Below are 72,089 nucleotides of genomic sequence, written 5' to 3'. Positions count from 1 at the left end.
CTCATGTCGTTCTCGAGCTCATCCCCAAGCATACCCTAGCTGGAGCAAGCCTCAAGCCTTCTTCCACCCAAATCCGGAAGAGAGAGGGAGGAGAGCTCCGCCTCGACCACCACGATGGCCAGAGGTCTACGGAGACGGCTTCCCCGAGCTTCCCGAAGACTTCCCCGAGCTCCTCTCCATTGTCTTTCTCACTAGAGAAACTTCCCCGTGTCTCCTTCCACCTATAAGCTGGTTGGAGCATCCCAAAATTGATCTCCACATCAGAGCTTCCCCAGAGTAGGCCAACTCTCAAGCAAACTTCCCCACACCAAGGTGAAGCTCCCCAACCACTTCCCCTTTTCTCTCGAGTTTCCCCCCACTCCTCATAGCCATAGAATTGAGCTCCACTTAGCCATGGATGTCCATCCATGGGTCCCAAGATTTTGGCCCCATGCATGTCACCCAAACCACCCAGAATACATTCCCTTAGTCTTGTAGAATGTTTTGATACCACTCTTGGTCGAAGGCATCGCCGGAACCTTTGTTGGTAAACTCACTGAGATGTTGTCGGCCAGGCCCAGTGGTCTGATCACCACCTAGGCTGGTATGACCGTCTGGACCTGATGCCAGTTAAACTCAAGTTAGACTCCGCAATCAGGAGTCAAACAACCACTGTGATCGGTCTGACCTCTATGGGTTCGGTCTGACCGCCAGGTCTACTCAGTATTGATTTTCTTCTCTGTTCGACCCCCATGGTTTGACCACCACCCTACCCCGGTCTAACCGCCAACCACTAAGTACCCACTGAGCTTATGTTACCTCATGCGATGTTTAAAATTTTTCTAGCCTAATTGATTAGCGTTCTTTTGCAAATGTTTTCATAACATATCACATTGCATCTCGTTGGCGATCATGCATCATAAAGCATATATTTGTGCTCGTTCGTTTATTTATTCGATGTGTATTCCTTTGATTAGAGAGTAACATGCAGACGATTCAAGGAGTCAAGACCAATATCAAACGGGAGTTATACATGAAGCATCTATCATATTGCACCCTTACTTTACAATGGTTATGTGTCTTAACTTGCTACTATTGTATGGGCTAGTTGCATTATGTAAGTTTGAGTTAGGATGTTCAAGTGGGTAGTTCCTATACTGTTGCATTACCTTGTGATTGATGTTATCTGTCAGGGGTGGATTCTTGACAATATATCTAGGGTGTACCGGACGACGGGAGCTTTATGCTTCTTGTGGGTGTACGTGCGTGTCGAATGTGCTCAAGAATACAAGAAGTTATCCAAGTTTAGGCCTCCCGTGGGATAATAGTCTTATATCATGTGTATTTTCTTATGGAGTGTCTCCACTGGTTATAGAGTGTTTTTTTTTCATTTGCTACCCGGGTCTTCACCCTTTATATACTAGGAGAAAAGATGTTTGTACAAATGAACTGTGCCACAATAGTCGACAGACCTACACCTAATGAAATCTAGCTATTCCTAGCTCATCATGATGGTAGATATGCATGCTCGCCCTGCTCTGGTCATCCTGCATGTCCTGTGCCATCAACGAACATCGTCACGCTCACCTGTCAGGCCGTCCCGTGACATTAAATGATATGAGATGGGTCACTACCACACCCGACCATCACATGATCCTGCTCATTAAAAGTGGGTGCATGTGGAAGAAAAATACTTGAGTGGGCATCATTAAATAAGACTTGACTTGTTAGGTGAGGACTTGCCCTGCCACTAGCAAGGGCTGGTCACAGGGTCTCCTACCGTGACCAAGGGGTTGGTCGCCTGAGCCCCGTCCTAGTTACGTGATGAGGCCATGGCCTTGAAAATATCCACAGCCAGCTGACATTAGGCAGGGTGGGGCCCACCCTGTGGGGCACCTCCTTATCTATAACACTGACACTAGCCCTCAATCTCCATCGTGGATGAGGTGAACTAAGTAGTTTGTCATAGCAGACCATGGTTGCTGTAGGATGAGAGGTCATGGTCGGGCCTAGTCACGCCACCTGGGTCCTAGGTGAACGCATGCTCGCCCTGGTGAGTGGTCATCGACATCGTCCATTTTAGTGGTCGACCCAAGACATCGCATCCCGAGAGGAGGTTAACAGCCTAGAGAGGAGGGAGAATGTCGAAGAGAGAAACATCAATTGCCGCCAGACTTAGGGGAATTTTGGTTCCTTATCCGTGACCTTTTCAATTTTGAGTGGAATGGACCCTTAGAAGGTTGAGATACCGTAGAGGCCTTTTAAATTGGAGCGCCCAGGGTTCCCCACGAATCCTTTCATGGCCTCCCTTAGCCTCCAAGCTTTTTGAGCTCAAAGCTCTCTGCCTTCATCTCCATTCTTGCTCTCGCAGCAACCTCCATCATCATCCGATGGTGCGTACCAGTAGCGAGCCCGCCTTCCCCAGATCTAAGTGCGACGCAGCGAGGCTGAAGGAGATGCACGACACCAGCCTACTGACATACCGCCTTTCCTTGAGGTACTGCTCCAGGGAGAGCGTGCCCGCTCCTCGCTAGGGGGAAATCGTGTCGTTCATCTCTTTCTTCTTGGCAGGCCTCGTGCCGCCCTTCTCCGTGTTCTTCACCACCACCATCTTCTTCTATGACATATGTCATCTCCACCTCAACCCTAACTCCATTCTTATGCTGAGCAGTTTTGCTCATCTATATGAGAACTTCGTCGAGGTCGAGCCTCTTCCAATTCTTCTACACTTGCCGATCGATGATCGGACCGGCCATCGGAAGCTGCAGGTTCCACCTCTGCGACTGTGCCATGGACTCCTACATCGATGTGGGCCTCAAGTCATCATGGTCAAGCTGACAGGAGGATTGGTTCTACTTCATGGCCGACAGCTCCTTGGACAACCTCCGTGTGCCGAGCGTGTTGGCGCATGTCACAAACAACTAGGGGAATTCACCCATGACCACCTCGAAGCTATTGACCCTGACCAAGTAGGTTGGCCATCTTTGAGTAGCGGGGCTGACAGGGTCGGACATCTTACGTGACTTCATCAAACACCAGTTGTACCCCTTGCAGAGGTGAGTACACCTCGTGTTTCTGTACTCTGGGCCGATCGATGTCACCTGAGAGAGCTTCACAGGTAACCCCACCATTGTTTCCTCGGTGTCACCCTTTTATATAGTTTGCGTTTCCCAAGTTCCTTGTCGATGATGCCTCACATGACCTTGCATTTAGTCAAGTCATGGGCATCGATACGGTGGATCAGGCAATGTGTCTGCCCTTCTTTCCATCTTTCTTCTTGAAGCAAAGGCGTGGTTGGCTAGTTTACTTGGTCGCCATGACGTCGGGCGGTATGGCCTTGCACTTCTTCTTCTTCTTCTCCTTCCCGCCAGCCCCCTTGGAAGAGATGGGCTGGTCGAAGGTCGGCTATGGCTTCACGCCAATCTAGTACTCTCGAGCCTCTACAACCTGCGCATTTATCTGTGAGCTCAAAGAGCTTGATGGTGCTCCGGACTTCCTTGGTAGCTAGCTTTTCGACTATCTTCTGGTCTCTGACCCCCTTCAGAATGCAATGACCACTAACTCATCTATGATCTTTGGAATAGTATTCTGGCATTCGATGAAACACCAGATGTAGTCTCGCAGTGGCTCACCATGCCATTGTCTGACCTGATACAGGTCATCCTCGACCCTCAGTCGGGTGTAGGTTCCCTGAAAGTTGACGATGAACAGATCGCACAAGTCCTCCTAGGAATGAACCGACCCATGGGGAAGCTTTATAAGCCAGGATCGAGCTGAGTCGGCCAAAGTGGTCAGGAAATAATTTGCCATGACCTCCCCATCACATCCCGCAACTTGCACCATGGTGGTGTAGATATGTAGGAACTCCTCTGGGTTGGTTGAGCTATTGTATTTTTTAGCTAGGACCGGCTAGAACTTGCCCGGCTAGTGCACCTTTCGCAGTCGAGCCGATAAAGCGTTGCACCCCATCTCGTAACGGGGAGCCACTTACCGATGGGTGGCTGCACACGATCGGGGAGAGAGCCGGTGGTCTCGCAGCCCCGACGACGGAATGGAGGAATCTGATGCCTCCATGTGTGGGGAGGGCGAGTTGTAGGGGCACTTGCCCTTTTTCAGCTCTCGTTAGGCACAATCCTCCTATTCCTGGGTGGCCCACTAGACCCGGATTACATTGCAGAGGTCACGGGTGCGAAGAGAGTCACGTAGATTAGCAAATTGGTTGTCCCGACACGGTTGGGGTCTCCGCGTACTTCCTGTTATGGAGGAAGCACTGAGTCTCTCCTGCTGCGGGGCCCGCTGTGTACTCTAGTGGTCGCGACACTCACCAGTCCTTGCAACGGACATGGTGTTTGCCACCATGGTTTGATGTCGAGCAGTCTCTACCAATAGTGTGAGGTCGTGTAGCTATGGCGCTACTGGTGAACCTTCTGGTACTGGCACCAGCGGGTTTCTAAGGAGCACTCACACTGTATGCAGATTCTATGCAGGTGTCATGGCCTCGTAGTTGAGCCGTTGACCACGGAGCGGTGAAACATTGTGAGGGGGGAGCCCCTGGCGCTCGTGTTTGGTTCACGTTTGCGGTGTGGCGTGATGGCCTAGAAGACGATGACGCCAAGGACTGGGCCCTAGGTGGGCCCTCCTCTGCACGGTGTAGTTGTTGCTAGGGCAGTATTGGACCATCGCCATGTCTGGTGTCGAGTTGATTTCCCTCTGGGAGAATGGCCCAGGGCTCACCCCCGACACTCGAGACATGAGGTTTCCTGCTGCCCTCCGTTGCATGGTCCGCCATGGAAACTTCTTGATCGGTCTCAGAATCCTCAAACTCTATCTTGGTGTCCTATACTCGGAGCACACCAGGCTCATCTGGGTTGTAACCTATGATGAACACCTTGCGGCGACTGGGTGCTCAGTATGGGACTCCATGACTGCCGTGGATTTGAACATGGGTATCCCATCCACAGTATCAACACTTGCAGAAACACGAAAAGCACTCCCCTACCTACTGCACCAACTGTAAGGGATGGATCCTTGACAATATATCCGGGGTGTACTAGATGACGGGAGTATTGATCTATATTTCATGTGGGTGTACATGTGTGTTAAAGGAGCTCAAGAACACAAGAAGTTATCCAGGTTCAGGCCTCTCATGGGATAATAGTCTTACGTCATGCATATTTTCTTGTGGAGTGTCTCCACTGATTACAGAGTGTTTTTTTCATTTGCTACCCAGGTCTTCACCCCTTTATATACTAGGGAAAAGATGTTTGTACAAACGTACAACACCAAAACAGATGACAGACCTACACCTGATGAAATCTAGCTACTCCTAGCTCATCATGACGGTAGATATGCACGCCCGCCCTGCTCTGGTCGTCCTGCATGTCCTATGCATCTCCGAATGACATCACGCTCACCCATCAGGTTGTCCCGCGTCATTAAATGATGCAGGATGGATCATTGCCACACCTCACCGTCCCACAACTATGCTCGTCGAATGTGGGTGTCTGGGGAAGGAAAATACTTGAGTGAGCATCATTAAAAGAGACTCGACTAGTTATGTGAGGACATACCCTGTGACTAACAAGGGCTGCTCGCTGGGTCTCCTACCACAACCAGGGGGTTGGTCGCTTGTGCCCTGCCCTAGTCACATGGTGAAGTCGTGGCCTTGAAAATATTCACAGCCAGCTGACATGGGGCTTAGTTTCCTTACCACAACCAAATGCATTATCCTCCGAGTCAAAAATATATATACATATATGTAAGTCTTGCGAGTACCTTCGTACTCACCATGCTTTATTGATTTGCAGGTAAAGTTTAGGTGCCGGCTATTTGTGCCCCACAGAGGGTGGTATGATGACGAGTAGTTCCTATACTACCTCTAACTCCGGTCGGTTACCTTGTAGGCAAATAGCGTCACCGGTCTTTGTTTTCTTTTAAATGTTTTTTCGCTACACTTTAGGTATAATTACGCTAGATGATACTATCATTTGTTTAATTTATCAACATATAATCATTTGAGTTTTTGTATAATCATGTTGTTATAACGTACATATCGGTAAAGATTTGTGTGGATAATAACTCTCCTAGAAATTATCAAAATGTACATATCGAGACTGCCAGGATTAAATTAATTTTAATCATTTAGTTGATGCGATTTGCTGTGGTGAGATGTGGGTTAGCATGTGGCGCGTCAAGAGACGGGTAACCATCTAATTTAATTAATTCGAATACAATTTTGACGTGTCCCCATAATATACAATGTAGTTGGTTAGGCAAATAAATAATGGGAATATACTGGATCTCCAGGGCTGAAATGCTGAATGGATATCCGCATATACGATATTAAATAGGTATGTTGAGGTTAAAAATATAGTTATACAAGGATACACGTGGCATTGCAAACCTCATGCCTTCTATTTCAAGGCTTGAAGAGCTAGTAGAGATGTCCTTTTCCAAAGAAACGTGAAGAATCGATACCGACTAATTGAGACGCCAGAACGGCAGAACCGACCGGAGCAGGTACCTTCTTTGCTGCTCCAGAAAAATGAGTTCATTTTTGCTTTGTTGAAAGGGAAGTTTGATTGATTATACGATGAACGGACACACTACCTCTTCGATCGGTAAGAGGGCAATTTGTGGACGAGGAAATCAGTGTCGAGAACGGCGTTGATTTACTTAATCCACACTCACTTATTCATTTTGTTAGGTAGGTTGCCGGCAAGCTGGATTGCAGCACTGAATGTTTCGATCGCAACTTTTTTTAAAGTGAATAATTGATTATGTCATTTCGTACGTAAGATTTTCAGTTCATATCGTGCTTTCGAGTAACAAGGTTTCGCATATAAGTTCATCTTGTGTGTAGAACACTCCGGTGCAATGCTATAGACACCAATAAATACCTATACAATAATTTAGACGGCAACAAGCTGTGTAATAGTGTCACGATATATGGGTTTTTTTTCATAATATTTGAATTATTCTTGATAAATCTCAAATGCCAAATATGTTAAGAGATGTTTAATTTTTAGTCTTACCTTACTAAGTGAGTACGAAGGGAAACCAACTTAAAATGAGTTATCTCATTCACCCTTTAGCTCATGAGGACTAGAAGAACATGTATGCGTACTCGCTGGTCTCACCAGGCCAAGGCCAAGGCGAAGGATGCATGTGCATAAAAAAATCAGGTTTAATAGCTTATACAGGTACGGCCTTCTTTCACTACTTGAAAAGAATTATTAGTGACGGGTGATAACAGACATTAGTGACGGATCATGTACCTATCACTCTTATCGTGTCACCAATGATAGGTCATTAGTAACAGGTGATGACCCATCACTATTGAGGTCATTAGTGACAAGTAATGATCGCGACCCGTCACTAATGTTTAGTTATTAGTGACATGTCGTAACCGTGATCTATTATTATTGACTAAACATCGGTGATGGATTGTAATTTTGATCCATCACTAATGATCGATGAACATTTTTCGTATTTTTTTAACACAAAAAAGTCAAACAATATTTTTTCACCCGATCCATCCTAACGCAGGTCCATCCCATATGCCTCACATGCCACGCTTTTTCACATTGTTTTCAAATTTGCGTTCTACAGGAATCGAACCAGCGACCTTGTCCTCACATGTGTAGCCACTTTACCACCTCTGCTATTACGTAATTCTAATAGAAATCGGATATCTTATCATTTTAACCTTCTTTGTCAAAGGTTATTAGTAACGCGTCATAATCATGACCCGTCAATAACTAATTTTGCCGAACTTCGTATTCTAGTGCTGCTGAGGTGAGAAAAATAAAATAAAAAATAAAAAATATTTACGAATACCGTCATTAGTGACTGGAGTTGGTCATTAGTGACGGATTACAAGTTGACCTATCACTAATAACTAGTATAGGACGATCCATTACTGATGAGTGGATCATTAGTGACGGGTGATCTGGGACGACCCGTCACTGATGACCTAGTCATTAGCAACGGGTCACGACATGACCCATCACTAATGACTGGCCTAGAATGACCCGTCACTAATGAGTGGCCTAGGATGACCCGTTACTGATGACCTTATCATTAGTAACGGGTCACAACTTGACCCGTCACTAATGACTGGCCTAGAATGACCCGTCATTGATGACCTATTCATTAGTGACGAGTCACAACTTGACCTGCCACTATTATCATTAGTGACGGGTTATGTTACAACAGGACCTGTCACTAATGACCACTCATTAGTGATGGGTCTATATCTAATCCCGATCAAAAGACACATTAGTGACGCGTTTTTATTGGATCCGTCACTAATAGGACATTAGTGATACGTATTGAGCAACCATCACTAGTGTTGTGTCTCCTTTGTTAGTTTCTTACGTAGCGTTTTGTAGTATTATTCTTTTGCTATGTGAAAAAATGGAAAAATGGTCAACACAATTATATATGAAAACCTCGTTATGTCATTTTCTCTATATATACCTACCGGACACCACCACAAAAGAATATACACAAGTTAGGGTTTTTCTCTTCATCTCTGGTATGTCACCACAGGTAGACTACTCAATCCCACTGTACTAGTGTAACGATTAAGAGAGTAGATCTCCGAAACCCATCATCCTTGAGATCCTGAACTGGGAAAGGATGAATAAAGTTTTTGTGAAGAGCTCACCACGACGGCTCAAAATTTGTTTGTTTAACGTCATTTTCATCTTCGTTACCTGCATCATTATCTTGGGTGCCTCTACATTTCTCGCTATCGACCGGTACGTTCACTGAACTCCATACTTTTCTGTCATCAGGTATATTAGAGGGACAAATATGTAGCCATGTTACATACATGTAATATACTCTTGCTTTATTATTAGACTACTTTATTAGTTCTAATTCATAATTTCTCGGGTGATTAAACTAAATCTAAAAGTGCGCTTTTATCCAACAATCCAAAAACCTCTAGTTTTGTTGATGCACTGAGGCCAGATAAATTTGCGAACGTACACTTTATAAGATATGGCAGGTCAAAGCCATTATGTGGCTTACGACTATGAATATATATTGGGTTGTGTCTGGCAAACGTGAAGGAACCCTTACTCCAGAACAGAAAAAGGCGTTCGAGAATGCCAAGACACTCTTTATAGGATGTATTTTTAGTGTCTTGTTTATTATCTTTGTGATTTGTATATGCACATAAAAGATACAAAAGAGGTGTGAGATGTACTGAATACTACATTCGGTGCATCAGATGCAGACAATAAAATGTATATCATAGAGCTGTATCATGACTGCAAAATGATTGATAGTCGTTCTGTGTCTAGTAGGACCATGAGATATAGTGCATTGTAAAGAAATTCGATCTCAACAGGTTTGTAGCTGGAGCGTCATTGTCAAATTACCTCCTTCATGGAGGAACTTCATCACTGCTCTAAAACACAAAAGGCAAAAAATCTCTGTTGAGAGTTAGATCGTATCTCTTGGTGTTGAGGGAAAATCTCAGACTAAGGATATGAATAAAAAAGAGGGTGAGAACATTCTAGTGCCAACATGGTGCAATAGTTCTCTCAAGGCAAGTTCAAAGGGGAAAAATAGCAAGGCCAAACAAACTACAACTTCAAGAAGAAGATGATGAACATAGGTGATTAAAATATTGCTTTGTGTGAGGTGAGCTTGGACATTAGGCCAAGAAATGTGCAAACCGCAAAGGAAGAGAGATTAATCCGCACATAACCCAAAAGTTGTATACATGACCATTGGTGACACTAAAGATGGAATTACAGGGTATGATAATTTAGATATTGTTCTTTCAGTGAGTCAATCTACCAATTGGTGGATTGATATTTGGGCTAATATACACGTATGTATGCTAATATTTCAATGTTTTCTTTATACCAGACTCCTCGGGATCTTCCTTCCTAAAGAAGAATGGGTCATATGCTTATATTCATAGTGTTGGTATAGTAGATATGAAGTTTACTTTAAGAAAGATCGTGCAGCTGAGGAATATGTAGCATGCCCTTTAGTAATTAAAAATCTAGTTAGAGGTTTCCTTCTCTGTAGAGACATGTTTAAGGTGGTATTTAAGTCCAATAAAATAGTTGTGTCGAAACATCAATTTTTTATTGGTAAAGGCTATAAGTGTGAAGGCTTGTTCTACTTTTCCCTTTCTGATTTCTACAATAAAATTATGAACCATATTTGTAGCAATGTTAATAGAGATAAGGCTAGCGTTTGGCATTCATGGTTATATCATATAAATCTTGGTTGTATATCTCGGCTTTCCAGTATAATTTTAATTCCAAAATTTTCCGTTGTCACATGTTCTTAGTTCCAAATTTATGTGCAATCCAAGCAATCTCGTAAGCCTCGCAAGGCTACCAAGGAGAGAATTTTGGCACTTTTAGAACTTATACATTCATATCTTTGCAAAATGAATAGTGTGTTGATGAATGGTAGCAAAAATATTTCATTACTTTGATTGATGATGCTTCTAAATTTGTTATGTATATCTATTGAAAACAAAATGTGAGGCTATAGATTATTTAAAATATATAAGCATAATTTGAAAATCAATTAGAAGGAAAAATCAAAAGACTTCTGTCGGATCGTGGTGAGAATATTTATCTATTGACTTTGACTTATTCTATGAGGAACATGATATTATTCATGAGCGTCACCCTATTCACTCCAATTGAATATGGTTGTCGAAAGAAAGAATCACAACCTTATTAATTTAGTTAATGTTATGTTAGACATTGCGGGGTTACTTAGGCATGGTGGGAGAAGGTCTTGTTGAGCTCATGTAATGTTCTAAATAGAGTTCCTACCAAGAATAAGGAGAAACCCCCATATCAAAAATGGGAAGGAAGAAAATCGTCACTTTCTTATTTATGCACTTCGGGGAGCTTGACGAAAATCAATGTACCAATAACTAAAAAGCGTAAGGTAGGACCTAAAATAATAGATTGAGTATTTATGGGTACGCTCATCGAAGCATTGTGTATAGTTTTTAGTAGTTAAATATGAGGTACTTGACATATGTATTGATACAATTATGTATTTTCGAGATGCAACTTTCTTTGAGAGCATGTTTTCTATGAAGGATCTATATAGCACTTACAGTCAAACTTTTGAGATAATCCCGATTCTATTATACCATTTGAATATTTTGAACATACACATGAGCAAGTTCTTGAGGAGGATGATAGTGAGATACAAGAAGGAGCAAGAGACAAAGAACAAAAAAAAATTATTTGGTGATGATTTCATAATGTACCTTGTGAATGATACTCTTAAGTCTATTTCAGAAGCGTATGTATAACCGGATACATACTACTAGAAGAAAACAGTTCTTAGTGAAATATATTTTATTCTCGCCAACGGCACTTGAGAAGTCATAGAAAAACCTTATGGTTACAAACCCGTGGGATAAAAGTGGGTGTTCAAAAAAAATCTTAGACCTGATGGTACTATCAAAAAGTACAAGGATCAACTATAACCAAGGGTTATACCCAAAAAGAATGCGAATACTTATTTGATACTTATTCACTTGATGCTAGACTAACTACCATACGAGTTCTACTTTTCTTGGTTGTCTCACATGGTCTTCTCGTTTATCAAATGTACGTTAAGATAGTTTTCCTTAATAGAGAGTTAGATGAGAAAATTTACATGGAACAGCCTGATGGGTTTGTAGTAGAAGGTCGTGAGGACAAGGTATGTAATATATTAAAATCATTGTATAGTCTTAAAGAAGTTACTAAGCAATGACATGAGAAATTTATAAACTTTAACATATGCGAGCTTTGCAGTTAATGAGACTGATAGATATGTGTATTATCGCAATGGTGGGGATGACGGAGTTATTTTGTACCTGTATATTGATGACATATTGATCTTTAGGGATAAATTTTGATGTGATTAATGAGGTCAAGTCTTTCTTGTCTAAAAAATTCGATATGAAAGATCTGGGAGAGGCTAATGTAATCTTAAACATCAAGTTAATTAAGGGTGCGAATGGGATTACACTTTTGCAATCTTATTATGTAAAAAAATCTTGAGCCGTTTTGGCTACATGGACAACAAGACATCTCTAACACCTTATGATCCTAGTTTGATACTTTGGAAGAATAAAAGAAATTAGTAAGGATCAACTGAGGTAATCTCATATCATTGGATCACTCTTGTACTTAGCTAGTACTACAAGGCATGACATCTCATTTCTTGTTAGAAAATTGAGTTAGTTTACTTCTAACATGAGTGATTATCATTAGCATGTGCTTGAGCGACTCATACGTTATATGCTAAGTAATATGAATTATGGACTTTACTATATTGGATACTCGTAAGTATTGGAAGATAAAGTGATTCAAACTGGATATCCAATTCTAACGATATTAAGGCAACAAGTGGATATGTATTCACTCTTTGTGGTGATACTGTCTCATAGAGGTCTTGTAAACAAACCATACTGACAAGGTCAACCATAGAAGCAGAACTCACAGCATTAGATATAACTACTGTTGAAGCAAAATGGCTGTATGAACTCATCATGGACTTGCTAGTGGTTGAAAAACTAATACTAGCTATCCTGATTATTGTCAAAGTGAATAGTTATAAGAAAAACACGAAATCATCCAGACATGTAAAGAGACGATTAGAGTATCAAAAAATTGAGAAACTCTAGAGTGATAGTCTTGAATTATATAAAAAAGCTAAGAACCTGGCAAATCCCTTTACAAAGAGATTATCATGGACTGTGATATATAATGCATCGAAAGAGATGGATATAAGACCCATGTGAGTTATACTCTAGTGGTAACCCAATTGATGTGATCAAAGATCCCATGAATTAGGATCTAGGAAGAACAAACTATTAGTTAACTAAACGAAAGTATTTTATAACCCACTCCAGTGAAGATGCAATACTCTTAGAATTTATAAGACAAGTTGGCTATTATCTTAGTGTGTTATGTTGACTTTAATTAGTAAAGATGTTGTCCTACATAGAATTCTTGAAAGAACATACACATATATAAGCTTGATTGCTGGTTGCAATCTGCGAGATTTTTGGGTACTCTCTAATAAACTCATGAAGAGACTAAGGAGTACGACTTATATACTTCACCTTAGGGGTGGTCTATTAGCAACCAAGTATCAGTTATGACTTTAAGTAAAACTTGTTTGCATAAAACTTACAATTCAAGACATAATCCATTGTCTAAATTGTGGATGTGTGTAGCATACACACAAAAGAATATACACAAGTTAGGGTTTTACCTCTTTTCTCTGCTACATCACCACATGTAGACTACTACATCCTATTGCGCTAGCGATCGGGAGAGTAGGTCTCTGGAACCCATCACCCTTAAGATTACGCACTGGGCGAGAACAAACAATGTTTTTGAAAAAGTTTGGTACGACTGCTAATGATCTGCTTCCTCTACGTCATTTATCGTTTGCTGTATTGTCATTACGGGGCCCTTTATATCTCTTGCTGTCGATTGGTACATTCACTTGACATCATTATTTTCTGTCATCAAGTATATCAGAGAGACATATGTGTATCCATGTTACATACATATATATAGGATATACTCTTGTTTTATCGGTTTATATTCATGATTTATCTAGTGATTAAACTAAATCTAAAAATTGCGCTACTATCCAACAAATAAACAGTATATTAATTACTAGAGAATATTTCTCTCTCCTCCTCTATCGTCCATATCACATAAAATCTCATGTGACAATGTGACATCTCTTATAAACAGCTAATAGCAACTCATTGTACACGCGCTAAGTATAACGGCGAGATGATATTCCGACCAAAGAGGGACAAGAACTGTCACAATAGACAAAAAAAAAAAGCATACAGGGAGGATCCAACACTATAAAATTTGGGCTCGATTCGATCAATCTGTTCGGATTAATCCTATCAATCTACTCTGATCTGCCTTGCGTCTATATATAAATAACAGCTGCAAGTTTGCAGGAACAGTTTGGTCACCGATCTACATCGTCGATCGCCCGCGCAACCTGCACTGCCGACGGCAGGGCGTCGTTCCTTCCTCCCCACTCCCTGATCCTCTCTTCAGCCAGCATAACCTGCAGCATTCTCAGTTCATACATTTATCTGAATAATTTCTAAATTAATTTGATTGTCGTTAAACGTCGTTAGTGTAGTACTGCACCTGTTTTTCCCACTTGGTTCTGTAGGAAATGAAGAGAAGTATAGCGGTCTGAAGCAGAGTTCCGAGTGACATGCCCACCCAAATCCCCTGCAGATTTGAGCACACGTCAACACACATCATTTTTTAAAATTCAGAAAATAAAAAGAGCCTGTGCATTCCACTTATTCATCCATATTATACTCTGTACGTTTTTTTTCCTTTGTTTTTGCTTCAATTTTTTTTATTTTTTTTGCTTTGTTCTTACGTACCATTGCATCCAGCTTTAGCTTGAAGCCGAAGAGGACCCCCAGTGGGATGCCAACGAAGTAGTAGCACCCTATATTTATGAATGCCACAAGCGACTGCCACCCTGCTCCGATCGCCACTCCTGCAAAAAGATTTCAAGGATTTTTTCCCCCATATGTTTGCATTAGAAATGTAAGCGATCTCTGGACAGACTAATTAGTTGCTGTTTGCTCTGCTTCTTGATCGGTACTGGCAATACCTGAGAGCACAGGCTGGATGCTGTTGAGGAAGATGGAGCCTGCGAGGAGGTATCCGAGCTTGGCAGCCTCACTCAGCACCTCGTAGTCCTCGCTGAAGAACCGCGGCAGCTCGGTCCGCCAGATGAGGAACACGGCCATGAAGATGGCGCCGATGAAGCCCGACGTCGACACCGCCATGATCACCGAGAACTTGGCCGCCTTGGGCCGGTTCGCGCCCAGCTCGTTCGACACCCTCACGCTGGAACAGAACAAAGCATGTAGCTTGGGCGTTAGTTCCATTGAACCCTGAACTGAATGATACTGCCTTGTGGTGCATGCTCGAGTTCTTGTGTTATTACCTCACTGCTGCGTTGAAGCCCAATGCAACCATCAGGGTCCAGAGCTGGTAATTGATGCTGTAAATTTTTACACGAATTGATTAATTATCTGCTGAAAAGATTGATATGTATACGTCGATTAGTCACAGTTTTGTGGGAGAATAATTGAGTTGCTTACCAAATGGACATGACGTCAACCTGAAGTTGTGGGTTCTTTAGGAGACCCACAAGGATGAGCACTGCAGTGTAATACCAGAGCTCCAAGCTGAAACAAATTACATAAAAAAATTATTGAGCATCAATTACGTATTCAGATGATACGAGTTTAATCTAAACAGTTGCTTGAATTAAGTTTGGAGAATTAGAGCGTCTGTGCAACTAGTTGTTACTATCTTTTTTTTTTTCATATTATCCGTAGATAGTATAATAGCTAATATCTTCAGTGGTTGATGTATAGCGCAATAAATTTTTAATTACTTCACCCACTCAAAATTCTCTTTTTTAATGCCTCACGCGTTATAATCTATCTATAGAATAAGAGTTAGATTTTCTCTTCTTCACATCTCTTATCATCTAGAAAAAAATCCGATGTAATCCACCTAATATCTAGCTGACATATATTATTGAAAACGCTAACATAAATGTACCAACCAAAGCATGACAGCGGACGCGAGCGACAGCTTGACAAAGGCGGCGAGGTTCTTGAACGCGAGCATGGATAACCCGCGCCACGCCTCCGGGAAGCAGCCGGAGACCAGGTACCCGACCTGCGCGAGGATGATGAGCCACCAGGACACGTTCCCGACGATGGCAGCACCGAGGAGGCCGTGCCCCAGGCGCGTGACGAAGACGTAGTTGAGCACGACGTGGACGGCGAGCCCCGCGCCGGAGATGAACGTGACGACCCAGACCCGGCTCTGCGCCTGGAAGAACTTCTGGAGCGGGAAGTTGGCGGCGTAGGCAAAGAGCTGTGGGACCACCCACCGGCAGTATGTGCCGGCGACGTCGGCGATGTCCCCGGGCTGGCGGAGCGCGCGCAGGATGGGCGCCGTGAAGAGGTAGGTCGGGGTGAGGACGAGCGCGGTGGCGCCGCAGATGATCCAGGAGCGCTGGATGTAAACGCCCAGCATGTCCACCTGCCCCGCGCCCACCGCCTGACCGCACAGCGTCTCCAGCGCGCTGCCCATGCCGAGCTGCCAGCCATCAGCCATGCACGCACCGTCAGTTAGTTTGTGCGCGCGCGGGAACCCTCAGACTTCAAATCGATCGACATAATTTTCTTTTCTTAGAGAAATCCGGTTACAACTTACAAGCAGATTTAAATTTGAAACAGCCATGGCGCTAATACTAGATGTGTGTAATCATAATAGTAATTTTGGTGCGAGAGTAATAATCTTGCTAGTGAGTTTTCTTTTGTCTAAACTAAGTGAGTTTCCAGAATTTCTGGATTTTATGGAGTCAAACTATTACCTCTACTATATTTCAACATGTGTAGATTTATTTTAAAAAATATATTCATAGTATTATAATTATATATACCACGATAAATATCAACAGACAAAGTTGGGTTTTTGAAGATCAGCCATGTCGAGGTGACAAAACGCGAAATGCCAGGAGCTAACTAAAGAACAAAATACATAAAAGAGAGAGAGAACTAAAGAACAAACATATGTACAATATACACACACATATTGCCATGAACACTGCTACACGTACAACCATTCGAGTATAACTCAAGATCTAATAACTAAATCACTTAGATAAAAGCTCATAAATGTATCAGATGATTTAAATGCATAGTTGTACTCAAATAGTTGTATGGGAAAGCATTTCCATGTTGTCATAATGGACAGCACATATATATATATGGTTGCTAGTTTGGCTAGCTAGCGCCTGGCGCGTGGAAATGGCCAGACAAGCTAGAGTGAGACACGCAGTGCATTGTGCAGGCGGAAACGACCACCGGAAAATGCAAATGGTTTTAATTTCTTGGACGTACGTACGACGCGTTGGGACGTGCCGTCGTCGATCGCCCGGCGGCCAACACCAGTTTGGCCGCCTTTGCTGAGAGTCAGGCCTATTGCTTTGCGCGAGATGATCGAGTGGACACAGGACGACACAGCCTACGTACGTACTGCTAGCTAGCTTCTCTACCAACTTCCGGAAAGTGTTGGGCCAGCTAGCAATAGATAATTTGGTTGAAACGCATGTTATCTCTTTGCTTCCTTTTTCTGCTTGGCTTAATTTTACACGCGCGGTACAATGTCGGCCATCACACGTACACACACACGACGACGACGACGACGACGACGACGACGACTACATGCATGGGTAGGACACGAATGAAGGTTAATTCGTGAGGTTTTAACTTTAATTATTCAAGCTCATTGATTAAAGTTAACGATTTATATTTCTTTAGCTGCACGCACATATATTAATTCCTACCCCGGATAACTTTGTTCGAACCCTCCACGAGAAGGAACAAATTACGTGCGGTGTGTATAAGCTTCACCGATCGAGAGCGGTCGATGGAGACGTACAAACCACCATTAATGATCTGATCAATATCTAGAGATCGACATATATACGGCTCGGCCGTTTCAAGCCAGCTGAATTTGCTAGTTTGTTAGTGGCATGCATTTACCTAGATACCTGTCTACCTAGCTTCTCCAGGTTTATCATGCATTTTAAAAAATGATCGAAATTTTAGTTTTCAAACTTGTTACAGAAACTGAAAAAGTAAAGTGCAAAGCACTTGTGGCTTCCAAAACTTACTTAGTCTCCACCCACCGAGAATAGACACATCTTGATGGTTTGTATCAAAGTAAGTAAATAATTCTTAAAAAATAAAGTCTATTTTCGAACAAAAATAAAGTTAATGTGTCCTACGTTATAAATTTAGTGCAAAGTACTAAAAAAATGCACATGTGTATAAGCTTTCCCGGCCCTCGGAACAGTTCAAAGTTTTTTTAGACTAGTTCGACGTTAATCTTGAAGCGATTAGCCGTCTCGTACGTTCTAAACGGGAATGTGCATATACATATCATATATGTGCAGCAGGATGCCAAGAACAAAGAGATCTTTTTGCTACGTTCATGCAAAACTAGTTATTTGACGTTGCAATTAGGTGTGTATTACTATGTACTGCATGCTCCAAGTACTAAGTTTGGTATAACTAATTGGCGACTTGCTTGGCGTCAAATGAATTCCATGGGTAATTAAGTTGGCGTGCGTACCAGGATCCCGTAGGCGAACCCCTCGATGACGTTCTGGGCGATGGCAACGGCGGCGAGCTCGACGGCGCCCATGTGCCCGACGAAGCCAACGGTGACGAAGCCGATGGAGAACTGGAAGACGGCGGTGAGGATGGCCGGGAAGGCGATGTGCCACAGCAGCTTCGACTCCTTCCAGCTCTTGCTCACCAGCTTCCCCATTGTGTGCCGCGCCGTACGCCTGAGGCTCGATCGATTGGTGGGACGGACCTAGATCCTATAGAGATTGTCCACCGGCCAGGCGATCAATCCGAAGCTGGTTCTGGTTCAGTTTGCTAATACTTGTCTAACTCTGCAACTGCCATGCATATGAACACCTACAGAAGGAGCTAGTAATCAACAGATACTTCTCCGTCGTGTCGCTAGCTAATTAAGTTACAATCTGCTAAGCTTGTGCATTTTATATAGCAGGCTTCTCTGGTCTGGTGTATGTGCAGCTAGCTGGAGTAGTACTACTACTAGTACAAGTGTGTGAGTAAAGGCAGGGGCTATATATAGATGCTGACAAAGGGTAAGGGTAGGTAGACGAAAAAGGGGTCGGTCGGTGGGGTTAGCACCAAGCGGTGAGATGATGATACTATACGATGATGATGAATTGATGAGAAAGATAATGTGTGGAGATGAGCACGCACGACGTGCCGGAGGAGGGGGCAGGTCGGGCGGTGGAGGCAAGGTCAGGTGAGGCCGTGTGGTTTGTTAGGATTGTATCGGACGGGTTTGGACCCGTTTGGAACGTGAGCTACCTTTTTGCGCTTCCATGTACGTGAAGCTGCCGCGAAATATACGCCGAGTTCCAGGTGTCGGGAGTTTCTCACGAAACGAAAAATGCTTGCTAGTTTTGTGTGACATGCGTGGTTTCTTAGCAATGCTCTTAATACAAGCTAAATCGTCAATGCACGAATCGGACTTAATATAAGCTGTTCTTACTCCCGATACCTAACTGCATTATACGTACGTGATTCTCTCGATCGATGCAAGCCGGCATCACCCTGCCATGCATCAGCAGAAAAATCCTTCATTTTCTTGCTCTCCATTAATATTCCTTGCTCGATTTGTTTTTAGAGTATACGGTTAGACAACGCTATCTTTACCTAACCACATTATGGCATCACGGATTAGGTCCCCAATTTAGTCGTCTTGTAGGTACACTGCTCGCGGAAGAAACAGGCCAATCAATCCCCATCCATAGAAAAATAAATGTCAATAAGCTAGCTCGATCATATACTCTATATATTAATCGGCTAATGCCATTTCCTCCGTTACTTTGTTGCAGTTATCATACCGTCATACGCACCAGTGACACGTTACAGTCGTCATCGCCGTTTCAAAAATCGAAAAAAAACAAAGGGGCATGCATACAGATTGAGTTCGTGGTCAGCGGATCATGACAGAATGATCCACATTTTGTTCTGTGGTTAGGTAACGGAACAGTTTTGTGTGGCACTAATTTTGTTCTGTGGTTAGGTTTGGTTACGATCGATGGAGGAGCTTGCTTGCTCATGCATGAACAAGGACAAACCAGCAACTAGCACTGTGTACTTGATGAAGCATGCATCCGAACAAGCAGCACTGCATGGACGGCCCGGATATGAGTTCACAGCTGATGGAACTGCAGGGCGGTGCATGCGAAGATGTGATGCCATGCATGGACAGAAGAAGAGGGCAAATCGAGGGAGGTGACACGAGGCGACCCGACATGATTTGTGATGCATGAATCGTGCTGCTGCCGACCGAGGCGGAGCAGACGCCCGGCCGGCGCAAAGAAACAGCTGCTCGGCCCATCTCGGACAGCGTCCGCGGTGTGGTGAGCTCGGCCAGCCTTTCCCGAGGCTCGACTAGGCAGCGCCCGTAGGTGCGGTGGATTGGAAGATGTGTAATGCCCTAGAATAATTTTTATTATATAAAATATAAGTAAGTTCTCATTTCACTTTTTCTTTTTACTCTTCTCTCATCTAATACAAACTTTTAAAATTCAAATATTTTACTCACTTTTATCACTCACTCTCATCTTTCAGTTTTCTCGTCTCGTTAACAGCTACGGATATGAAACATATTTTACTAATAAAAATAAATAAAGAAATTAGAAGAAAAATTAATGTATAATCTCCTTCTCCGTTTTTGGATCTCATATAAAATCAAACTACAGTATTGCTCCTGGCGTATTCGTTCAGCAGTGCTCCTATAATTCATCTACATCTTTATACCTTGAGTTTATGTTCGATATCACTACGTCCAATATTTATGTTTTCTTACAATGCACGAGCACTTAACAAGTTAAGGAAATTATATATGTGTTGCGAGGCCGCCTACTGCATGCTTCACCAACCAACCGTATGAGCATGCTTGGAAAATAGCACATGTCACAAATCAAACCGTGATATCGGACGTACCAGATGAAATATGCTACAAGATGCGGCTGTTTGTTAAGTGGTACAACTAAAGCTTAACATGTTGCAACCTAACCAAAGCCACCAAACTCTATGCCCATGCACTCGCAAAAAAGCTCCTATTGCGAATTAGGCGGTCCTATCTCTAGCATACGAGCGTCTAGAATTTGCTTTTAGTTTTGTGTATATGTATTTTAAAAAAGCTAGCATGCGTCCCTATTTCTTTATCAAAGGCCTGTTTATTAAGTTAGTTTGTCTACTCAAAGATTAAGTGTTGAAAATTATAGCCAACACTAAAGAAGGTATGGTTTGTAGCTATGTTTTTTTCTTGGAATCATACGAGTACAAATAAATCAGAATACTTTGATAGAGCTAAAAGGGCAAATAATTTAGGACGGAGGTAATATGTGTATATGTTGCTTCTTCTCCTTCAACTTGTCCCCCTTGGTGGCTCTTACAAAAACAGGCATGCCATCGATGTACTCATAGCCATTAGAGATAAGCCAATAAGTGTGCATCCTATCATGTTACCCTAGCTGTGATGCCTCCCACCTAGATATATAATTATCTTTCTTTACGTACACCATAATTACCTACATCCCAACTAAATTCGTAGTGCTACAACCCACAAATTGCTTCCTATCGACGGCGGGCAATAACGGTATGAGAAGGATATTGTGCTTGTTGATGGGACCGTACGATCTTGGCAAGCTGCTCGGCAAGGGTAGCTTCACCAAGGTCTAACACATGTGAACGGTTCTTGGGAGCGGAAAGCATCAGGGCTTGGTTCGAGTATCTTAACTTTATTTCCAGCAATTTACTAGTTGTAATAGTTCAGGATTTTTTATAGTATTAGTAGTGAATAAAGAATGTATCATGGCACTATTGTCATTAGGTTGTTAAATACTACGAATCGAGGTGACCCTAATACCCACTAAGTTGAGGACCAGTAAGACCAACTATTGCACAATAAAATAGCTCAACTCTTTATTACTAACATGTTGATACAACAAAGGACTCAACTCCTTTTCTAGTGGCTACTCTTATACTCTAATGCTCATGTCATAGTCCTATGGCATGTCACTCTTCATGGTAGCTACCTATGGCATGCCACTCTTCATGGTAGCTACCTATGCCATGTCATGGCTCCTATATCTTTTTTTTGGCTACTTGACCCTTATGACATATTGGCAAGGAGGGAGGCCACCTCTGTTTATACTAGCTCATAGATATTAGTTTTTTCTATCATGCTAAAATATCTAGCTCTAGAAATTTTCTTATTTTGCTATGAAACATTGCAACATGACTCATGTATGTCCTTATAAAGAAATTGTGAGCATATATGAGTCATATTAACATGCTTCATGACAAAGTAAGAAAAATTCTAGAGTTGGAAAGTTTGGCATGGTAAGAAAAATCTAGTATCTAGATAATGATAAGAAAGAGTGTGCAATGTGCCACTCGGCACAATTCCGATGCTCATAAACAAGCAGAAGGGGTCTCCCTCCTTGCCACTATACCATAAGGATCAAGTAGCCACAAGAAGATATAGGAGCTATGATATGACATAGGTAGCTACCATGAAGAGTGACATACCATAGGATGACATGAGTATTAGAGTGTAGAAATACCCACTAGAAAAAGGGTTGAGTTCTTGTGTTATATCAAAGTGTTAGTAATAAATAGTTGAGCTACGTTATTGTGCAAGAGTCGATCTCCTTAATCCTCAACTTAGTGGGTATTAGGGTCATTCCATTCAGAACACTAAATTTAAGATATGTAGTGTTGTTCTTAGAAAATTGAAGCAATTCAAGAAAACTTTATTTTCCTTTATTGAAAATACAAGTTTGGAAACCTTTATAGAAGATCAAGGAGCATTGGGACATTTAATAAAACATATTTCAGTTTTTGTACTGATATGATGGGAATCATAAGCTATGACACATGTTTCAAGTTTTGGACATTTTCTTTTAGTTGTATGGCATTTGACATAAGAGACAAGTTCTTTTGTGAATCTATCTGATGGTCCAATCGTCTTGTGGTGTTATTATCTAAGTGTCCAAATTTAACAAGCATTCAAATATAACCACATTTTGTTATTTGTAACTTGTTGAAAGTTGTATTGCAAATATTATTCTGCTATATACCTAAACCAAACAAGTAGTTAAGGAAACAATAGAATTTTAATTCCTACAAAGAAAGTAACATATTTTTTTCTAAATTTATATAATATTACGTCGATGCCACCCTGGACGATGTGTTAGTACAATGGACATTTGTTTGCTAAATTAACACAACCAAAGGTATTCTCTTGTTATAAATTTGTAGCTACATAAGCGCACTCTTACTATTTTGTAGCAACAATTAAGCCAAGGACTGAGTTAGATTATGCGTGACCTAGCAACAGTCGTATGTTGTAGACCTTAAGTCCCATTGGATTTTTTTACTGGATGGTGATTTGTAAGTATTTAATTTACAATAGAAAGAGAAGTTTAGGACAAGGGACTAAGCAGAGAGTTGCTTCTGCTGAGAGATTACGCTATTGGTTTCATAAAAAAAAAAGCTTCTTAAACCTAATGCCTTATGGCTACATATCCCTACATGCATTGGTTTGCAGAGCTGTGGCGCAGATGCTGAATAATTACATGCAATCGTAGTTCGTATATAGTACATGCACATTTACCTATCTTATTTATGCAGAAGGATACGATCTGCTTTGGCCTATAAATAGAACGTGACAAGAGCTTCTAGGGGACAAGATATCAAACTTATGGAGGCATGATAAGCTCCTTGTTCATAGTTGATATGTATCTGAATCCCCAGTGACTTACTACAGTAGGCCTAGGAGGCATTGGGATTTTTGTTTCTGCCTCCGATTGGGGTACAACACTAGAAGGATCTAGTGACAACCGCTAAACAATTAAAGACGATCTAGTGCATATGTGGTGGCGGTTAGGAATACTCGGGTTTCTACCAACGATAATTGCTATGACAAGCATAGAGCGAGATGGCAGCGCGTTGCCCATCCCATCATGGGCCGTCCGAAAGCTACTAACAACTGTATGTACCCATCACATTCGAGTGCTGCCATAGGGCTCGGGACTATTCTTCCTAGATTGTGAATTCCCTCCCTGCATTGTGTGAAGCAATGTCGGAACATTGTAACAAAATCATAATGCGATCACATGTCTTGTAAGCAATTCATCTACTTGGAAAATTGTAATTTGTGGATAAGTTGAAATAATTAATGTTCTAATTTGGATGTGAGGCATGTTTGTGTTCGAATGGATCAGCGTGTCAAAATTTTATGTGAGGCATAATGCAAAATTTGGATGCATCGTTGTATCAGTTTAACAGCGGCCCTGTTTTCACATATATCAGGTGTGGAAATGTGTAATTCGTCTGGGAAGTGCGAAAAATTCAGAAAGTGATCAGGGAAGCAAAGAACCTTGCACGGGCGCCCCCTAGTGATACATTTGCTTATTGAAATAACATGCAGATACTGGTAGGAAACCAGAGCATGAATTGGGCTATCATGACATGCTAATACAAAAAAGCATGCCGTCTTTTCTGGACCATTTAAAACTTTTACACCTTTTTGTCGATAACTTTAACCTCCCGTAACTCCTGTTTAGGGATTCTCATATATAACAATTGAGAGGTCAGCATGGCTGAATGACTGACTTGACCACAACCAAACTTTATTTTGTTGTTGCACGAGCCAACCTGGACGATGAATACTACGCGAGAGTGGACACAGATGAACACAGGGTAGTTTTTGCGCAACGTACTTGCTTGCTGCCTTTTCTCTTTCTTCTCTTGTTTATACGGTCAATACCGTTTTGCTTACAACTGAAAACGAACGAGAAAATAGCTAGGAACGGGTATTGCAGCCGTGCCATCCCACGTCCACCCGTACGTTGCTATGTTTGCCGCTGCATGAGCTGAAATCGTGCCATCCCACTAACTCCTACAATGGCCTAATCTAACTAACCGAAAACTAAGCCAAGATGTGCTCATGCACAAGTTGCATGGCGTGTTATTTCTGCACTAAAGAAAGAAAAATAGTAAAGAACTAGGCTCAACGAGATTACATGCATAACATTCACCCCCTTAAGCCCGCTGTGCAGCCTTCACCTCCACGACACCTAGCATCTGCCTCATTTCACCAAATTTGACTCGCCCAAGTGCCTTGGTAAGAAGATCTGCAAGTTGCCCATTTGTGCCAATATGTTCAAGGTTAGCTTTTCCCTCCTCGATGCACGACCTGATGAAGTGGTACTTCGTGTCTATATGTTTGCTCCGCTCGTGGTGCACCGGATTCTTTGAGAGTGCAATAGCTGACTTGTTGTCCACCTTGAGAGTGAACTTCGTCGGAGCTCGCCCAACCATCTCGCCGAGCAGGCGGCTGAGCCAAACACCCTGGCACGCGGCGCTAGCCGCTGCAACATACTTCGCCTCGCACGATGATATCGCCACGACCTTCTGCTTCTTTGAACTCCATGTGACGATGCTACTCCCGAGCAGGAATGCAACCCCGGATGTGCTCTTCCTATCATCAATATCTCCGGCGAGGTTGCTGTCTCTGTAGCCTGTTAACACCAGCCCCTTCAAGTTTTCTTTGTAGCAGCACCTGTAGCCAATTGTGCCCTGCACATACCTCAAAATCTGCTTGATGACCGCCCAGTGCTGCTTTCTTGGAGCTTCCATGTACCGGCTAGTGATCCCAACAGCATAGGCGATGTCGGGCCTGGTGTTGACGAGGTAGCGCAAGCTACCAATCACACTCCTGTAGTGTGTTGCATCGACAGCCTCACTTCCATCCCTCTTGCTGATCTTGAGACGGCACTCCATCGGCGTGGAGCAAGAGTTACACGAGCTCATCCCGGCGTTCTCCAAGGTCCTTTGGGCATAGCTGGTTTGGCTCACCTTGATCTCACCATCACTCTGTTCAACCTCGATTCCCAAGTAGTAGGACAAGAGACCAAGGTCACTCATCCTAAACAGCTGCTGCATCTCGGCTTTGAAGGTGTCGATGTTGCTCGGGCTGGTTCCAGTGATGATGAGGTCGTCCACATAAACCCCCACGAGCAGAAACGACTCGGCATCTCCTCTCCTGTACATGGCGTGCTCCAATTGGCTCCTACTGAAGCCGAGGGGCGTTCAACAATGCATCAAGCTTTGCGTTCCAGGCTCGCGGCACTTGCCGCAGCCCGTACAAAGCCTTCCGCAGCTGGAGAACCTTGTTGTGATCCTTCCCGTCGGTAAAGCCCGGGGGTTGCTGCACGTATACCTCCTCTGCGAGATCACCGTTCAGAAAAGTGGATTTAACATCCATGTGATGTACCTGCTATCCGCCGTGCACCGCGAGAGCGAGAAGCAGACGAATTGACTCCATGCGTGCCACCAGGGCGAAGACTTCCTCGAAGTCCACCCCCTAACACTGAGCATATCCCTTCGCTACCAAGCACGCCTTGTGCTTTACAATGTTACCGGTAGGATCTTTTTTCACCTTGAAAACCCACTTCAATCCGATGGCACGGTGGCCGGCGGGAAGAGTGGCAATTTCCCAAGTGTCATTGTCGATGATCGAGTCAAGCTCATCCTGCATCGCCTTGCGCCATGCGTGATCAGAGAGCGCGGCCTCCATGCTAGCTGGCTCCTTGGCGGCGAGAAGACACAGTCCCACGTGCTCGGACTTGTCGTTGCCATCTAGGGCGTCGAAGTCGGCCGGCACCTGGACCTCCTTGGTGGTGTCGAGGATGTTCTCGAGGCGACGATAGCAGTGCGGCCCACCAGAGTCGGTGTTGAGGTTGGAGTCGTGGGTTGGCGGCGTGGCGAACTTGACCGGCACAGGCGATGGTGTGCGCGGTTCCGCCTCCGCGGTTGTCAGCACGTCCACAAAAGTGCGTGGCGTGCCCGACCCTGGCACTGCATCAGCCTCGGTTGTTGTGCTGCACACCACGGTGAACGTGGCTGGCGCGGCCGGCAGCTCCGCGGTACTGTACTTGCACCAGTCCTAGGCGTGGTGTTCTTCGAAAAACACATTGCGCGTCACGTGAAGCCGCTTCCCAACTGGATCGAAAATACGGTATGCCTTTGAGCCCTCCTCATAGCCAACGAACACTCCCAGGAAGGAGCGAACAGTTAGCTTGTGCACTCTGGGACCCAGTTTCTTCACGTGTGCAACACAACCAAAAATTCTCATGTGATGCACACTTGGTTTCTTACCATGCCACGCTTCGTAGGGAGTCACGCCGTCCAAGCTCCTCGACGGCGCTCGATTGAGAATGTATACGGCTATTTTCACAGCCTCTCCCAAGAACGGTCCCGGCATGGCCATCGCCTTCAGGAGACACCGTGCCATTTCGACCACCGTCTGATTTCGCCGCTCCACTACACCATTTTTTTGTGGCGTGTACGGCGCTGTGGTCTGATGGTTGATGTCGTTCGCCTCGCAGAACTCGACGAAGTCACCGGAGTTGAACTCGCTGCCCCGGTCAGAACGAAAGGCGAGCAGCTTGCACTCGCACTCCGCCTCCACCACGGCCTTGACTTTCTTGAAGAAGCGCAGCGCCTCATCCTTGGAGCTGAGTACTTCTAGCCACATGAATCGAGTGTAGTCATCGACTATGAGCAGGAAGTACCTCCTGCCGCCGGCGGTTGGTGGAGTGAACGGACCACACAGGTCGGTGTGTACCAGCTCTAGAGCACGCCTCGCCCTGTACGATCTGGCTCAGGGAAACGGAAGCTGGTGCTGCTTGCCGAGTGCGCAGCTGTCGCAAAATTCCTCCACATGCTCGATCGCTGGTATGCCACGCGCCATGTCCTTGCGAGCCAGCGTCCGCAGTGCACGGAAGTGAAGGTGACCGTAGCGTCCGTGCCACAACCACGCATCATCATTCTTCTGGGCCAGCAGGCTCACCGGTGTGGCAAGACGTAGGCGGACGGTGTAGAGACGATTGCCGGTGCGGTTTACACGAGCAAGCGCGACCGGTCGAGGATGCTCATGGCGCCGTCTTCAATGGTTATCCTGCACCCGTTTTCGTCGAGCTGCCCGAGCGAGACGATGTTGCTGCGGAGGCTGGGGATGAAGTAGACGTCTCCAAGAAGGCGGTGATCACCGGTGAGGCACTGGAACACCACCGTGCCCCGGCCCTGGATGTTGACGACCGAGCCGTCGCCAAATCGCACCGTCCCGTGCACCGACTCGTCGAGCGTGGTGAACATCTCACATACTCCGATCATGTGGCTTCTCGCTCCAGTATCAAGGTACCAGAGGCCATCAGGAGACGGCACAGGGATCACCCTCTCCTCGTTCAGGTACACCACCTGGGGCGCGTCGTCGGTGATCTGCACCAGAGAGCAGAGCTGCGCCATGAGCAGTGCCGGTGCCTCCTCCTCTTCAGCGCGCGCGAGTTCGCCGCCTCACCCTGGTTCTCCCGCTCGCAGTCCTGCTTGGCCTTGCGGCACTCCTTGGCCCAGTGGTCGGCCTTGCCGCAATAGCGGTAATTTCCTTTCCGGCGCTCGCCGGAGCCGCCAGCACCGCTACTGCTCCCGGCCTTGTCGCCGTTGTGCGGCTTCGGTTTGAACGCCGTCTTGCCGCCCTTGTCGCCGCCGAACGAGGCACCCTGTTCGCGTTGGCGCTGCCGGGCTGACCATTCCTCCTCGGTGAGAAGGAGCTTCCCGATGCCATTCCCCATGTCATCGAGGTCGTAGCTCTCTTCCACTGTTAGCAGACGACCGCAGAGCTCTTCAATCGTCAACGTCTTGAGGTCGACGAAGGATTCGATGGCTATTGCCATCTACCGGTACTTGCGTGGCACCACATGTAGAAACTTGAGCACGGCCCGATGCTCGGTGACGGGGTCGTTCAGGAGCTGCAGGTCGTTGACGATGGTAGTCAGGCGAAGCGCGAAATCCTCGATGGACTCCCCTTCGTGGAACCGGAGTTCCTCGAACTCGCAGCGGCGGGTTTGCGCCCTCGCCTCCCGCACGCGTTCGCACCCCATGCGCAAGGTCTTGAGTGTGTCCCAGGCAGCCTTGGCGCTGTCCTTGCCGACGAGCGTGCGCACCAGCTCCGATGGAACTGCCCGCAGCAGCACCGCCAGTGCCGCGCGATCGTCGCGCTCGTCATCGCCGAACTCGACAGCCTCCCATAGCCCCTGTGCCTGCAGCTGAACACGCATGATAATGGCCCAGTCGGCGTAGTTAGTGCGGGTGAGCATCGGGTATTGGGCAGAGCTGCCGCCCTCCCTCATGACACGCTCATGCACTACGATCTCACGCCCACTGCGGCGACCTGGACTACAGCCGCGGCGACCGACTGGAGACTGCGACGCCCTGCGTCGCGGCGGCGGCGTCCGTGACCCGCCCTCCTCGTTGCCGGTGTCGTCGGTGGTGCATGAGCTCTGGGATCCCGCCATGAACGAGGCTCTGATGCCACGTGTTGTTGCACGAGCCAACCTGGACGATGAACACTACGCGAGAGTGGACACAGATGAACACAGGGTAGTTTTTGCGCAGCGTACTTGCTTGCTGCCTTTTCTCTTTCTTCTCTTGTTTATACGGTCAATACCATTTTGCTTACAACTGAAAACGAACGAGAAAATAGCTAGGAACGGGTATTGCGGCCGTGCCATCCCACGTCCACCCGTACGTCGCTATGTTTGCCGCTGCATGAGCTGAAATCGTGCCATCCCACGAACTCCTACAACGGCCTGATCTAACTAACCGAAAACTAAACCAAGACGTGCTCATGCACACGTTGCATGCCATGTTATTTCTGCACTAAAGAAAGAAAAACAGTAAAGAACTAGGCTCAACTGGATTACATGCATATCATATTTCGATTTGGGCAACTTGGCCGCTACTTTGCCAACAATTAAAACTCTGCTGTCACTGGCAAATCCTGAAGCTGCAAGACTAGAAGGATTCTCTTGACAATGTGAAATTCAGTCACCCATTTTCCCGCAAAAAAAAAAAAGTCACCCAACACAGCTTCATTAGATTTTCTCCTGTCAGTCGAGTCACATGCACTGAACCATGAATGAATTAAGATTGTTAATGGTTCAATTTCAGCCAAACCATATCGTGATAGTGCTTGATCCAAAGGGGCATGTATGTGAAACCATTACCTAGTCATTCTTCTCATATCTTTTTTTCCTTTGAGGAATGAAAGTTTTTTTTTCTGTTGTAATTTGATCTAGGACTAATTAGCTTTTTGTTTGCTTCTGTTGTTCTCTGCCTACCTCAGAATTTCACATTCACAGGCTTTGCCTTGAATTCTCAGGCTGACGAAGTGAACTTTTTGTCCTTTTTGCCCCAGTGATCTTTTTTTTAGGGGAGCCCTAATGAAATATCAGAAGGTAAGCTCAGTGCTTAGCTAAATCATGGCCAAACTTTCTTAAATATAGGTCCAGCCCAGCCCAGCCCAATGACCACGCCGGAGGAGGAAGAAATCTTAAATACAGGTCCAGCCCAGCCCAGCCTAATAGCCCATTAAAGCCAGCAGCACCAAAGCAAAGCCCTAGAAAGCCTGCCACATCCAACGGCTACTGATCCTCCCCATCCGATCCAACGGTTGCCTAGCAACACACCTACATTATAAGACCGCGCTTCCATCGCTAGGGTTTCTTTCCCCGGATCACTCCGCCTCCACTCCTCCCATCCCCCAGGTAAGGTTGTCGGCGGCGAGCGGCGGCCATGACGACGGGCTTGAGGAAGAACAGGAAGAAGCGTGGCCACGTGTCCGCCGGGCACGGCCGCATCGGCAAGCACCGCAAGCACCCGGGCGGTCGCGGTAACGCCGGAGGCATGCACCACCACCGCATCCTCTTCGACAAGTACCACCCGGGCTACTTCGGCAAGGTCGGCATGCGATACTTCCACAAGCTCCGCAACAAGTTCTACTGTCCAGCCGTCAACGTCGAACGCCTCTGGTCGATGGTGCCCGCCGACAAGGCCGCGGAGGCCGGCGCTGACAAGGCCCCGCTGGTGGACGTGACGCAGTTCGGCTACTTCAAGGTGCTCGGCAAGGGGATGCTGCCGGCGAAGCCCATCATCGTCAAGGCTAAGCTCATCTCCAAGGTCGCAGAGAAGAAGATCAAGGCCGCCGGAGGCGCCGTCGTGCTCACCGCCTAGGGTTCGGTCCTCCTGGTCATCTCTTGGTCTTGAGATCTTTATCTGAACTAGTAGTCATTTATTGTTTAATCTGTTTCTGCTAAGAAGACTTGACAGCGGCTTATGAGAATTTTTGCACTTTGTGATGCCAGCTCGTACCAAATATTTCAGTTCTATACCAATCGTCGCTACTTTTGCTACCAATTGTGATCTGTTTAACCTGTGCAATTGATGCATGTTCTAGTATTCAGGTTGGAGTGTAATTCGTAGTTGTGCTTGCATTACTATATGTCATGATCGTAGAAATGAGTTTTACATGGTTGATATGCGTAATGCTGTACCATGTGAATTGGTCGATCAAATCTTTATGTCAATCTGATGCAACCTTTGTTCTATTGATTGTATTTACTAGAGCTTGTAAGAAATGGCCCATGTTTAGGCGCTCCCAAGAATCTCTTCTGAGAGGTCATAACCTTGGTAAACATGTATTATGATGAATAATTCCTCGGATGATCTGGTGTTGGCCTACTGCATGTAATGTCCTGTATCTAGCTTTATAGCGTCATGTATGTTTGGGATGGTATGATTTTTTGCAATTTGTTTCTTGGTGATGCATTTTGGTTATGCTGTAGGCCTGTAGCCCTTGTTTGGTCAAGGGACTTTATTCTGTCCTTGCCTGTACATTTTTAAACTTGGAGCACTTGCAATGAACAGTTTTATGAATAAGATCAGCTTTTTAATTAGATTAGCATCTTTTGGCTGAGATATTTCTATGTTGAATAAGATCAGTTTTTTTGCTTGGTAGGTTGTGTCATCTGTTTTTGTTGTCTTGATCTTTAGGAAATATTTAGTTACTAAAGTTCATGATTACTCAGTTGTAAACTCATGGGTTCAATATGGAGGTTGGTGTTGCAAGTTTATTAAGTTTTAGGTTTTGGCATTTTGCTATTTACTGCTCGTTGGCCATGATACCTTGATAACTAGCTGATCTATGGTACTGGTTTCCTGTTTCCTGAACCCAAATACTTTGACCCAGTGCCTCAGTTTGAAGCTCACTACAAGCCTATCCCAACTAACTCTACCCTGAACTATGCGAAGCCTATGAAAAGCTGAGAAAACACCATATTTGCATTGCATGGACCAAACTATGATGCCCCTTAGTCTTTTTATAATCCTTTTTATTTCTAATTTCTATGTTGATTAATGCATGTACATTCTTCCCATATTGTCATAGCCTTGTTTTTAAGAAATTCGGTATAGGTTGTATCATTTGGCTTGTTATGTTTTGTTATATGTTTGTCTGATAGCTAATGTTGATATCTGGGTGAACTACGTATGTGCTCATGAATCATGTTTGTTTGCTCATGGGGTATCTAATATATGATTTGTGTTATTGTGTTATATGAATCATGATTAAAGTTGGACAATGCTCACGTGTACTTGCTGATACTATCTAAATGCTATTAGGATGGTGGTGTTCATATGAGATTACTGTTTCATTGCATTGCTGCCATTGCCTCCCCTTCTTATTTCGTGTTTGAGTCCAGTTGTCTTGTATCTTCGAAAATTTTGGCCCATACTAATATTCTGAATTAGTTCTGAAGTCACGTAGATTGAGTTTCTATCGAATCTGAGATTTCCGTTGCTGTATAGTTTCATGGTTTGGTGATTGTGTGCTTCTGTTTCAAACTTATTTCGAGATTGCGCTAGCTATCTCAGGCGTGGATCATGATGCATATGTTTAGGTACTTCATTTATATTAATCTTGTTTTGATTTCGAGTTAATATTTGTTCATCCTGGGAATTTTTGGTGAATGGATGTTCCGTTTCTTTCCGTATCATGTTGATCCGGGGATTTCTCACTTCCTCGTTTAAATTGCTCTTGATTACCCCAAGTTTAGTACAGGCACAGGTTTGTATAAAATTTCAATAGAAAATGATGCAAATTGGGAGGAGTACTTTAGAGTGTTGGGCTAATTTTGGGTGTTAGTTGTCAATTAGATGGTGACTCCCGATTCTAAGAAATCACAGCTGGGTCGACCCTAAAGACCAGAGGGGTCTTCGCGATGCCCCACCCCTCCGTTTCCGTCTAGATTGTCATTGTCTCCCCGCGCGCACAAGGCCTCCACATGTCATAGAGATGAAGCAATGCTCTTACTGATTTGAATGCTTTCTTTCAAACTGCAATGCCAAGGTATGTGTCGGTGACCTAGGAATTACCCGAGTCCCGAGATCAAGATAGCAGAGTGTCACGTGGTGTCCTTCCGCGGGAACACATTTGCAAGGTATGAGAAGACTAAGTCCCGGGAGAGGGTGCTCGGGGCTATGAACAGTGGTCCCCGAGTACTCGAGTTCTCCGATGACCCGAGAAAACCAAGTACCGGGAAGAGAGTACTCGGGGCTGCGAACAGTGGCCCCTGAGCACTCTAAGTCCCCTGACAACTAGAAAGGCTAAGTACCGGGAAGGTGGTGCTCGGGGCTGCGAACAGTGGCCCCTCGAGTACCTCGAGGACCTAAGGGAAGTCAGTTCCGGAAGAGAGTGCTCGGGACCGTGAACAGTAGCCCCCGAGCACTCGGTTCCCCGAGGATCCGAAAAGTTAGTTCCGGGAGAGAGTGCTCGGTGCCGTGTACAGTGGCCCCCGAGCACTCGGTTCCCCGAGGGTCTAAGAAGTCCTTCGCGGGTGGCCCCCACAGAGGTCCAGCGGGGAGGTGTCAACCGGTGAAAGGTCTGATGCTGCATTTAAGAGGACGCGTGGCCTGTCACCTCCAACTGCTCCCCCATGCTTGTTGTCAGTCTCTGCCACGTTTTGGCAAGGGAGCGTGGGGATATTTAATGCACGGGTCCCATCGCGGGACATTCGGCGCCCCTCGGGATAACATCGCGAAGCCCAAGGCGTCCCGCCTGCCGCCCTGCTGTGTCAGGTGTGCAAGACCGGGCTGGCGCGCCGGGCCGCTCGGTGGCTGCCCGGTGGGCCCTCCCCGCGACGCTCGTTGAAGAACGGCATGATGACGAACAAGACCGGACGGGGGCGCGTTTTCAACCCTCCCCGTCACCTCGCGCAGCAGTCTATGATGGTTGCTTTCCATTTATGGTGCTGTGGAACTCGCGCCCTCCCTTTCTGGGCACGCTACCGCCCCGACGGGTACTTAAGGCGCGGCGGGCTCCCCGGAGAAGACAAGTTAGTTGCAGCCAAGTGAGTTGAAGGACAGTAGCCAGGACAAGTCGAAGACAGCAGCAAAGACAAGCACAGAACCTCAGATCACCGAAGAACAAGGAGCTTAAAGCCCTAGACTAGACAAATATTCTTGTAACCCAGCAAACACTCAGAGAGGCATTCTCAGAGCATTTATAGCATACACGTAGGAGTAGGGTGTTACGCTCAGTGCAGCCCGAACCTGTCTAAAAACGTCCTGAGCATTTACTACTTTCTGCATCCGATCCTTCCATTCCACCTGCATCGCATTTATGCCCATTTACTTCACCCACAAAACAGATTCAGAATCATCCCCCCGGTCGAATCTCAAAGGGGGTCTGTCGGTGAATCAGGAACCAGGGGTCCCCGAATCCCGAGGTCAGGCCAGTAATCCGCCACATGGCACCATCCCGCGGAGTCTCCTTCGCAAGGTAAAAAAGATTAAGTCCCGGGAGAGGGCGCTCGGGGCCACAGTCAGTGGTCCCCGAGTACGCGAGTTCCCCGATGATCCACGAAGTCTAAGTGCCGGGAAGAAAGTGCTCGGGAAGGTATACGGTGGCCCCCGAGCACCTGAGTCCTCTGACGGTCAGGAAAGCTAAGTACCGGGAGAAACATGCCCGGGGCCGCGAGCGGCGGTCCCCTGGGCGCCCAAGTATCCCGAGGACCCACTGAAGGAAGTTCCGGGAGAGAGTGCTCGGGGCTGCGTGCGGCAGCCCCCGAGCATTCGGTCCCCCGAGGATCCGTACAAGTGTGCCCGGGAGAGAGTGCTCGGGGAGGTGAACAGTACCCCCCGAGCACTCGGTTCCCCGAGGATCAAGAAAGGGCATTCTCGGGAGAGAGTGCTCGGGGAGGTGTACAGTGACCCCCGAGCACTCGGTTCCCCGACGACCCAGAGAGCCCCCTGACAGTGGCCCCCGAGGGACCCACTGATGAGGTGTCAGCTAGTCAAAGGCCCAAGGCCGCATTTAAAGAGCGCACGTGGCCTGTCACCTCCAACTGCTCCCGTCACGCTCAGTGTCAGTCCCTGTCATATTCTGGCGGAAGGGCGTGGGGACATTGAATGCACGGGTCCCATCCCGTGCCATCCGGCCCGTCTCGGGATAACGTCGTAAGGGCCAAGGCGTTCCGTCTGCCGCGCTGCTGTGGCAGGAGAACAAGACAGGGCGGGCACGCTGGGCCGCTCCGCGGCTGCCCGGTGGGTCCTCTCTACGGCGCCCGTTGCCAGTGCATTTATGGTGACGGATGACCGGGCGTGGAACGTATTTTCCACGCCCGGTCACTTCGCCCAGAGGTGATGATGACGCTCTTTCCATTTATGGTGCCTTGGAACTCGTGCCCTCCCGTTCGGGGCACGCTGCTGCCGGCGGGTATTTAAAGCCGTCGGCAGCACAGACAAAAAGGAGAAGAACAGCACGGACAGAACAAGCTCTCCGGCGCTCAAGAATATCAGAACAGGCTTTGAGTAGAGAAGAGAAGATCGAGAGCACCCAAAGCCAAGAGATACGCGCGGACCGAAGAACAAGGAGCCCCAGTCTCTAAGATAGACAGATATTTTTGTAACCAGCAACATCCTTAAGAGACATTCTCAAGATATTTATAGTATCCATACAGGAGTAGGGTGTTACGCCTCTGTGCGGCCTGAACCTGTCTACACACCAGCGCACTTACTCCGTTCCGCATTAGATCATTCCACCCCACCGGCCATCGCATTCATACCCATTTATTTCTCCGGCGAACATATTCAGGATCATTCCCCGGTCGAATCTCTAAAAAGAGGTCCCTCAGGATCCCTGCGACATGAGTTAACCCTCCGACAGGGTCCCTTCGGATCCCTGCTTGAGTTCACCCTCCGACAGTATGCCATGGCGAGAACTGAATGAGGTTCGGTTGGTTTGCTGCGGCGGTGTTTGCCCAGCCTATACCGGTTCTATCCTTTGGTTTTTCCTAGTTGAGCCTGGATTAGGTTAGAGTATACGCGCGTGTGCGTTCTCGTGTACTGGAGGTATTGAGCCTCTTATTCTCTTTCTAGCGTATGTATGACCGTGTATGTGTCTGCGTACGTGTGGTGTGAGTGGAGTACGTGAATTGTGTGTATCCTTTATGTCCCCTCTCAAAAAAAAAGTATACTTAAGGCCACGTACAATACATGTACGTGGCTGGGTGCTTGCGAACCGACGTGTGCTATGCTGGAGGTCAGCTCGATAATCTTGGCGCTTGCGGATGGAGTCACTGCTCTCCTTGGTGGTCGACGCTTCGAGCTATCCTTGTGTGATCCGGTGGAGTCTGACTCTTAGATCGGTAGTTGCTCTCGATGGATTCGTTCAAGCTAGCTCTCTTCTGCTTTCTCTCTATATATATCTTGCCTATTTACTATTCAAATGGATCCTACACCAAATGGTGGCTTCATGAACTGACTGAACTCGACCAATCCTCCATCCGAAAACCCATGTCTTTTTCCACTTTCACAATAAGCAGGTAATTTTTCGCAAACTCGTATGTCTCCAGCCTAATACTTTCCACAAAATTTTGTTGATTCATCTAGTTTTAGTTCACTCTATAAAAAGCCATTATCTTTGAGGTCTATTCCAACACGCACAAAACCTTCTGGATCTGTGGCTCCACAAGTCAGTGGTGACAAATGTGGAGAAAATGACAATGATGACGAGGACAATGAAGAAAACAATGAAGACGAGGAAAACCGAGGCAGACACTTATCCTTGGACATAAGACGATGACATCAAACTAATACGTATTCTTTTTCTAATTATTGCACATTGCTTTTCTTTAGTAAGTGTTTGGCTCAACAATTTGGTCGATCTTTTGGACAACAACTGCAAGAAGGGCGATGTATACTGGAAGAGCATCACTAAAACTTAACAACAACAGTCCGCCCAACAGAATGAGGCAACCCAAACACTACAAGGACCATTAGGAGAAGTCAAACAAAAAAGGTTGCTTTATGTAATGATATTTGGTATAGGCTTCGAAACGTATATGCAAGTTGTCAATCAAACACCAATTAATAGAGAAGATCCACCAGTGTACAAAGTCAAAGTAAAATAGTGTTTCACACTTGTATATTGATGGAAATTGGTGAGAGACTAGTCAAAGTGGATCAGAAGCTATAATAAAAGTAAGAAAAAGAAGAAAGATCTAAGAAACTCATCCCGTAGGAATAAAGGCTGCAAAAGCAAAACCAGCCATGCCTGATACTTATTTGCCACATGATAATCTTAAAATGTATTATGAAAAGCAGACGTTACGGGCTTCAATTGCATGAAAATCCATTGACATGCAATTCCAACTCTCCAAAGAGAAGCTAGAAGTAGTGCAAACACGGCAGATGACATCAATGGCCAAGATATACACTGACCTCATAATGGCTAACCTTAGTGTCATGATAGATTTGCAGTGGATGGAGCACTAGAGGGCACTGCAATATTTTGGTGACAAAATACATAGTGCAAATTACACCTATTAATAGTCTTAGCACTTTTCTTTCAAAATTTACTTTGTTTTGTTCAAATAAATGGTATGAGCCTACCAATTTGCATTCAACAAATAAATGTACTTATGTACTCCTCGGTTAAGATTCCACAAAGAAAGAAAAGTGCACTTGTGTTATGCCGAGAAGCTAATGCTACAAATAAAACAAACTAAGAAAGTTGTTATCTCGTGGCTGTAATTAGAGATGATCTGAAAAGCTAGTGCTACAAATAAAACAAACTAAAAAAAGTTATTACCTCATGGCCGTAATTGGTGCGGATTCGAAAAGCTAATGATACAAATAAAACAATAGGACCTTATTATCTCATGGCCGTAGTTAGTGCTGATCCAAAAAGTTAATGCTACAAATAAAACAGACTGGCCTTATTGTGATGATCGCATTGCCCAATAGATTCAGTTCCTTGCAGCACCATTATTCTCCACAATGTCCAACTCTACCGCCGAAAGCTCTGATGATGACACCAACATTGATGATTGCATTGCCCAACATATTGAAAACAATTTTGATGATTGTTTCGCTGCCGCAATAGTTGCTCAAATCGAAGCTCAGCTTATTGGCACATCTCGTTGTTGTCACCGTCATCTTGGTGGTACCCGAAGGTATAGAGAGAGAAACCATGAAGAAGCCCATCAATGTCTAGTCGCAAACTACTTCTCTAACACATTGGTCTACACTAATTGTATGTTTCGTCGTAGGTATCCAATGAGAAGGTCCTTATTTCTGCGCATTATGCAAGCACTTGGTGTGTGGTCTCCATATTTTTGTCAAAGGCCGGATGCCTTAAATAGACAAGGGTTCTCCCCTCTACAAAAGTGCATTGCAGCCATGCGAATGTTGGCGTATGCCTGCCTTGCTGTTTCCCTTGATGAATCCCTTCGTATTGGCGCAAGCACAATACTAGAGAACTTGAAGAAATTTGTTAAAGGGCTGAACTAGGTATTTGGTCCACAATATCTTTGAAGGCCCACACATGAAGACATTCAGCGATAGCTTCAAATGGGAGAGGCTCATGGCTTTCTAGGCATATTGGGGAGCCTTGATTGCATGCACTGGAAATGAAAAAATTGTCCTAGCATGGTTAGGGCAATTCTCTCATGGTGATTACGGAGTTGCTACTATCATGCTTGAAGCCGTCGCCACTTACAACTTTTTGATATGACATGCTTCTTTGGTGTTGCAAGATTAAACAACGACATTAATGTGCTGAACCAATAACCATTGTTCACAAATGTCTTGCAAGGGCGAGCTCCTCAGGTTCAATTTGTTGTGAATGGAGGGCAATATAAGATGGGTTACTATTTGGTGGATGTAATATATCCTGAATGGGTAACATTTGTGAAAACAATTAGTGCACCTCAGAGTGTTAGAGATAAATTACTTGCAAGAAAACATGAAAGTGCTAGAAAGGACGTGGAACAACCATCTGGAGCTTTACAATCTCTCTTCGCCATCCTACGATATGCGATTTGTTATTGGCACCAATCAACCCTTAGCGAAATCATGTATGCTTGCATTATATTGCATAATATGATAGTTGAAGATGAACGAGATTCATATGCTCATGTTAGCAGGTATGACTTGAATTATGATCACGGCATAGATCATCCTATATCAGAAGCACAGTACCACCATCAACCTATTGATTGGTTCAACAATTTGCTAGAAAGAAATGATGACATCTGTGATAGATCGAAGCATATCCGACTGAAAAAAAAAACGTCTTAGTTCAACATATTTGGCATAGATTTGGAGTTGGACTACTGAACAATTAGCTACTTCTGAGGCATCTACTACGTAATTTATGGTTCAATTTACTCTAGGAAACATGTTTTAGTTTTTCTTCATCGCGCTCTTTTAATAAAAGTACATGTGTTCCAGCGCTATGTTAGTTTTTTTTTTAACTCATTGGCATGAACTAATGCATGAAAGGCTTGACCAAAGCCACTATTGGATTTGTAGTTGAGAGTTTGTCTTGCTTTGGTACAATTGACTAATAAGGAGGACTCGATTTCCTGCTCATTTTCCATCAAAGCTTAAGCCACTACATGTACAATTGTACCAAAGCAAGATAAACATTCGTTCAACTTAAGCTACTATTTGATCAGCCAAATCAAGGCACCTCTTTCAGTCAAGAACCTGCACAATTTGATCAGCCAACAATCCTTCACTAGCAAACTCAAGTATTCGAATAAGAAATTGATGGCATGCAGTTCTAATTCATGCATGATTTATCAATATGACTTCAGAGCTGAATGCACACTATGGCTAAAGGGCTCGTGCAATCAAATAAGAGGAATATGACATCTGCTACACAACACTGGCATTTCATCGAACAAGTGGCGTACCTGATCTTCTTGATGTTGTAGTACAACTTGCCACCCCGCGTGACACCGGTGGTCAGCCACAACTTGCCCTTGCTATCCACCACCTCCGCAGCACCAACATCCTCCACCCACAGCACACGCGACGCCACCTTAGTGCGCCTACCGCCACCAGACAACTCTATAAACTAAATAGCAATCAAGCAATTGCAGTCATTCATGAATCAACCACAGATGGTATGAGTTGACCTCGATTTTATGTCATGGAGCTCGATTTGGCATGGGGAGGATCTGGAATCATTAGTGTGGAGGTCAATTTCGTAGTCACCCGCTGCCAAGCTCATCCGTGGACGCTCGATTTCGAGATCTGCCGCTGCTTGGGATGTATCCCAGGCAAGTAACAACTCACGCTTATGTTTGGACGCTTGATCACAATGAGCGCTATCAACCGAGATAAGGCTCTACCCTCTAGCAAAATTTTTGAACTTGATCGGCACACGTATATTTATGGTACTCAAAGCAGGTTAGCACGTTCTCTATTAGCTACAACAATTTGCTAGAAAGAAATGATGATATCTGTGATATATCTGACTAAAAAAAAACTTAGTTCAACATATTTGGGATAGATTTGGAGTTAGACAGCTGAACAACTAGCTACTTCTAAGGCATCTACTACGTAATTTATGATTTAATTTACTCTAGGAAACATGTTTTAGTTTTTTTTCATCACGCTCTTTTAATAAAAGTACATGTGTTCCAGCGCCACCTTAGTTTTTTAAGGCAATTTGTTGGGTACCATCACAAAAATCGTAAAATTTGGAAAATACCATCGGTGTGAGGATGACATATGACCCATATGTCATCCTCACAGCTGATTGTATTTTCTAATATGAGCACTTTTGCCTAGTTTTTTTTTTAACTCATTGGCATGAACTAATGCTTGGTTTTGAACTAATGCATGAAAGGCCTGACCAAAGCCACTACTGAATTTGTGGTTGAGAGTTTGTCTTGCTTTGGTACAATTGACTAATAAGGAGGACTCAATTTCCTACTCATTTTCCATCTGAGCTTAAGCCACTACGGGTACAATTGTACCAAAGCAAGGCAAACATTTGTTTAACTTAAGCCACTATTTGATCAGCCAAATCAAGACCCCTCTTTCAGTCAAGAACCTACACAATTTGATCAACCAACAATCCTTTACTGGCAAACTCAAGTATTCAAATAAGAAAATTGATGACATGTAGTTCTAATTCATGTATAATCTATCAATATAACTTTAGAGCTTGAAACAACACGACACTGTACGCTAGATGCACACTATGGCTAAAGGACCAGTACAATCAAATAAGAGAAATATGACATATGCTACACAACAGTGATATTTCACCGACCAAGTGGTATACCTGATCTCCTCGATGTTGTAGTACAGCTTGCTACCCAGCGTGACACCGATGGTCATCCACAACTTGCCCTTGCTGTCCACCACCTCCGCAGCACCTACCTCTTCCACCCACAGCATGCGCAACGCCACCTTACTGCGCCCACCGCCACCGGACAACTCTATAAACCAAATAGCAAGCAAGCAATTGCAACTATTCATGAATCAATCTCAGGCGGTATGAGCTGACCTTGATTTTACAGCATGGAGCTCGAATTGGCGTGGGGAGGATCTCGAATCATTGGTGTGGAGGTCGATTTCGTGGTTGCCCGCTGCTAAGCTCGTCCATAGACACTCGATTTCAAGATCTACTATTGCTTGAGACGTATCCCAAGCAAGTAACAACTCACACTTGTGTCTAGACGCTTGATCACAATGAGCGCTATCAACTGAGTTGATACTCTACCCTCTAGCAATTTTTTTAAACTTGATCGGCACACGTATCTTTATGGTGCTCAAAGCAGGTTAGCACGTTCTTTATTAGCTACTAGTGCATGTTAATCCTATGGCACAATCTCCATCGTAGATACCCTCGACATGACATGAGTTGTGACTCCCAACGATAAGTGGCATGTCAAAAATCTTTGATCTCTTGGCATGTCTCCAATGTCGCGAACTTTTGGCACGGTGGTAAGGTTCGGGTGGTGAGCCGAACCCACTTGGGTCAAAGCCTGGGTGACGCACGGGGGTTCTGATTTATTTCTGTTTTCCCAGCTTCTCCGGTGTGGCACTACAGAAGGGATTACGATGTGCTTGTCATCTACGGGATTTTTGATGGATCCTGGTGATTTTTGAATAGACGCTTTCTTCAAGCTGCGTGTAGTTGTAGGGCTAGCATGTGCGTACATTAGGTGTGTGTGGAGTGAGTTCGTGTGTGTGGGGTAAGTGCGCGCGTTTATGTTCAGATACTACAGCTGTATTCAGTGGCGAAGAGTAAAAAAAAAATGGTTTGTCCTTGCTTGGCTACAGCAATCTATAGCACGTCTACCGTTGGATCGACGGAACTTGAATCTCCGTCCGTCCATCCTTGGTGAGATGCGGACGACCAAATCACGAACCGCATAAGGAAAAAAAGAGAGAAAGAAATCCTGAAAAAAACTCTAGAAGAAACACGAGGATCCGTTCCAGTTTCCCCCTCCAAATCCCCCAACCCAACAATCCGTTCCGATCGTACTGACACCGTCCGGCAGCAACCGGAGTCCGTCCAATCTCGACGAGGCCCCGAGCTCCTCCCGCTCCGCGTCCCGGCGCAAACCCTAGCCGTCGAATCGCTCCCGCGCGATCCGTTCCCGACGCATCGACCCCGCGTGAACCGTCCGAATCCGGTCGAGTTCTCTGTCGCCGGGCGTTGATCGGGGATTAGGCACCGCGAATTGCGGCTCCCTCCCGCCGATGCTTCGCCGCGGCGCGTAGCAGTAGCAGAGGAGGAGGCGGTACCATGTTGCAGTGTCTCGAGGGGGTGAAGCACCTCTTCGGCGTGCTCCTCAAGTGCTGCGACATCGACCTCAAGCAGCCCAAGGGCCTCGAGGATCCAGAGGTCCTCGCCAGGGAGACCGTCTGTACGTCCAGGCTGCTATTTCAGTTCCTTACTTCCACCAATTTCCGAATGCCATAATCAATTGTGTTATGTTTGCCTTACGGCGTGGTCTGCGTGTGCGACTGTGCTTGCAGTTAGCGTGAGCGAGGTCGAGGCGTTGTACGAGCTGTTCAAGAAGATCAGCAGTGCCGTGATTGATGATGGCCTGATCAACAAGGTTAGTGGGTTAAGGCCCATCTTTCTTGAAGAAAAATGATGTAGTTGTTCTGGTAGTTGTGTATACATACGATCTGGATGAGTGGTCGGCTTGTGATGCTCTTGTGTTGGCATGGTGCAGGAGGAGTTTCAGTTGGCGTTGTTCAAGACTAGTAAGAAGGAGAGCTTATTTGCTGATCGTGTAAGTCTATGTAAAGGATGTTTCTTTTTGGCTGTTTGTACTTTGTAGTTTTAGTGTTGTACAACGAATTTGTCACAGTGATATTCTTTATATTGGTTATGATCATATATGAATGAAGCCACAGTACCAATAACATAGGACTCCACTTGCTAAACAGTTCTTATGCCTTACAAATGTCTTTACAAATCCTGATCCATGCTTACAATCACTCACATCCAAACCATCTGCACTCACCTACCCCAAATATGCACTCTCCGATAAGAATATGCAATCATCATTTATGTCTATTGCATTCATATCTGTAACTGTACTCTAAATAAGAAAATAAGTCAAGTGAGAATGATGTTGACACATAATTTTATTCCGGTTAATAGGATTGTTCATTTTCCTTATCGTTGTTTCTATCCTTTCAGGTATTTGATTTGTTTGACACAAAACACAATGGTATTCTCGGATTTGAGGAATTTGCCCGTGCGCTCTCAGTATTTCATCCCAATGCTCCTCTTGACGAGAAGATTGACTGTAAGTTCACGAGAAAATTTAGGGCATATGCACAGTTCGTTCGACTTCTAAATAATGCAGTAGAGTAATAGCACAATTTGTTACTGTGGCCAGAAGTCAGAACACATGTACATGTCTGGTATTATATAATGCAAAAATGGATAATGAATGGCACACATAATCAGACAGGTTACGGTGTTACAAATGTCACTCCCTATTTCGTAGTTTGCAAGTTACATTACCATAGTAGAAACAGGATCAGCATTATAATTGCAATATTGAATGTCACTGAAGCATAGTTTTGTTATAAAAAAAACCACTCTGATGTCGACCTCCACTCTGTAGAACAAATTCCGGTCGTTGGTTACTAATAGTGTGCCAAAATGTGACCACTAATTGAAGTGTCACAACTCACAAGAGTAAGATCAAAAACACGCTTCTGCTACCTAGTGCGATAAATTTGCAATGGCAGTTAAATACTCCCTCCAATCTAAGATATAGGTTGTTTTAGGAAGTTGATTTTGGTTTGCACATAGATGTCGTTTTGAGTTTTCGAGGCAATTCCTCCAACTGTCCCTATTGATTCGTTATTGGTAGTGATGCTAGAGAGTCATTAGGGGAAAACCATGTCAAAAAGCAACTATTAACTTCCTCCTTTCTGTGTGCATTTATCTGCGATAACAAGTTGAAAATTAAATCAGACTGGAGGGAGTAATAAGAAGTTGTTGTATTCAGACTGTAACTCCTTTTCCATTAGAGGACTTTGGAGATGTCTGAGAATCAACGACCTTTCATGGAGGAAAATGGAAATGTCAATACGGGCTGTTACTCTCTCTGGTTGTTTGGCAGTGCATGATGACGCGTACACAATTGCATAAGTTTGTTTTTAGCATATGTCCATGCACATTTCTTTTTTCTGCATTGCTACTTTTATTCTTTGTTTTTGTATTTGAGAAAAAAATCTCTTAGTTGACTCTACAATCCTTGCAGTTTCATTCCAACTATATGACCTCAAGCAACAAGGCTTCATTGAAAGACAAGAGGTATTTAGCTTATCAGCGTGCAATGTGTGAACTTAACATGTCGGTAGAATCATAGTTTAGTTTAACACATGTTTAACAATCCCAGTATTGGTTGCTACCCTCAACTGGCCAGTTTCCAGTTGTTTTCTGGTGAATTTGGTTTCCTTCACTTTTTATATGGCATATGGACAGGTTTTTTGGCGTTTCATTTTTCTTCCCTAATCACTAATAGTCACATATCTTCAAAGCTAATGTACAACCTAACCAATTCTGGCCGGCTAAATACTGGTTTACCAGCACTTTCTGGTACCCGTTTTTAGGATAATTCAAAGATATTCTTATATTTGATTAATGTGAACCAGAGTTTCCCTCAAATTGATACCACACCATGCATGCTGGTTAGTTTTCGGCCTCATTCCTTGTATATTGTTTTAACTTGTGAACAAAAACGACCCATGTTTTACATCTGTATGTTTGGATTGCGGCCTCGTTGATTAAGAGAGGTTTTGTATGAATTAATATGTGTGTCAAAGGATTTGCATGAATTTGAGTGTATACAGACATGGAGGCACCGCAAACAGAAAGCTACAGATTTACATCATGTCATAGCTTGCTCGTGCTTATCGGATTAATAAATAATGAAGCAACCATTGGCTTATGGAATTTATATTACAGTTACATCCTTTGACCCATAATCGAGGTTTTGATGAATAATATTTTTTATACTTCAGAATTTTCTATTGTTTTTATTTAAGCCAAATAATTTTGCTGTGATACTATTTATGCTCATTTGCTAAAAAATACATTGATCATAATCTTTTGCATGTTATATCTTAAGGATCTTGTTTTGCTATTAGGTTAAGCAAATGGTTGTTGCTACACTTGCTGAGTCAGGAATGAATCTTTCGGATGAAGTCATAGAGAGCATCATTGATAAGGTGCACTAAAATGTTTTATTTATACATACTTGTCTGGCTATTTATATGTAGAGCTGTTGTGGATTTCTATTGGAAATCATGAACAATAGAGTCCACAGCCAACTAAGAGTCCATATTTTATTAGGAAAGCTTGAGATTAGAATAAGCAGGGAGTCCGGAGCGTAACAGCAACTTGTGGCAGGATGCTACTTATGGCTAGGCAACAGTGGGATGGAGGGTCCTAGTTGGTTTTGAAGTATTGTCGTTGTGTGGCTGGCCAGCTGGGTAGCAGTAACAAAAGGGGGCGGCATGCTACAAAACTGGGGCAGCAACTCATTTGCTGTTCAACTTTGCCAGGAAGAGGATCAGGAAAGACTAAGAGATTAGGTTTTTTAGGCCAAAAATTAGGAGATATAGTGAACTTTGGGTTTGTGTCTTAGTAAGAGTTCAAATCCTTGGAGAAGTCTTTGTTACAAGTGTTGTTCGAGGTCAATGTCTCAGGATCTCGTGTAATTGTTGGTTTATATAATGGTGTCCGTTGTACTCCTTTGGGTAGTAAAAGAAGAATTTGGCTATTCTCCCCCTAGTGTTCTCTCCCAATCTATGTTCTAACTTCTTCTAGTACCCTAATCTCCTTGAAGCCATGCCATGCTGCCTGGCCTTCCTTTGAACGGTAGCTACCCCACTGTAAATTGACAATCATATCGAACAAGTTCTAAGGCTGATGTAGTCATTACTTATTTTAGTTGATAGTTGATAACTTGATACATTGACTATTGTTAACTTTTTGCGGTAATGCAAATGGCTATGGCTACAACCAGTAGTACTTATCTAAATTGCAGTGCTGATTGAGGCAATGCACTTAAGAGTTTAGTCATATTCTAGAACTTAATGTTAAAGTGCCTCTGTAAAAGGTGGCTTTATGCCACTGCATTGTTGAAGAAGTGTTAACTTAGCAAATTGCACAAACAGACCAAGCTGTTATGTGCTATTTGTATGATATTGTTAAATTTGTTTTCTTTTTTTGCTACAAGACTTTCGATGAGGCAGACACAAAGCATGATGGGAAAATTGACAAAGAAGAATGGCGCAATCTAGTACTGAGGCATCCATCTTTATTGAAGAACATGACACTCCAATATCTCAAGTAAGATATGCTAATTTACTCTGTTTACTGGGAAATGGCAAATAGTATACAGAATATCATGATTTATTTAAATAGTAGCACAGTACACTGGAGGTTGTAGTTTTTGTATTTTAGCTAGTCATTTTAATTCATGGCTATTTAGTTATACTATGCCATATTATAAAGAGGGATGCGATTATCACTCAAGGCACATGTGATTATCACGAATGCACTAAAGTGTAAATGGTTCAATTATCAATTTGTGATGCTTGCCTAGTTCACATTCACAGACTAATCATGTCAACTTTGAGCAGGGACATCACCACTACATTTCCAAGCTTTGTCTTCCATTCTCAGGTCGATGATACCTGAAGTTGTGAGATTATTATTTTTTGGTCCAATGGAATATCAGAAGATAGTCTCAGTGCTTTAAGCAAGCTTTCCAATGCTGGTTTGATGGTTCAGCTGATGCCTAGCGTTCTGAAGTTACGTATTGGTTTTGAGAAATTAAATCTGTTGTTTATTTGTTAATAACCCTTTTTTTCTTGCTTTTATTCGGAATTCTTGCTGAAGTATGGGTGAAGCTCCCTTTCTCTTTTTTTTTTTTTCCTTTTTTGATTTTTGTTGCCCAGTAGCGATCGCATCAATTGACGTTTCTTTGTGTACAAAGCTGCAGCTGCTCTTCAGTGATTTGTTGTATGTTATGTGAGGAAGTTTTCTATTGTATATGTAAGCTTAATGATTGCAGCAGAAATGCCCGGTTTAACTAAGCATGTTGCAATTACTTTGTGTGAAGTTTTTTTATTGTATATGTAAGCCTAATGATTGCAGCAGAAGTGCCCGGTTTAACTAAGCATGTTGCAATTACTTTAAATTCTTGTAAACAATGGGGATTCCTTTTTACAACGATATGCTCTCTTATTGTTATGCTTAATGCCCGTTGACCGTTCGTCAGTGTGGGTCTGATGCCAATTTTACATCTTGGGTACACATTTGTAGACGATTTATCAGGTCATGACTGGTCGACGGGTGCTTGGACCCAGGTCGGTTCAAATCAACCTTTTCTGGTCCGTAGGGTTATGTTTGGTTGCCTGAACGAGGCTGAGTTTAGACGGGACGGTCTAGATGAGACCTTTTAATTGTTTGGTTGTTTGAATCAAACATCGTTCAGGATGAAACTTGGTATAGTTTCAAGTGGTGTTAGCTTGTATGGTCTTTGGGATTTTGTGTAGCTTTTTGTCTTGTATGCTAATCAATGCTATATATTAAAGCTCTAATAATTGGAGCGATTCTAGAGTCAAGGCACTGTAGCTACTGTTTATATAGGTCCTACGTATGTATATATGTATATATAGATACGGATACATATATGTATCCATATATATGCACATATACATGTATATATGCATATACGTATTTATCGGTGGGTGAACTCCTCAAGCGGGGATCTGAAGGGACCATTTTTGAGATTCGGTCGGGGGATGATTCTGAATCCGCTTCGTAGGTGAAATAAATGGGAGTAAATGAGATGCAGGTGGAGGTGGAATGATCGGATGCAGAAGGAAGTAAATGTTCAGGGGATTTTTAGACAGGTTCGGGCCACACTGAGCGTAACATCCTACTCCTGTGTGTATGCTATAAATGCTCTGAGAATGTCTCGTTGAGGATCTGTTGTATTACAAGAATATTTGTCTAGTCTAGAGCTTCGTGCTCCTTGTTTTTCGGTTGATCTATCTTCTGTGCTTCAATGTTCGTCCTCTGTTGTCTTGATCTCCCATTCACCCTCCTTCTCCGGGGAGCCCGCCCCGCTTATATACCCGCCGGGGCTGTAACGTGCCTAGAAAGGATGGCGCAAGTTTCAAGGCACCATAAATAGAAAGTAATCATCATGGGCTGCTGCGCGAGGTGACGGGGAGGGTTGAAAACGCGCTCCCGTCCGGTCTTGTTCGTCATCATGCCGCTTTTCAACGGGCGCCGCGGGGAGGGCCCACCAGGCAGCCACAGAGCAGCCCGGCGTGCCCGTCCGGTCAGAGCAGGTCTGACACAGCAGGGCGGCAGGTGGGGTGTCTTGAGCTCTGCGACGTTATCCCGAGGCGTGCCGGATGACGCGCGATGGGACCCGTGCATTAATGTCCTCACGCCTCCCTGCCAGGCCGTGGCAGGGACTGTCAGCAAACATAGGGGGAGCAATTGGAAGTGACAGGCCACGTGTCCTCTTAAATGCAGCATCGGGCCTCTCACCCGTTGACACCTCACCGATGAGCCTCCGTGGGGATCACCAGCGAAGGACTTCTCAGACCCTCGGGGAACTGTGAGTGCTTGGGGGCTACTGTTTGCAGCTCCAAGCACTCTCTCCCGGACATTCCCTCTCTTGGTCCTCGGGGAACCGAGTGCTCGGGGGCCACCGTTCACGGCCCCGAGCACTCTCTTCCGGAACTGACTGTTGGGGTCCTCGGGGAACCGAGTGCTTGGGGGCCACTGTTCACGGCCCTGAGCACTCTCTCCCGGAACTGATTTTCCTTGGGTCCTCGGGGGACTCGGGTGCTCGAGGGGCACTATTCGCAGCCCCGAGCACTCTCTCCCGGAACTTGGCTTTTCTCGTCGTCGGGGGACTTGGGTGCTCGTGGACCACTGTTCGCAGCCCTGAGCACCCTCTTCCCGGCACTTGGTCTTCTCGGGTCATCCGGGAACTCGGGTACTCGGGGATTACTGTTCATGGCCCCGAACGCCCTCTCCCGGAACTTGGTCTTCTCGGACCTCGGGGAGATATCCCCCAATGGAGGGCACCACGTGGCACTCTGCTGTTCTGGCCTCGGGACTCGGGGACCCCTTGGTTCCTGTGTCACCGACAGTATTCGTATATTTACATATATAATATATTTGTTTTTGGAAATTCCAGAAAATAGCGAAAGGTATAATAATTATATTGATAAATCAGTTGAAATAATCTAAAATGCAAAGAAAAATATCTAAAACTCAAAAAAATATGAAACATATTTTGTTAGGTTCGTATTACTGTCGTCTACATATTAAAATTATATGAATGCATAAAAATAATATTGTTTTTCCCATAATTAAATGAATGTGTTAAATATTAATAAATTCATAAATAAATATTGAGATGCACAAAAGTGGTGAACCTAATTTTTGTAGTCTTCTTTTGTCATGTTTTGTGCAATAAAAAAACTGGGGCGACGTAGGTACGCCAATCCGCCTAGTTGTACGGATGAACCGTTGAGAGCCAGCCCTCTCATGGTCTTGTTGTTGCGCATTTTGGAGCACATGATTTTTATATGGAAAAAATAATACTCCTCTGATTATAAATGCATGTAAGTTGTTTTAGGTTTCTTATTATACTCTTTGCTAAATGCAAATCATGTTATAACTTCACTCTTTCTTCTTCTTTTTTTTTTTTGCTCTTGCTAAATAAATAATAACACTGCCATGAATAAATGACATTTTTCATAAATGTAGTGTGAACGAAGGCCAACAAATCATTTTGTCTACTTTAATAATTTTAAAAAAAGTATGAAGTACTTTGCTGAACCTTGTACATATGTCTAAAATGACTTATATTTGGAATCAAAGGGAGTAGCATTCTTGCCGGATCACAATTTTCCAATGTGACTTGTCCGGATGTTACAAATTTTTAACTGCTTGCGCGATGCTTGAAGTCGTGTGAGCTTAAGTAACGGATTGAGCAAACAAGACGAAATCCGTTGCATGACGAAGTTGCTTTGACTACTGAACCATGCCTGCGGGGTTTTTGTTTAGACTAAATTGAATATAAATAGAGAGATAAGAAATGGATTCAACAGTTAGTTTTCATATTGATAGATATAGATATTTATACATGTTGTATAGTTGTATTCGTGTCCGTTCGGAGGCATCCCTCTCGAACAGATGTCTATTGTTCAATGGGCATAAGCAACTGCAAGGAAGTTGCTTGATGATTATTAGCATTGGTCATTTTGATTTTTAACAGTCATTCCAATCAATGCCGCCTCATATATATATATCATCTTGAGAACTCCTTAAAAGTCCTATGGAAAAAAAATATGAGGAGAGTGATAGTAATAATATGGTGATATGCCGTTAAAACTATTTTAAAATCCAATGGAAAATAAGGATAAATTGTACATCATATATTGATTATTGTCTCATTGTAAACTCATATGAGAAAACCTTAAAAAGTAAAATCTATAAGCGAGTTTAGAGAACAATATGTATGATCTGTGGATCAATATGTCTTTGATATCTCCCATAAAAACCACGGTAGAAAAAATAGGTAATATGCCATATATTCTTGTATAGATATTGTCTCATTAAATTTTTTTATGAGAAACCTCATGAGTAAAACTCATATAGGAAAAAGAGTACAATATGATGTATGAATTGGTTAAAATTCAGAAAGAGACTCTACCTAAATCTTGCAAATATCGAAGTCGTCGCATACCAATTCCATAAACATAATTTTAGAATGTAGAAGTTGGTAAGAACTTTGTGAATAAATCTATAAGGTTATCACAAGATTTAATATGTAGTATGTTTATCTCTCCACATTGTTGTAACTCATAAGGATAAAACAATTTAGGGGCAACATGCTTAGTGATATTGCTCTTTATGTAATTGGTTAGTATCTGAGCAACACAAACAATATTATCTTCATAGCTAATGGTGGGTGATGCAATGAAACCAATACCATATAATTGTTGTATGTGGTTGATCATTCTGCGAAGCCACAAATATTCTCGTGATACCTCATATAATACAATTATTTCAAAATGATTGGTGCATATAGCTATTGGAATTTTTTTGGAAGACTTCTATGAAATGGTTGTTCCACCATGTAGGAACATGAAGCATATTTGTGATCTGACATTATGGGGATCTGATAAGTAGCCAACGTCAGTGTATCCAATCATGTTTAACCCTAGTTTCTCAGAATAGATCAAGATCTTTGGTGCCTTAGAGATATCTGAGGATATTCTTGACTCCCGCCCAATGACGTTTAGTTAGAGTAGCGTTGTGTCTAGCTAGTAAATTTACTGTAAATGCAATATCAGGTCTGATGCAATTTATAAGATACATGAGTGCTCCAATAGTACTGAGATATGGAACCTTGGGTCCTAGTATCTCTTCTCCATCATCCTGTGGTCTAAATAGATCTTTTTCCATATCTAGAGATCAAACAATCATAGGTGTTTTAGATGGATATGATTTGTCCACATTGAATTTCTTCAATATTTTCTAGATATAAGCAGCTTGGTGTACTAGAATACTTGAGCGAAGGTGCTCGAGTTCTAAACACAAACAAAATTTGGTTTTACCCAAATCCCTGATCTCAAATTCTGTCTTTAGATGATCACATGCTTCATTTATATCTTGTGCATTGCCAATGATATTTAGGCGATCAACATATACTGAGATAATACAAAATCCTATTGAGGATTTCTTGATGAACATACATGGATAATCATCATTATTGGAGTAACCCTTCTGCAGAAGGAACTTACCGAGTCGGTTGTACCATATTCGTCCCGACTGTTTAAGTCATATAATGATTTATTGAGTTTTACACAATACATGTTGCAGTTTGTATTTGGATTCAGAATTTGTATTCAATCAGGAACATTCATATATATGTCCGAAATCAAGTGACCCATATAGATATATGGTTACTACATCCATCAACTACATAGATAGATGGTTTTAAACTGCTAATGAGATGATATATCAAAATGTGATTTCACTCATGACTAGAGAATATATTTCATTGAAATCAATGCCGGGATTCTGTGTGAACCCTTGTGCTACTAGTCTTATTTTGTATCTCACTACCTTGTTGTTCTCATTCCATTTCCGGATGAAAACCCATTTGTATCCCATAGGAAAGATATTTGGAGGTGTTGATATTACTGATGTGAATACTTCTCTTTTGGTGAGCGAGGCTATCCCTACTTAGATTGCATCCTTCTATTGAGCCCAGTTCGAGCGCTTTTGACACTTTGCCATGGTCTTGGGATCTAGATCATTTTGGAGGTTATTTTCAATTGTTGTGCAGAAGTATGTGTTGACATTTGTAGTATTTCAGTCATATGATTCTCCAGAATCTAGATAGTTGGTAGAAATCTCTTGTACCCTTGGTGACTGTTTGTGCTTTCTAATATGATTGAGTTAGGGTATTTTGATGTCCCATCATCATGAATTGAGTGCACTATTGAGATGGGTTGTGGATGTTGCCCATCCAATGGGAGTATACTACCCATTAGGTGTCTATCAACTTGAGGTTGACTTGCACTTATTATTTCAGAGGGTTTCTTCCTCTATTTTCTTTGGCGCTTGTGAGAAGCTGTGTCCTTCTTTCTAGCCATACTTCTCCCCCTCTTATTTTGAACAGGGAGTTGAGTAGTTTTGTTTGGTACCTCCATTCTTCTGGACACATTTTTGACAAGATTATAGGATTTGGTGACACCTTTGTACTCAATAAATGCATCTGGCAGGTTATTTGTAATGTGTTGTAAATTGATGGTTATCTGAACTTGGAGTTCATATTCTTGGTTGCGTTACATACATACTGATCTGAGGCGGAAATGCCTTGGATATTCCAATTGATTTCCTAACATTCTTTCTAGCACTTGAAATCCCTCCCTAATATCGAGAAATGGTCGTCATTGAATATACAATCAGCATACCGGGCCGTGATTAGGTCATCTATGAGGGGCTCGAGGTATTTAATGATCAACAGAGATTGATACCCCATGTAGATCCCCAAGTTCCCGTGTGGGCCCATGGATGGGTCCATAGATGTACGCTGCGGTGGTGAGATCGGTGTGTATGTAGCGCAATCGAATTTACGCAGATAGGAAATGCTTGGTGGATTTTTACGTACTAATTGTAGAGGGGAGTTATTATGATATATAGTAAGTCACAATTGAATTAACTCAGGAACGTGTAAAACCGCATGACCCTAACATGAGGTTGGTAAATTGCAATTCCGTAATAAGGGTCATGCAATGAGCTTAATTCTCTTGATAAGAGACTTTGCCAAACCACTTTGAGTATGGACATATGGAACAAAATATTGAACTTGAATTCCTATGGCCATACAATAGCCATTGAAGGTATGTGAGGTGAATTATGCAATATTGTCCATTTGAATTGATTGAATTTGATGTTCAGGATAATGTGCTCATAATTTAATAATTTGAGTTATTATTTTGACAAATGCATAGTTTCGCATGGACAAGAGATACATGTGAGACCATCATGTAGATGCATTTATTAGAACCATGAAATACCTGAATAGTCCAAATAATGGTTGAATAAATATTGAACTTGAATTCCTATAGCCATACAATAGCCATTGAAGGTATGTGAGGTGAATTATGCAATATTGTCCATTCGAATTGATTGAATTTGATGTTCAGGATAATGTGCTCATAATTTAATAATTTGAGTTATTATTTTGACAAATGCATAGTTTCGCATGGACAAGAGATACATGTGAGACCATCATGTAGATGCATTTATTAGAACCATGAAATACCTGAATAGTCCAAATAATGGTTGAATAGGACCACATATATCACCTTGAATACTATCAAGGAATTTGAGTGGTTCTACTTGAATTTTAAGGTAAGAAGGCTTTAAAATTAGCTTTCCTGTGACATATGTAGTGCACATAAAATTCAAAGATTGTGGGAATTTAGTTTCACTTAAATCATAACCAATGGAATTGCTGAGAATTTTCTACACCATCCATATGTTGGGATGACCAAGGTGATCATGCCAAGTTTGGAATGTATTAACATTATGAAAAAATTACCTAGTACGCAACATGTGCTACGAATTTGATGTATGTGTAGTACAATCCTTACGATAAAGATGGAATTTATTCAAGTACTTGTTTACCATATTTGTTGTTTTTCGTTAAAAGGAGACAATCCTCTTTGTTGTCATCATGAGTTTCAATATGGAAACCATTATGGTGGATATCTCTATAACTTAGTAAGGTACGAGTTGAATCAAGATACAATAGAGCATTATCGATTATGACTCAAGTACCCATTGGGAGAGTATCTATGGCACGACTGGAGCCAATAATCATTGCATCGCGTTCAACGATTTTCAAGACATTTCCTTATCTCTGTGTAAGAGTTTGAAAATATGTTGTTTCTCTAAGTATTTAGAATTTGTAGTGCAGCTGTCCACAAGGCACATTTCCTCCTCTATTAGATGGACTCCCATAGAAATCAATCAATTGATGGAGGCCTTCGTGCCTCCTGTTCTTCTTTTCGATCACTCAGTAGAGAGCGTGCTTGATAATATGTTTAGACTAAATTGAATGTAAATAGAGAGATACAAGAAATGGATTCAATAGTTAGTTTTCTCATTGATATATGTAGGTATCCCTCCCAAACGGATGTCTATTGCCCAACAGGCATAAGCAACTACAAGGACATTGCTTGATGATTACGGGCGTTGGTCATTTTGATTCGTAAAGTTTTAAGTGTGATCAAGCAAAACATGTTTGTATTCATGGTAGGTGACATGGGGTGGTAAACTATATTAATTGATCATGATGTGGCACACGTTAAGATGAAATTTAATGTACTAGTTCAATAGGTGCAGCATGAGGACGGATCAACTGGTTCTCAAGAGAAGAAATGTCATGCGGGTGAGACGATGGAAGAAGGGATGACGAAGGAAATAAATCAAGAAGAGAAGATGGTGGGATGACAATGGCGTGGGGGTGGAGGAGTCCAGGTGGTGCAACATAGTGGGTGTCGGGGTATCAGGAACCCGAGGCCAGGCCAGCAATCCGCCACATGACGCCATCCCGCGGAGTCTCTCCCGCAAGGTGAAAAAGATCGAGTCCCGGGAGAGGGCGCTCGGGGCCACAATCGGTGGCCCCCGAGGTACCCCAGTTCCCCGATGATCCACGAAATCTAAGTACCGAGAAGAAAGTACTCGGGAAGGTGTACGGTGACCTCCGAGCACCCAAGTCTCCCGACGACTAGGAAAGCTAAGTACCGGGAGAAGCGTGCCCAGGGTCGCTAGCGGTGGCCCCCTGGGCACCCAAGTATCCCGAGGACCCACCGAAGGAAGTTCCGGGAGAGAGTGCTCGGAGCTGCGTGCAGCAGCCCCCGAGCACTCGGTACCCCGACGACAAGAAAGGGCATTCTCGTGAGAGAGTGCTCGGGGAGGCGAACGGTGTCCCCCGAGCACTCGGTACCCTGACGACCCAGGGAGCCCCCTGGCAGTGGCCCCCGAGGGGCCCACTGATGAGGTGTTAGCCAGCCAAAGGCCTAAGGCCGCATTTAAAGAGCGTGCGTGGCCTATCACCTCCAACTGCTCCCGCCGCGCCCAGCGTCAGTTCCTGCCACATTCTGGTAGAGGGGTGTGGGGTTATTAATTGCACGGGTCCCATCCCGTGCTATCCGGCCCGTCTCGGGATAACATCGTAAGGGCCGAGGCGTTCCGTCTGCCGCGCTGCTGTGGCAGGGGAACAAGACAGGGCGGGCACGCCAGGCCGCTCTGCGGCTGCCCGGTGGACCCTCTCCACGGCGCCCGTTGCCAGTGCATTTATGGTGACGGATGACCGGGCGTGCAATGCATTTTCCACCCTCGGTCACTTCGCCCAGAGGAAATGATGACGTCCTTTCCATTTATGGTGTCTCGGAACTCGTGCTCCCCCTCCTGTTCGGGGCACGCTGCTGCCGGCGGGTATTTAAAGCCGCCGGCGGCACAAAAAAAAAGGAGAGCTCAGTAGTGTGGAAAAACACAGCACAAGAGAAACAACGGCTGAGAAGTGAACAACACGAGACAGGCTAAAGAACAAAGAGCCCCAGGCTCTAAGATAGACCAACGTTCTTGTAACCAGTAACATCCTTGAGGGACTTCCTCATGGCATTTATAGTATCCATACAGGAGTAGGGTGTTACGCCCCCGTGTGGCCCGAACCTGTCTAAACACCAGTGCATTTACTCCTTTCTGCATTAGATCATTCCGCACCATCGGTCGTCGCATTCATACCCATTTGTTTCTCAGGAGAACATATTCAGGATCATCCCCCCGGCCGAATCTCTAAAAAGGGGTCCCCAGGATCCCTACGACAGGAGTTCACCCTCCGACAGCTGGCGCACCAGGTAGGGGGGAAGCATCACTGAATCTGTTTATTTGTTTTCTTCCGCAGAAAAAATGGCCGGTGGTCATCGCTTCCAGCATTCCGGCTCCAGTTCCACCGGGGAAATGCAGCCCCTCGCACAGGAGGCCCCAGTCGATGCTGTGTCCCAGCAGTAGCCACGATCTGCACGTGCGGCATTCCCCTCCCAAGGGGACCAGGCACTGGGCCCAGCAGGGCCGTCGCCGCCGTCGCCGGTGCACTATCTGACCCCTAGCCGGTGGCCGAAACTCCTGCCGCCAGGTCCGTGTCTGGACAGCGCCGGGCGCCTCTTCGGAGTAGACTCGCCTTCGACGAGGCCAGCCCCGGGAGCGCGCTGCTTGCAGCGCACGCTCTCCTCAGGCATCCACCAGTCCAGGCGGCGGGGGAAACCCCGGAGGGCCGCTGGCTCCACGAAGTCGCTGCCCTGGTCGGCACTGCCCGCCGCCAGGTGCTGGCCGAGAGTTCCCGTGCCACCACCCAGCGTGGCGCCGCTAGGACCGGCCCATCGTCAGGTGGTGTTCGCGCTGGCCGGGGGACCTCCAGGCGGAGCGCCGCCCCCCTGGCCGCTTCCGGATCCCAGGAACTCTACTTGCACCTCAATGAGCGGAGGGGCATCGAAGACGCGCGCGTCACTCTCGAGCACCAGCGGGAGACCCGGCAGGAGGCTGAAGCTGAGGACCAGGCTTCCTCCTTGCCGGCCCATGACCGCCGGGGCTCCCCGGCTCGCCGATGTTCGCCGCCCAAGGGTGCTGCCCACGCTGCAGGGTACGACACTGGGTGTCGTGCCTTCGCCAGTGAGCTCCGCTGGGTCAAATGGCCCACCAAGTTTCACCCCGAGCTGCCAGAGAAGTACGACGGGTCCATCGACCCCGTCGAGTTCCTCCAGATTTACACCACCGCTGTCCAGGCGGCTGGTGGCAGCGAAAAGGTGATGGCTAACTACTTTCATGTTGCCTTGAGGGGCTCTGCCTGCTCTTGGCTTATGAACTTACCCCCAGGATCTATCAGCTCCTGGGATGATCTTTGCCACCAGTTCGTGGCTAATTTTTAGGGCACATTCACGCGCCCCGGCCTGGAGTGCGATCTCCATGCCGTCAAGCAGCAAGAGGGGGAGACGCTGCGGTGCTTTATTCAGCGCTTCAGCCAGGTCCGCAACACTATCCCGCGGATAACCCCCCACGCTGTCATTGTCGCTTTCTGGCAGGGCGTCCGCGACGAGCGGATGCTCGAGAAGCTAGGCATGCACGAGGTCGAGACCACCGCGGAACTTTTCGCCCTGGCCGACAAGTGCGCTAAGGCGGCGAAAGTTCGGGCTTGGCACGTTCCGTGCCCTGAGCACCCCGCCGCCAATCAACCAGGTCCTTCCCGCTCCGACAGGCGGGAAAAGAAAAAGAGAAGGAGGCGCGAGGCCGTCCCCGTCGAGCCGGCCCAGGGCCCCGCCCATCGGCCGGCCCAAGAGCCCGACTACCGGCAAGCACGCCGGGCGGCTGCCGACAGACGGCCTGCGCCCACAAGAGCCCTGGCCCGAGCCCCTCCTAGGGCTCCGGCTCCCGCAAGGGCTCCGGTTCCCGCCAGGGCTCCCGCTCCAGCAAGGGCCCCCGCTCCCGCGGGGCCCGAGCCAGGGAAGTGGTGCCCGATCCACCAGACCAGATGGCATGACCTCACGGAGTGCTGCACGGTCAAGGGCCTCGTTGAGGAGCGCCAAAGGGACCGCAACGAGCTCCGCGGCGGTGGCGATGATGAAGCCACCCCCAACAACACAGAACTCGGTTTCTAGGAGCCTGAGCACACCGTTGCCTTCATCGACGGAGGCGCGTACATGCCCTCCTCCCGCCGCAGTGTCAAAACCATGCGGCGTGAGGTGTGCTCGGCGACCCCGAGTGAAGAGGCCGCGAGGCCTCTGAAGTGGTCGGGCGCACCGATCACGTTCAGCTTGGTTGACCACCCCGCCAGTACTGCAGGCGTGGGGCGACTACCCCTTGTAGTGTCCCCCATCATCTGCAACGTGAAGGTCAGCAGGATACTGATGGACGGGGGTGCAGGCCTTAACCTCCTCTCCAAGGAGGCTTTCGAGAAGCTACAGGTGCCATCTAGGCGCCTAAAGCCATCGCTCCCGTTTTACGGGGTGACGCCCGGGCACTCCTTGCCCCTCGGGCAGGTCGAGTTGCCCGTGACATTCGGGATCTGGGACAACTTCCGGACAGAGAACGTCATCTTCGACGTCGTGGAGCTCCCCCTCCCCTACAATGCCATCCTTGGGCGCCCGACGCTCTCTCGGTTCATGGTGGTCACGCACTACGCGTACCTCACGGTCAAGATGCCGGGCCCAGCGGGCCCCATCTCTGTTTCCGCCGAGACCAGCAGCGCCGCCTCCAGCGCCGAGCAGTTATACTCGGACTTGGCCTCAGCCCGAGCCGAGGTCAAAGGTCGTCCAGGGGGCCCATGACCCTCTACATCCAAACCCCGACTCGCTGCTGACGCCTCCGTTCCTACGAAGGAGGTCGTGGTGGGCGAAGGCGCCTCCCAGGTCATCCGAATCGGTGGTGACTTGGGCGGTAAATAGGAAAGCACACTCATCGTCTTCCTCTGGGCTAACATCGACGTGTTTGCATGGTAGCCTTCCGATATGCCCGGGATCCCTAGGGAGGTGATCGAGCACCACCTGGCTGTGCGTCCGGACGCACGCCCGGTAAAGCAGAAGTTCCGGCGGTAGGCGCACGAGCGCCAGGAGTTCATCCGGGAGCAGGTCAGCAAGCTCCTTGACACCGGATTTATCCGAGAGGTCCTCCACCCCAAGTGGCTGGCAAACCCAGTTATCGTCCCAAAGGCCAACGGCAAGCTCCGCATGTGCGTGGACTACACCGATCTAAACAAGGCTTGCCCCAAAGATCCTTTTCCTTTGCCCCGCATAGATCAAATTATAGATGCAACCGTGGGATGTGATCTTTTGTATTTTTTAGATGCAAACTCTGGTTATCACCAGATTCGCATGGCCGTAGAGGATGAAGAAAAAACTGCTTTTACCACTCCAGTGGGGACTTATTGCTATGTGTCGATGCCTTTTGGTTTGCGCAACGCTGGGTCTTCTTTCCAGCGCCCTATCCGCATCACCCTTGGTCCCGGGATTTCGGCGCCCTGGCCTGTCGACCAGCCCCTGGGCGTCGAACTCCGGCAGCTTCGCCTGCAGCGCCACCCAGTCAGGATTGGCGTAGAGCACATCTCCTTCCACGGGAGCTCCGCCCGGCTCAGGTTGTCCACCCCGATCACCACCCAGAGCAGGCCCCTCAGCGCCGGCCTACCCAGGTCCCACTCCTCGCCGATCTGGGTCCGGGTGATGTCCTGGGGGTTGGTGTAAAACCAGCAGAGCCGGGCCCGCTCCCGCAGGGGCGCTAGGTGGCGGCGCAGGTAGTCCACCACCACCATCACCGAAGTAAGCCCGGCCTGGCGCAGGAAGTCGATGCGCTCCAGGACCGGCGCCATCCGCGGCAGAGTCAGACGGTCGTGGGGGTTGACGTCGACGTAGAACCAGTCGCGCTGCCAGTCCTCCCACTTGCTCTCCCAGGCTGTTCCGCAGCCGGAAGTTGCAGCAGCCGGCGACGTCCGCGGTGGAGAGGCCCCTCTTCTTCCCGGCCGACCACAGCACGAAGAAGTGCCGGAAGAGCGTCACCGACGACAGCACCCCCACGAACATCTCGCAGAGGTGGGTGAAGACAGCCAGGATGACGACGGAGTTAGGGCTGAGATGCACCAACTGGATCCCGAACGTCTCCAGGATCTGAAGAAAGAACGCCGAGAATGACGGCACTAGCCCGGCCACCACAAAGGAAGTAAAAAGAACGATGCGCCCCGACTGGTTCGCCATCGGCGGGAAGCTCGTCGGCGCCACCACCGAGGCCCTCCGCTGGCCCTCGGGGACCATCAGCTTCCGAACCCTGTCCGTCGCCTCCTCATTCACCAGGTGGGACTCCGGCAGCACGCCGTCGGGAGTCCTGTCGCGGTGGCTTCCTCCTGCTCTCGACATCTCGTCAGGGTAGGGGATGATCTGGACGGTGGGGGAAGAAAGGTGCTCTGATCGCCTAAGGAAAGTCTAGGGCTCAGGAGCGCAAAGAAGGCAAGAGCTTGATCGCAAGATGGCGTAAAGAGGGGGGCGGTTCGCTCCCCTCCTCCTTTTATACCCCAGAGAAATTCAAACATCGCTTGCCACGGCGCGCTCGGCGGGACGGTTTCCTCGATCAGCGCAACCGCCAGGCGAATCTTCCACAGGTCGTGCGGTGTCAGCAGTTGCCAGGCGTATTTTCCTCGATTTGCGCAGTTGCCACGCGTGCCGCCTGCCTCGTTATCACGCACCGCCCGTCCCGTTGTCACACGCCTCAGGAGTCGTTTGGACGCGCGTCCGTTCGTCTCCCCGATTGGGCCGTACCAGAGGCCCGGACTGGAGGAACCACCGTCTGAAAGCTCACCGCAAGGTGAAAAAGATAGAGTCCTGGGAGAGGGCGCGCGGGGCCACAGTCGGTGGCCCCCGAAGTACCCCAGTCCCCCGATGATCCACAAAATCTAATACCGGGAAGAAAGTACTCGGGAAGGTGTACGGTGACCTCCGAGCACCCAAGTCCCCCGACGACCAGGAAAGTTAAGTATCGGGAGAAGCGTGCCCGGGGTCGCTAGCGGTGGCCCCCTGGGCACCCAAGTATCCCGAGGACCCACCAAAGGAAGTTCCAGGAGAGAGTGCTCGGGGCTGCGTGCAGCAGCCCCCGAGCACTCGGTTCCCCGAGGATCCGAACAAGTGTGCCCGGGAGAGAATGCTCGGGGAGGTGAACAGTACCCCCGAGCACTCGGTACCCCGACGACAAGAAAGGGCATTCTCAGGAGAGAGTACTCAAAAGGCGAACGGCGACCCTTGAGCACTCGGTACCCCGACGACCCAGGGAGCCCCCTGGCAGTGGCCCCCGAGGGGCCCACCGATGAGGTGTCAGCCAGTCAAAGGCCCAAGGCCGCATTTAAAGAGCGTGCGTGGCCTGTCACCTCCAACTGCCCCCGTCGCGCTCAGCGTCAGTTCATGCCACGTTCTGGCAGAGGGGCGTGGGGTTATTAATTGCACGGGTCCCATGTCGTGCCATCCGGCCCGTCTCGGGATAACGTCGTAAGGGCCGAGGTGTTCCGTCTGCCACGCTGCTGTGGCAGGGGAACAAGACAGGGCGGGCATGCCGGACCGCTCTGCGGCTGCCCGGTGGGCCCTCTCCACGGCGCCCGTTGCCAGTGCATTTATGGTGACGGATGACCGGGCGTGATGAGTAATGTTGGCCTGATCTTCCGAAAGGTAGCGATAAGTCGGTGGCTGGAGAACTCGACGTTGATGATTCAAAGGCTTCGACCCGAACAGATCGTCTCCCTTGCAATCACTACACCACAGCTCCGTTGGTTATCAACCGTGTTGCGCGGTTGACCTCGCCAAGAAGGCTCAATCCCTGCAAGCGTACCGAGAACACAAGCAAGAACGTAGAAGATGCAATCTGAAATATTGCGAATAGAATTCAAGCACTCGAAGTTGGGGTTCCACAAACACTTGCGGCGGCCTAGTCGGTCCGGAACAAGAGCGAAAATCTCACAACTGTAATATCTAAGCAAAATCCAACCCTAATTAGGGTGGTGGCTACTGTATATAAAAGACTAGGGTCGGCCAAGGACCCCTGGATGCGTCCCTAACGGACTCCAACACGTTACACGGCCCAACGGTCCAAAAGATGGTGGCGCAGCGCCCTGATGGATTCTGGACGTCCAATTGTTTTGACGATTTCTGTTGACTCAAAAAGAATTTGGACATGGGACTAGTCCCGTTGGAAAGCTTATCTCCTTAGCTTTCCAACCATGTGTAGAACGTTGAAAACGGAGTCCGTATGCGTCCTGGGCGACGATTTTAGTGCAGGATGGTCCTGGACTCCGAAACGGACTCGAACTTGATTGGACCTCCACCTTGGCTTAGGCGCCCTTGCTGTTCTTCTCCCGTGTTCCTAAGTAATAATACATCACAATTATTCAGTAGCATACCATCCTTATTAAAATATAAAGGAGCACTAAGGAACGAGCTCACCTCATGATTTAGTTGACGTGCACGAGCTCGTGTCAATGGACCTATTGTTGGAGGAATACTCGGTGTGTGTGTATCCGAAAGAGTGATGTCCTCATCATCCTCCCCCTCTTGAATTGGAGTCGTCCTCGATGCAATGTCATCTTCTTCTCCCAAGTAAGACTTTAAATCTGAAATGTTAAATATAGGGCTAACCCCATAATCTGCAGGCAACTCAAGCTTATATGCATTATTATTGATCTTTTCCACAATTTTAAAAGGACCATCAGCTCGAGGCAGCAATTTAGACTTTCTCAAATCAGGAAACCTATCTTTGCGCAAATGTAACCACACAAGATCACCAATTTCAAAAGTAATATGTTTCCGACCTTGGCTTCCATAAGTTCTATACTTCTCATTCATCTTTTCAATATTTTCCTTAGTCAACTCATGCATTTTCAGTATCAAATCAGCACGTGTCTTAGCATCAAAATTTAATTTCTCAGATGTTGGTAAAGGAAGTAAATCAATAGGGGCACGGGGGTTAAAACCATACACTACCTGAAACGGACTTACCTTGGTGGTGGAGTGAACTGATCTGTTGTAAGCGAACTCAATATGGGGTAGACACTCTTCCCACATCCTCAAATTTTTCTTCAAAACAGCCCGCAACATGGTGGATAATGTGCGGTTCACAACCTCCGTTTGTCCGTCGGTTTGAGGGTGACATGTCGTCGAAAACAGCAGCTTTGTCCCAAGTTTATTCCAAAGTGTCCTCCAAAAGTGGCTCAAAAATTTTGCATCACGATCCGAAACAATGGTGTTAGGCACTCCATGCAAGCGAATGATTTCCCTGAAAAACAAATCAGCTATGTTTGTAGCATCATCGCTCTTGTGACAAGGTATAAAATGTGCCATTTTTGAAAAACGATCCACAACGACAAATATACTATCCCTCCCCCTCTTGGTCCTAGGCAATCCTAAAACAAAATCCATAGAAATATCCTCCCAAGGCACACTAGGAACAGGAAGAGGCATATAAAGTCCATGTGGGTTCAAGCAAGACTTAGCTTTATTGCAAGTAGTGCAGCGTGCCACGTAGCGCTCGACGTCGCGCCTCATCTTAGGCCAAAAGAAATGAGTAGCCAGTACATCCTCGGTCTTCTTCACTCCAAAATGTCCCATCAAACCACCTCCATGCGCTTCCTGCAAGAACAATAGGCGAATAGAGCTAGCTGGGATGCATAGCCTGTTAGCACGGTATAGTAATCCATCATTCAGCACATATTTATTCCAAGTTCTTCCTTCTTTACAATGTTCAAAAACATCTTTAAAGTCCAAATCAGTAGCATATAATCCTTTAATTGTTTCTAAACCAAAAATCTTATGATCAAATGGGACAACATGGTATAACGTCTAGATAACGCATCTGCAATGACATTGTCTTTACCTTTCTTGTATTTAATGATATAAGGAAATGACTCTATAAATTCAACCCATTTAGCATGACTTTTGTTCAGTTTAGCTTGGCTTCTAATATGTTTCAAAGCTTCATGATCAGAATGAATAATAAACTCCTTGGGCCAAAGATAATGTTGCCATGTTTCTAAAACTCACACTAAAGCATATAACTCCTTATCATAAGTCGAATAATTAAGAGATGGCCCATTCAATTTCTCACTAAAATAAGCAACGGGTTTACCTCCTTTTAGTAGCACTCCTCCAATTCCAATGCCGCTAGCATCACATTCTAACTCAAAAGTCTTACCAAAGTCCGAAAGTTGGAGTAGAGGTGCATGCGTAAGCTTATCTTTCAGCGTATTAAAAGCTTGTTCTTGTGCTGGCCCCCATTGGAATGGAACACCCTTCTTTGTCAATTCATTGAGTGGGGCAGCAATGGTGCTGAAATCTCTCACAAAACGCCGATAGAACTCTGCAAGGCCATGAAAGCTTCTCACCTGTGTGATAGTCCCAGGGGTCGGCCAGCTCTTGATGGCTTCAATCTAAGCAAAACCTAACCCTAATTAGGGCGGCGACTACTGTATATAAAAGACTAGGGTCAGCCAAGGACCCCTGGACGCGTCCCTAACGGACTCCAACACGTTACACGGCCCAACGGCCCAAAAGATGGTGGCACAGCACCCTGATAGATTCTGGATGTCCACTTGTTTCGACGATTACTGTTGACTCAGAAATAATTTTGATATGGGACCAGTCCCGTTGGAAAGCTTATCTCCCTAGATTTCCAGCCATGTGTAGAACGTCAAAAACGGAGTCCGTATGCGTCCTAGGCGACGATTTTAGTGCAGGCTGGTCCTGGACTCCGAAACGGACTCAAACTTGATTGGACCTCCACCTTGGCTTGGGCGCCCTTGCTGTTCTTCTCCCGTGTTCCTAAGTAATAATACATCACAATTATTCAGTAGCATCCCATCCTTATCAAAATATAAAGGAGCACTAAGGAACGAGCTCACCTCATGATTTAGTTGACGTGCACGAGCTCGTGTCAATGGACCTATTGTTGGAGGAATACTCGGTGTGTGTATCCGAAAGAGTGATATTCTCATCAGGGCGTGCGACACATTTTCCACCCCCGGTCACTTCGCCCAGAGGAAATGATGACGCCCTTTCCATTTATGGTGTCTCGGAACTCGTGCTCCCCCTCCCGTTCGGGGCACGCTGCTGCCGGCGGGTATTTAAAGCCGCCGGCGGCACAAAAAAAAAGGAGAGCTCAGTAGTGTGGAAAAACACAGCACAAGAGAAACAACGGCTGCGAAGTGAACAACACGAGACAGGCTGAAGAACAAAGAGCCCCAGGCTCTTAGATAGACCAACGTTCTTGTAACCAGCAACATCCTTGAGGGACTTCCTCAGGGCATTTATTGTATCCATACAGGAGTAGGGTGTTACGCCCCCGTGCGGCCTGAACCTGTCTAAACACCAGTGCATTTACTCCTTTCCGTATTAGATCATTCCGCACCGCCAGCCATCGCATTCATACCCATTTATTTCTCAGGCGAACATATTCAGGATCATCCCCCCGGCCAAATCTCTAAAAAGGGGTCCCCCAGGATCCCTGCGACAGGAGTTCACCCTCCGATAGACACCAGCTGCGGTGACACAGGTAAGTGTTCGGCTTAGGGATTAGGTTTGGCTCAGGTTCGAGGAAGGAAGAATGGAGGGAGAGAGAAGGCTCACCAGCAAGCTTGGCAATGGCGATCTGGTTGCAACAAAGCAGAGGGAGAAGATAAAGGGGGCATGATCCTCTATTTAAAGCGGCGGAGGGTTGGCAAGCGGTGGCGAAGAGCTGTAGCCCAGCATGGCTACAGTAGGTGGTGGTGTGGCAATGTGCAGGATAGGATGGGTGGCACACTGTTTGGCAATATGGCTACAATGCGGGGAAAAGTGGGCAGTGGTGTTGTGCCGAGATTTACGGTGGTGGTGGACTGTTGCTACGGGATTTGTGAGATTCATGGGTGGCGACGACGTGGCATGGGAGAGAAAGAAAGTGGAACAATGAGGAGAGAGAGAAGAAACATAATTCTCTTTTTTGTTATTACTTTTTTGTTTAGGAATTTACAGGTGCAACAGAGGGCGTTGAGTGTGAACAAAAAATTAAACAAACATGGCGTCGAGAAAGAGAGGGGAGGAAATAGCTAGGGTTTCTAGTTAGCCCACAACTAGAAACCGATTGAGATCTCAGAAATCACAGTCATATAATAACTAGGAATCAACTGAAATCTTTGAAATCACAGTCGACTAATGACTAGAATCTGACTAGGATCTTAGAATCACATAATTCAAACATAAAATAGAATTAAGATATAAAATAGAATTAAGACATAAAACAGACAACAGTACACTACTTCATAAGTCCACATGCATAAATAAAGTCTAAAAATGATATATTGCACTCAAGTTCATAGGGAAAAATACATAGATAAGTTCTAAAAAATTATTTATTATTACAATTGTGATTATTACATATGTGACTTGTCGATCTCCTTGAAAAACCAGCCCTTCAGTACCAGGAGGCCTTAGAATGAGGCCTTTTCTTCCCCTCATAATTTGATCCATCATTCTTACACTTGTATCGGTTGTACTGCAGACCGGGTATTCCTACAAGTTAGCATACTCATTATAGAGGATACAATCCTTCAAACATGATCTTCTTGACTTGGTATCTGATTGTGGGCAGTTTGTTTCCAACTGGAAGCATGCCTGTTAAGAGATGAAACAACACTGTAAAACCCTTGTTGGACCAACAATTGTTTGTCTTCAATTTTACAAGTTCAAGCATTGTGTGCCTGGTCCTATAGCCTGGGTACAAAGGTGTTCCCGAGTCTTCATGTAGGCCCATGAATTTAGAAAACTCCCCATCATTGTAGTTCTCTTCAACATCACACAACATCTTATCCAAATGATCATCTGTTTTTTCATCATGCAACACATTCTCATCGCATGTGTGGTCATCAAGAAACACATCCTCATCTTTTGTGATGTCTCATCGTCTGTGTGGTCATTAGGAAACACATCCTCATCATTTGTGTTGTCACCAGGCAACACATCCTTAGGGATATTGTCACGCACAAGTTGCTCCTCACCGTGCTTGGTCCAACATGTATGCCCCTCGGTAAAACTCCTTAAAATCAAGTGTGAGTGTACCTAATGGCATTGTCAAATTTTTCCTCAGTTTTGCAATCATAACGCAGATAATGCATGAAGGTTTCCCCCTTTATCGACATATCCAACTTGGCAGCACACATAAATGCAGACACACCCCTTCATGTACATCCAACTCCAGTCCATCTATGCATATAAACAAAAAATAATCCGTGTTAAAAAGATTAGTTAACTCATGTATAACTACATAATAGATAAATTAATTTAGATAGCTTTAGTGCTATCAAGTATTAACTAACTAACTCATAGCAACCCAAAACCATAACAGAGCTTTAGGGTTTGCTAGCTAACTATCTAGCAATCTAACTCAAGACTACCTAGCAAACAAATTTAAAAAATTAAACAAGCAAGAAAGAAAAAGCAAATCTAGTAAACCCTAAATATGAGGAATCCTAGAAATTTTGGTGATCAAAATTAAGCTAAACAAGGAAGCAAAAAAACAACACAAACCTTAGATCTTGGATATCTCTCCTACAAATTTGTGGTCTCCCAAAGAAAATGGCCCCACAGAGCCCTCAAATTCAGCACATATATAGAAGGTCAGGGACTCCTCCGTATCAATAACATGCTGTCTGAGGGTCAAGGATCAAGGACCCCAAAGAAAATAAAAATGACTTTCAGATTGTTCACATAGGGAATTGACTATTGCAAAGAAATAGAAAAAATGGGTCAGATAAACATGCTTATGTAAACATATCACAGACAACTCAACTTGATATCCTGCTATGCTATCATAGACGCCTCCCTTGAGAAATCGACTGCGATGTACATATCACATACAGCACCCCCCAGGCACACACAACTTAATACCCGATGGTTCCCATAGAGAATCATATGCCTTCTCCTGTTTTCAGACAGTTTTTATTTTTCGTCTACGATATCTCATCAGATATATGACGTTCTGTAGTAGTTGAATCTTGTACATAACTACTATCTATAAGCGCTGTCCATATCAACAATAGATCGCAAAATAGACATTATTCCAAATGGATTGACTACTCACTAAAATTAATATAGGTCAATATGTAACGAGGTGTTAAAAGTTGCATATGTGTTGAGGTGGGTGAGTAGACTATCTACTTTATAGTTGACTTTTACCTCTCTTAATATTCTCTTCGCCACATGGACAAAAATTTGATATGGATAAAATTATAGCTAATTGAGATGTATTGTCAGAAATGTCATAAGGAGCCAGCCATCCTGATGAGCCCATGGCTCCTTTGGATATGATCAATACCGCTAATAATTTTTAAATCATACAAGGTCCAATTACAAGAGCACGTGCATAACAATTAGACCACCAGGTGAACTCGTTTCTCGTTGGTCATACTTTCTTGGATGGAATACTACTAAATTCTTATGATATTTTATTGCTTAGAAACATAGGAGAAGCATCACAATCTTACCCGAATGTCACTCCTCGAAGGCCAAGTCTACTCAGACTCGAGGCTGAGCTCTAGTCGTGGTCGTGGTTGAAGTCGTGGTCGAGTCTCAAGACAACACGTCAGCAAAACGGGCATAACTCTCTCATACGAAATCTATTTTAGACAATCTTAGATATTCTGGAAAGCTTACGATGAGCCCTTTCCAATAGATATGAGCTAGACAAAATATTCTTTATAGTTTAGTTATAGTCAAAGAAATAAGGTATTGCACCACCGTTTTAGACCTAATTAGGTCTTGTAATCGTGTTGGGTCAGAGTCCAGATTGTGTACGCCTATTTCCATGGCTGCACAATCCTAGGTCGACCACCTCACATCCCCTATCAATATACAGTAGCTGTCATAGTTTAGGCTCGGGTTTAGCTTAGATTATTCTGTTTTAGACAGTTTTATCGTTTATCGATTTGTTGAACCCAACTCGAGTACTTTATTGGTAATCAGCAATATTCAGATTGTACCTACCTGTTCTTGCTTGTGTTCTCGATTCGCTGGCAGGAAAAGCCTTCTTGGTGAGGTCAACCGCGTCTTGGCACGGTTGATAACCACGAAAATAGTGGTGTAGTGGTTGCGAGGATTCTTGATCTATTCTGATCGGAGCCTTTGAATCATCAACATCGAAGCTCTACCAAATCGACGTATCATATTACCTATAGATGATCGGGTATCCGCGCATCATATACGAGTCATCATTGGAGGGGGTGGCAATAGGAGATAGAATCGGCGATGGTAGAACCCTAGAGACTAGATGGAGAGAAGGGAAATGTGATTGTTAGTTTTGCTATTTTTTCAAGTGCTTGAAAATAACTATTTTTCAGTCATCATGGTGTTTGAAAAATAAGTTGTTTTCAAAACAAGGACAGAGTCTTGCTTTTGTGCATATCTGCCCCAACTTTGTATCCTAATTGTCTGTCTGCCCTCACAAAACCCCACTCTATACCGTTGCCCCTAGAATTTGAAATTGAACCCACAAGTTGCCCTCGTTCTGTGAAATAGTACTAACACCGTTCCAGTTTTAACAAACAATAGCAGTGCCCCTATCTTCTTCCTCTATTACCTTCTTCAACTAATCCTTACCGATAGAAAAACAAAGAAAAAATGAAACTGAAAGAAGACTCTCTCCACTTTGTCTCCACTAGGGTTGAAAACGGTCGGAATACGCTAAAACTGTTTTCATTTCCATATTTTTTCTCGGAAACGGAATCGGTAGCGGTAATGCCGAAAACGAATACGGTATCGGTTGTATCGGAAAATCAAAAACGATATTATCGGATCGATAATATGTCGATTTCGATCGGGGATCGATAATTCTAAACGGAAACACCAAAACGTAGCTCACGAGTTATACATCACATACGACAAGTTTAATGAAGTCATACATGACATGACTATAATTGACATGAGTATATGGTATATCGATACATCTTTTATGATAAGACAATTGTTAATTGACAAGCAAAAGGATAAAAATCTCCATATAAGCGCAAATGTTTAGCACAAGAATTTAAGTTTCCATACAAGCAGTCAAGCACAACACAACCTCGTCACAAGGATTAAAGTCTACATACAAGCGCAACACTAAGTCTCCATACAAGTTTTGTCCATACAAATATTATTTGACCAAGCACAACACAAACTCATCACTTTTGAATTTCCTCTTTCTTCACTTTTTTGGCGGCCTACAGCTCAACCTCAAGCTCATCATCATCACTTGCCAAGTCTTCGTCCTGTTATTTTGTAGGAAAATTATTCAATTAATCTCCAGCAAGTCTTTTTGCACAAATGAGAACAGAAAATAGAAGTAGTTGTACAATTTATATTTTATACCTCAAACATCAGATTATTAGCAACAGCCTCAAGAATATCAAGATCAATGACCAATGACAAAACATTCTTAGAACCTGAAATGTCAAGGCATGTACATTAGTAAAAAATGTGAAGACTTTACATGAGTAGAAGTTTAAATTGTCTCCTTTTTTTGCTGCAGCTATCCAATCTTTAGTGCAAACCAGTGCTTGTACCATCTCAGGATCAAGATGAGAACGATATGGATCAACAACATGGCCACCAGCACTAAAAGCCGATTCAGAAGCTACCGTTGACACTTGCATGGCAAGCACATCACGAGCAAGCAGCCATAGAATAGGATACTCATCCCTCTGACCTTTCCACCATGCTAAAATATCAAATGTATGATAATTGGCTTTGGTAACCTTTAATGGTGGTTCTGCCAAGTACTTATCCAAGTCGTTTGCATCATCATCTAGGTCATGTGTGTCATATAGGTAGCTATCAAGTTCCTCATCTACCGTGTACATAAACAAATCTACCTCTGTTGAAGGTGCAGATGCTTTACTCTTTAAAGATGAAGGATTACTAGCAGCATAGCATTCATACATGTTCCTCATAACACAATTAAATTTTTTAAGTTCATCTTGATAGGAATTTTTGTACACCCTCCTTAAGTAAAATTCTACAATTTTTCTCTTGAACCTAGGGTCAAGAACACTTGCAATAGCAAGAGCAACATTGGACTTCTTCCAATACTTCTCAAATTTAAAACTCATAGAAGTTGCCATGCTACTAATAGTAGGATCATCACTATGACACCAATCAGTTAGCAAGAACTTAATCTCACAGAAGCCTTTGAAAAATAAGTTTGAGTTGGATATAATGTACCAGAAAATAACTCAGTGAGATCAAATAACTTTTTCAAGCATGGTAAAAGAGATTTTGCAGTTGGATATAATGTACCAGAAAATAACTCAGTGAGATCAAATAACTTTTTCAAGCATGGTAAAAGAGATTTTGCCTTTTCCCATTCTGCAGAAGAAGGAGCAATTTTCTCATACCTACCACGTTCGCAGGACATGAGCCTCTCAAAAGCAGCCCTGTAATATAAAGCATCCATCAACATGGTATACGTTGAATTCCACCTAGTAGAAACATCAAGTGAGAGGCCCGACTTTGTGTCCAATCCACACTCAGTAGCACACTTTAGGAACTCCTCCTACTGCAATGG

General features: G+C 45.1%; 3 protein-coding genes across 4 annotated transcripts; 2 read left to right on the top strand and 1 right to left on the bottom strand.

Annotated features, from left to right (window-relative positions):
- Positions 1–13,716: 13,716 nt before the first annotated feature.
- On the bottom strand, positions 13,717–18,757 carry LOC133914244 (protein DETOXIFICATION 33-like). The gene is made up of 8 exons (XM_062357373.1): positions 18,204–18,757; positions 15,619–16,160; positions 15,146–15,232; positions 14,989–15,045; positions 14,650–14,888; positions 14,414–14,532; positions 14,166–14,252; positions 13,717–14,079 (listed from the first exon to the last, which is right to left on the bottom strand). Exons 1-8 carry the CDS (start codon positions 18,399–18,401, stop codon positions 13,978–13,980), a joined length of 1,431 nt encoding a protein of 476 aa, XP_062213357.1. The 5' UTR covers positions 18,402–18,757; the 3' UTR covers positions 13,717–13,977.
- An 11,491-nt stretch (positions 18,758–30,248) lies between these two features.
- LOC133915842 (large ribosomal subunit protein uL15y-like) lies at positions 30,249–30,952 on the top strand. The gene has a single exon (XM_062359188.1). It carries the CDS (start codon positions 30,332–30,334, stop codon positions 30,767–30,769), a length of 438 nt encoding a protein of 145 aa, XP_062215172.1. The 5' UTR covers positions 30,249–30,331; the 3' UTR covers positions 30,770–30,952.
- An 11,309-nt stretch (positions 30,953–42,261) lies between these two features.
- On the top strand, positions 42,262–47,494 carry LOC133915841 (calcineurin B-like protein 3). Of its 2 annotated transcripts, XM_062359186.1 has the most exons (8): positions 42,268–42,771; positions 42,884–42,966; positions 43,087–43,146; positions 43,560–43,668; positions 44,638–44,690; positions 45,527–45,607; positions 46,621–46,733; positions 47,027–47,494. In XM_062359186.1, the coding sequence occupies exons 1-8, from the start codon at positions 42,651–42,653 to the stop codon at positions 47,082–47,084; spliced, it is 678 nt and encodes a 225-aa protein (XP_062215170.1). In that variant the 5' UTR covers positions 42,268–42,650; the 3' UTR covers positions 47,085–47,494. The 2 variants fall into 2 exon arrangements, with proteins under 2 accessions (XP_062215171.1, XP_062215170.1); XM_062359187.1 differs by lacking the exon at positions 45,527–45,607 and having other exon boundaries at positions 42,262–42,771.
- Positions 47,495–72,089: the final 24,595 nt, after the last annotated feature.

This window comes from Phragmites australis, chromosome 4 (genome assembly GCF_958298935.1).
Source record: "Phragmites australis chromosome 4, lpPhrAust1.1, whole genome shotgun sequence".
NCBI lineage: Eukaryota > Viridiplantae > Streptophyta > Magnoliopsida > Poales > Poaceae > Phragmites > Phragmites australis.
Note: the sequence above shows the minus strand (reverse complement) of the source record. Positions and strands in the feature narration are given on the sequence as shown.

Bases quoted from the DNA above. Each gene is read 5' to 3' on its own strand.
- LOC133915842 (XM_062359188.1), top strand. From the start codon at position 30,332: ATGACGACGGGCTTGAGGAAGAACAGGAAGAAGCGTGGCCACGTGTCC.
- LOC133914244 (XM_062357373.1), bottom strand. From the start codon at position 18,401: ATGGGGAAGCTGGTGAGCAAGAGCTGGAAGGAGTCGAAGCTGCTGTGG. The intron at 15,233-15,618 runs GTTGGTACATTT...AATTTGTTTCAG, and splicing joins GCGTCCGCTGTCATGCTTTG to CTTGGAGCTCTGGTATTACA. The intron at 14,889-14,988 runs GTAATAACACAA...GTTCTGTTCCAG, and splicing joins GGCTTCAACGCAGCAGTGAG to CGTGAGGGTGTCGAACGAGC.
- LOC133915841 (XM_062359186.1), top strand. From the start codon at position 42,651: ATGTTGCAGTGTCTCGAGGGGGTGAAGCACCTCTTCGGCGTGCTCCTC. The intron at 42,772-42,883 runs GTACGTCCAGGC...CTGTGCTTGCAG, and splicing joins CCTCGCCAGGGAGACCGTCT to TTAGCGTGAGCGAGGTCGAG. The intron at 45,608-46,620 runs GTGCACTAAAAT...TTTTGCTACAAG, and splicing joins TAGAGAGCATCATTGATAAG to ACTTTCGATGAGGCAGACAC.